This window comes from Haematobia irritans, chromosome 1, assembly GCF_050003625.1.
Source record: "Haematobia irritans isolate KBUSLIRL chromosome 1, ASM5000362v1, whole genome shotgun sequence".
NCBI classification, from domain to species: Eukaryota; Metazoa; Arthropoda; class Insecta; order Diptera; family Muscidae; genus Haematobia; species Haematobia irritans.
In genome coordinates, this window is record NC_134397.1 from 267,398,998 (window position 1) to 267,450,751 (window position 51,754).

At 34.8% G+C, this 51,754-nt stretch overlaps 1 protein-coding gene across 2 annotated transcripts; it reads right to left on the bottom strand.

Moving 5' to 3' along the window:
- Positions 1–32,534: 32,534 nt before the first annotated feature.
- Positions 32,535–48,306, bottom strand: LOC142222915 (lysoplasmalogenase TMEM86A). Of its 2 annotated transcripts, none has more exons than XM_075292937.1 (5): positions 48,002–48,306; positions 36,320–36,486; positions 36,060–36,250; positions 33,237–33,454; positions 32,535–33,170 (listed from the first exon to the last, which is right to left on the bottom strand). In XM_075292937.1, exons 1-5 carry the CDS (start codon positions 48,020–48,022, stop codon positions 33,018–33,020), a joined length of 750 nt encoding a protein of 249 aa, XP_075149052.1. In that variant the 5' UTR covers positions 48,023–48,306; the 3' UTR covers positions 32,535–33,017. The 2 variants fall into 2 exon arrangements, with proteins under 2 accessions (XP_075149052.1, XP_075149051.1); XM_075292936.1 differs by having other exon boundaries at positions 47,972–48,306.
- Positions 48,307–51,754: the final 3,448 nt, after the last annotated feature.

The window sequence follows — 51,754 nt, forward strand, 5'->3', positions numbered from 1 at the left end:
AAATTTCAACTAAATCGGAGCAAAAAATTTGCCTCTGTGGTCATATGAGTGTAAATCGGGCGAAAGCAATATATGGGAGATATATCCAAATCTGAACCGATTTCAACCAAATTTGGCACGCATAGTTTCAATGCAAATTCTACTGCCTGTGCAAAATTTCAACTAAATCGGAGTTAAAAATTGGCCTCTGTGGTCATATGAGTGTAAATCGGGCGAAAGCTATATATGGGAGATATATCCAAATCTGAACCGATGTCAACCAAATTTGGCACGTATAGTTACAATGCTAATTCTACTCCCTGTGCAAAATTTCAACCAAATCGGAGTTATAAATTGGCCTCTTTGGGCAAATGAGTGTAAATCGGGCGAAAGCTATATATGAGAGCTATATCTAAATCTGAACCGATTTGGCTGGTATTTTGCAAGTTTTTCGAGACCAATAAAATATTCGGATGTACGGAATTTGAGGAAGATCGGTTGATATACACGCCAATTATGACCACATCGGCGAAAAATATATATGGTAGCTATATCTAAATCTGAACCGATTTTTTCCAAAATCAATAGGGATCGTCTTTGAGCCGAAGCAGGACCCTATACCAAATTTTAGGACAATCGGACTAAAACTGCGAGCTGTACTTTGCACACAAAAATACATCAACAGACAGACAGACAGACAGACAGACGGACAGACAGACGGACAGACAGACGGACAGACAGACAGACGGACATCGCTAAATCGACTCAGAATTTAATTCTAAGCCGATCCGTATACTAAAAGGTTGGTCTATGATTACTCCTTCTTGGCGTTACATACAAATGCACAAACTTATTATACCCTGTACCACAGTAGTGGTGAAGGGTATAAATATGGGAAACATTTAAATCTGAAGCAATTTTAAGGAAACTTTGCAAAAGTTTATTTATGATTTATCGCTCGATATATATGTATTAGAAGTTTAGGAAAATTAGAGTCATTTTTACAACTTTGCGACTAAGCAGTGGCGATTTTACAAGGAAATTGTTGGTATTTTGACCATTTTTGTCAAAATCAGAAAAACATATATATGGGAGCTATATCTAAATCTGAACCGATTTCAACCAAATTTGTCACGCATAGCAACAATGCTAATTATACTCTCTGTGCAAAATTTCAACTAAATCGGAGCAAAAAATTGGCCTCTGTGGTCATATGAGTGTAAATCGGGCGAAAGCTATATATGGGAGATATATCTAAATCTGAACCGATTTTAACCAAATTTGGCACACATAGCTACAATGCTAATTCTACTCCCTGTGCAAAATTTCAACTAAATCGGAGCAAAAAATTGGCCTCTGTGGTCATATGAGTGTAAATCGGGCGAAAGCTATATATGGGAGATATATCCAAATCTGAACCGATTTCAACCAAATTTGGCATGCATAGTTTCAATGCAAATTCTACTGCCTGTGCAAAATTTCAACTAAATCGGAGTTAAAAATTGGCCTCTGTGGTCATATGAGTGTAAATCGGGCGAAAGCTATATATGGGAGATAAATCCAAATCTGAACCGATGTCAACCAAATTTGGCACGTATAGTTACAGTGCTAATTCTACTCCCTGTGCAAAATTTCAACCAAATCGGAGTTATAAATTGGCCTCTTTGGGCAAATGAGTGTAAATCGGGCGAAAGCTATATATGAGAGCTATATCTAAATCTGAACCGATTTGGCTGGTATTTTGCAAGTTTTTCGAGACCCATAAAATATTCGGATGTACGGAATTTGAGGAAGATCGGTTGATATACACGCCAATTATGACCACATCGGCGAAAAATATATATGGCAGCTATATCTAAATCTGAACCGATTTTTTCCAAAATCAATAGGGATCGTCTTTGAGCCGAAGCAGGACCCTATACCAAATTTTAGGACAATCGGACTAAAACTGCGAGCTGTACTTTGCACACAAAAATACATCAACAGACAGACAGACAGACGGACAGACAGACGGACAGACAGACGGACAGACAGACGGACGGACATCGCTAAATCGACTCAGAATTTAATTCTAAGCCGATCCGTATACTAAAAGGTTGGTCTATGATTACTCCTTCTTGGCGTTACATACAAATGCACAAACTTATTATACCCTGTACCACAGTAGTGGTGAAGGGTATAAATATGGGAAACATTTAAATCTGAAGCAATTTTAAGGAAACTTTGCAAAAGTTTATTTATGATTTATCGCTCGATATATATGTATTAGAAGTTTAGGAAAATTAGAGTCATTTTTACAACTTTGCGACTAAGCAGTGGCGATTTTACAAGGAAATTGTTGGTATTTTGACCATTTTTGTCAAAATCAGAAAAACATATATATGGGAGCTATATCTAAATCTGAACCGATTTCAACCAAATTTGGCACGCATAGCAACAATGCTAATTATACTCTCTGTGCAAAATTTCAACTAAATCGGAGCAAAAAATTGGCCTCTGTGGTCATATGAGTGTAAATCGGGCGAAAGCTATATATGGGAGATATATCTAAATCTGAACCGATTTTAACCAAATTTGGCACGCATAGCTACAATGCTAATTCTACTCCCTGTGCAAAATTTCAACTAAATCGGAGCAAAAAATTGGCCTCTGTGGTCATATGAGTGTAAATCGGGCGAAAGCTATATATGGGAGATATATCCAAATCTGAACCGATTTCAACCAAATTTGGCACGCATAGTTTCAATGCAAATTCTACTGCCTGTGCAAAATTTCAACTAAATCGGAGTTAAAAATTGGCCTCTGTGGTCATATGAGTGTAAATCGGGCGAAAGCTATATATGGGAGATATATCCAAATCTGAACCGATGTCAACCAAATTTGGCACGTATAGTTACAATGCTAATTCTACTCCCTGTGCAAAATTTCAACCAAATCGGAGTTATAAATTGGCCTCTTTGGGCAAATGAGTGTAAATCGGGCGAAAGCTATATATGAGAGCTATATCTAAATCTGAACCGATTTGGCTGGTATTTTGCAAGTTTTTCGAGACCCATAAAATATTCGGATGTACGGAATTTGAGGAAGATCGGTTGATATACACGCCAATTATGACCACATCGGCGAAAAATATATATGGCAGCTATATCTAAATCTGAACCGATTTTTTCCAAAATCAATAGGGATCGTCTTTGAGCCGAAGCAGGACCCTATACCAAATTTTAGGACAATCGGACTAAAACTGCGAGCTGTACTTTGCACACAAAAATACATCAACAGACAGACAGACAGACAGACAGACAGACGGACAGACAGACGGACAGACAGACGGACAGACAGACAGACGGACATCGCTAAATCGACTCAGAATTTAATTCTAAGCCGATCCGTATACTAAAAGGTTGGTCTATGATTACTCCTTCTTGGCGTTACATACAAATGCACAAACTTATTATACCCTGTACCACAGTAGTGGTGAAGGGTATAAATATGGGAAACATTTAAATCTGAAGCAATTTTAAGGAAACTTTGCAAAAGTTTATTTATGATTTATCGCTCGATATATATGTATTAGAAGTTTAGGAAAATTAGAGTCATTTTTACAACTTTGCGACTAAGCAGTGGCGATTTTACAAGGAAATTGTTGGTATTTTGACCATTTTTGTCAAAATCAGAAAAACATATATATGGGAGCTATATCTAAATCTGAACCGATTTCAACCAAATTTGGCACGCATAGCAACAATGCTAATTATACTCTCTGTGCAAAATTTCAACTAAATCGGAGCAAAAAATTGGCCTCTGTGGTCATATGAGTGTAAATCGGGCGAAAGCTATATATGGGAGATATATCTAAATCTGAACCGATTTTAACCAAATTTGGCACGCATAGCTACAATGCTAATTCTACTCCCTGTGCAAAATTTCAACTAAATCGGAGCAAAAAATTGGCCTCTGTGGACATATGAGTGTAAATCGGGCGAAAGCTATATATGGGAGATATATCCAAATCTGAACCGATTTCAACCAAATTTGGCATGCATAGTTTCAATGCAAATTCTACTGCCTGTGCAAAATTTCAACTAAATCGGAGTTAAAAATTGGCCTCTGTGGTCATATGAGTGTAAATCGGGCGAAAGCTATATATGGGAGATATATCCAAATCTGAACCGATGTCAACCAAATTTGGCACGTATAGTTACAGTGCTAATTCTACTCCCTGTGCAAAATTTCAACCAAATCGGAGTTATAAATTGGCCTCTTTGGGCAAATGAGTGTAAATCGGGCGAAAGCTATATATGAGAGCTATATCTAAATCTGAACCGATTTGGCTGGTATTTTGCAAGTTTTTCGAGACCCATAAAATATTCGGATGTACGGAATTTGAGGAAGATCGGTTGATATACACGCCAATTATGACCACATCGGCGAAAAATATATATGGCAGCTATATCTAAATCTGAACCGATTTTTTCCAAAATCAATAGGGATCGTCTTTGAGCCGAAGCAGGACCCTATACCAAATTTTAGGACAATCGGACTAAAACTGCGAGCTGTACTTTGCACACAAAAATACATCAACAGACAGACAGACGGACAGACAGACGGACAGACAGACGGACAGACAGACAGACGGACATCGCTAAATCGACTCAGAATTTAATTCTAAGCCGATCCGTATACTAAAAGGTTGGTCTATGATTACTCCTTCTTGGCGTTACATACAAATGCACAAACTTATTATACCCTGTACCACAGTAGTGGTGAAGGGTATAAATATGGGAAACATTTAAATCTGAAGCAATTTTAAGGAAACTTTGCAAAAGTTTATTTATGATTTATCGCTCGATATATATGTATTAGAAGTTTAGGAAAATTAGAGTCATTTTTACAACTTTGCGACTAAGCAGTGGCGATTTTACAAGGAAATTGTTGGTATTTTGACCATTTTTGTCAAAATCAGAAAAACATATATATGGGAGCTATATCTAAATCTGAACCGATTTCAACCAAATTTGGCACGCATAGCAACAATGCTAATTATACTCTCTGTGCAAAATTTCAACTAAATCGGAGCAAAAAATTGGCCTCTGTGGTCATATGAGTGTAAATCGGGCGAAAGCTATATATGGGAGATATATCTAAATCTGAACCGATTTTAACCAAATTTGGCACGCATAGCTACAATGCTAATTCTACTCCCTGTGCAAAATTTCAACTAAATCGGAGCAAAAAATTGGCCTCTGTGGTCATATGAGTGTAAATCGGGCGAAAGCTATATATGGGAGATATATCCAAATCTGAACCGATTTCAACCAAATTTGGCACGCATAGTTTCAATGCAAATTCTACTGCCTGTGCAAAATTTCAACTAAATCGGAGTTAAAAATTGGCCTCTGTGGTCATATGAGTGTAAATCGGGCGAAAGCTATATATGGGAGATATATCCAAATCTGAACCGATGTCAACCAAATTTGGCACGTATAGTTACAATGCTAATTCTACTCCCTGTGCAAAATTTCAACCAAATCGGAGTTATAAATTGGCCTCTTTGGGCAAATGAGTGTAAATCGGGCGAAAGCTATATATGAGAGCTATATCTAAATCTGAACCGATTTGGCTGGTATTTTGCAAGTTTTTCGAGACCCATAAAATATTCGGATGTACGGAATTTGAGGAAGATCGGTTGATATACACGCCAATTATGACCACATCGGCGAAAAATATATATGGCAGCTATATCTAAATCTGAACCGATTTTTTCCAAAATCAATAGGGATCGTCTTTGAGCCGAAGCAGGACCCTATACCAAATTTTAGGACAATCGGACTAAAACTGCGAGCTGTACTTTGCACACAAAAATACATCAATAGACAGACAGACAGACAGACAGACAGACGGACAGACAGACGGACAGACAGACAGACGGACATCGCTAAATCGACTCAGAATTTAATTCTAAGCCGATCCGTATACTAAAAGGTTGGTCTATGATTACTCCTTCTTGGCGTTACATACAAATGCACAAACTTATTATACCCTGTACCACAGTAGTGGTGAAGGGTATAAAAAACAAGTATATACGGCCGTAAGTTCGGCCAGGCCGAATCTTATGTACCCTCCACCATGGATTGCGTAGGAACTTCTACTAAAGGCTGTCATCCACAATCGAATTACTTGGGTTGCGATAACACTTGCCGATGGCAAGGTATCGTAAAACTTTTTAACACTGTCTTCTAAATTGTAAGTTAGCCCATACGGGGTATATATTAAACAAAAAAAGGCGATTAAATACGTATATAATCTAGTTTGACAAAATTTTCTATAGAAATAAAATTTTGACAAAATTTTCTATAGAAATGACCTTGACAAAATTTTCTATAGAAATAAAATTTTGACAAAAATTTCTATAGAAATAAAATGTTAACAAATTTTTGTATAGAAATGAAATTTTGACAAAATTTTGTAAAGAAATAAAATGTTGACAAAATTTTGACAAACATTTGTATAGAAATAAACTTTTGACAAAACTTTCTATAGAAATGAAATTTTGACAAAACTTTCTATAGTAATAAAATTTGACAACATTTTCTATGGAAATAAAGTTTTGGTAGATTATTTTTGGCGATATGGACCAATTTTTGTGTAATAAGTCATCGGCTATATATAACTAAAGACCGATATGGACCAATTTTTACATGGCTGTTAGAGGCCATATATTGACAAAATGTACCAAATTTCAACCGTATCGGATGGATGACTTTTGCTCCTCCAAGAGGTTCCGGACGTCAAATCTGGGGACGGTTTATATGGGAACTATATATAATTATGGACCGATATGGACCAATTTTTGCATGGTTGTTAGAGACCATATACTAACACCATGTACCAAATTTCAACTGGATCGGATGGTCAAATCTGGGGATCGGTTTATATGGGGGCTATATATAATTATGGACCGATATGGACCAATTTTTGCATGGTTATTAGAGGCCGTAAACTAACATCAGGTACCAAATTTCAACCGGATCGGATGAATTTTGCCCCTCCAAGAGGCTGCGGAGGTCAAATCTGGGGATCGGTTTATATGGGGGCTATATATAATTATGGACCGATATGGACCAATTTTTGCATGGTTGTTAAAAACCGTATACTAAGACCACGTACTAAATTTCAACCGGATCGGAAGAATTTTGCTCCTCCAAGAGGCTCCGGTGGTCACATCTGGGGATCGGTTTATATGGGAGCTATATATAATTATGGACCGATATGGACCAATTTTTGCGTGGTTGTTAGAGGCCGTATACTAACATCAGGTACCAAATTTCAACCGGATCCGATGAATTTTGCCCCTCCAAAAGTCTCCGGAGGTCAAATCTGGGGATCGGTTTATATGGGGGCTATATATAATTATGGACCGATATGGACCAATTTTTGCGTGGTTGTTAGAGACCATATACTAACATCAGGTACCAAATTTCAATCGGATCGGATGAATTTTGCCCCTCCAAGAGGCTCCGGAGGTCAAATCTGGGGATCGGTTTATATGGGGGCTATATATAATTACGGACCGATATGGACCAATTTTTGCATGGTTGTTAAAAACCGTATACTAAGACCACGTACTAAATTTCAACCGGATCGGAAGAATTTTGCTCCTCCAAGAGGCTCCGGTGGTCAAATCTGGGGATCGGTTTATATGGGAGCTATATATAATTATGGACCGATATGGACCAATTTTTGCATGGTTGTTAGAGGCCGTATACTAACATCAGGTACCAAATTTCAACCGGATTCGATTAATTTTGCCCCTCCAAAAGTCTCCGGAGGTCAAATCTGGGGATCGGTTTATATGGGGGCTATATATAATTATGGACCGATATGGACCAATTTTTGCATGGTTGTTAGAGACCATATACTAACATCAGGTACCAAATTTCAATCGGATCGGATGAATTTTGCCCCTCCAAGAGGCTCCGGAGGTCAAATCTGGGGATCGGTTTATATGGGGGCTATATATAATTATGGACCGATATGGACCAATTTTTGCATGGTTATTAGAGACCGTATACTAAGACCACGTACCAAATTTCAACCGGATCGGATGAATTTTGCTGCTCCGGGAGGCTCCCCAAGCCAAATTTGGGGATCGGTTTATATGGGGGCTATAGGTAAACGTGGTCCGATATTGCCCATTTTCAATACCATCCGACCTACATCAATAACAACTACTTGTGCCAAGTTTCAAGTCGATAGCTTGTTTCTTTCGGAAGTTAGCGTGATTTCCACAGACGGACGGACAGCCGGACAGACGGACAGACGGACGGACATGCTTAGATCGACTCAGAATTTCACCACGACCCAGAATATATATACTTTATGGGATCTTAGAGCAATATTTCGATGTGTTACAAACGGAATGACAAAGTTAATATACCCCCATCCTATGGTGGAGGGTATAAAAATCCGCTACCGTGACTCGAACCTGTGTTGTCTGCACCATATCATTTAACAGTCGCCTTAACACATTGCACCACCGGCGGAGTTGTCGTAACAACGTCTAGCGATTATTTTAAGACTTTTCATGGCCAAAGAAAAATGCCGTTCCTGATATTGTGAACGCCCGTGGACGAAATGGCGAACATTCCGTTTTGATTTTTTGTGAACGTTTCCGTTTCATTTTGTCACCGTCCGTTCACGATTGTGGAATTTTTTTCTATTAGTGTGGAGATCAATATTCTCCGAACATTTCAACAAAACAAATTGGGGAATTTTTCTTCAAGCTTCAAAATGTTGGTCAATGGGGACATCCCCTCCAAGGACGAATATCCCAAAACGTAGGGGAGTTTTTTTTAGAGACCACCCTCAACCGTCCCTTAAAATTTCAAGAAAATTGGAAACTTTTCTTCAAGTTCCAAAATGTCAGGAAAGGGGGAAGTTACCTTCCCCGAAGAGCAATATGTTTTTTTATTGTGTTTTTTTTTTTTTTTTAACGTTATAAATTTACAAATTTCATAGCATGGCGCCATTAAGGCATTGTAGAGGCTCGTTTGGATGGAGAACATTTAACATGTTTGTTTCAACCATGCAATTTTCTGGAAAATTATGTATCTGATTTCGCCAACCCTGTATATGCTTGCTGAGAAAAGAACAGTTTTGCGACGAAAATGTTCCATGTTCACCTTCTAAAAACAACATTTTGGAAGGTGAACCTTTTTTTCACGACATGATCACCTTACATGTCACCGCTGTCCCATTTGAAACACTTTCTTGGACTCAGACCCCATTAAGTATATTTATTCTAGCCATGGTGAAATTCTGAGCCTATCTGACGATGTCCGTCAGTCTGTTGAAATTAGGCTATCGACTTGAAACTTTGTACAACTTGTGCCTTTAAGGTATCCTTACTTCAATACAATTCTGTAAGGAAATTATTTCATAGACTCAATAAAGAAATGAAATGAAATTCTCTGCTTCCAATGCTACCAATACCAAAATTATTACTGTAAAGACAACATATTTGGAACCGGGCATGCTTGCTTTTCAGTGCTTATAAACCGATCCCCAAATTTTTAACTACGGAGCCTTTTGGAAGATCAAATTTCATCCAACCTTATTAAAATTTGGTTCTTGATGTTAATATACGCTCTAAAAGCCCCCATAAAAAGTCCCCATATATAACATCGAAAGCCCCATGGAGGAACATATTTCATCCGATCCGATTGAAATTTGTTCATTTAATTACCATGCGAAAATTGGTTCATATCGATTTATAATTATGTATATACTCTTCTATAGTTATTGCGCCTTTTTATACCCTGCGCCACACTGTGGAACAGGGTATTATAAGTTAGTGCATATGTTTGTAACACCCAGAAGGAGACGAGATAGACACATGATGTCTTTGGCAATAATGCTCAGGGTGGAACCCTGAGTCGATATAACCATGTCCGTCTGTCCGTCCGTCTGTCTGTGAACACATTTTTGTGATCAAAGTCTAGGTCGCAATTTAAGTCCAATCGCCTTCAAATTTGGCACTTGTTCCTAATTTGGGTTAGAATAGAACCCTATTGATTTTGGAAGAAATCGGTTCAGATTTAGATATAGCTCCCATATATATCTTTCGCCCGATAATCACTAATATGGACCCAGCAGCCAGAGTTTTACACCGATTTGTACAAATATAGTCGTATAGTTAAGTGAGCAAAATTTAATTGAAATCGGTTCAGATTTAGATATAGCTCCCATATATATCTTTCGCCCGATATGGACTTATATGGGCCCAGAAGCCAGATTTTTGGCCGAATTTGGTTGAAATTTTGCACTAGGAGTACATTTAGTAGTATTGTCAAGTGTGCAAATTTTGATTGAAATCGGTTCCGATTTAGATATAGCTCCCATATATATCTTTCGCCCGATATGGACTAATATGGTCCTAAAAGCCAAAGTTTTGCCCCAATATGGTTGAAATTTTGCACAGGGAGTAGATTTAGCATTGTAGCTATGCGTGCCAAATTTGGTTGAATTCGATTCAGATTTAGATATAGTTCCCATATATATCTTTCGCCCGATATGGACTAATATGGTCCAAAAACCAGAGTTTTGCCCCAATTTGGTTGAAATTTTGCACAGTGGGTTGATTTAGCATTGTAGCTATGCGTGCCAAATTTGGTTGAATTCGATTCAGATTAAGATATAGCTCCCATATATATCTTCCGCCCGATATGGACTTATATGGCCCCAGAAGCCAGATTTTTGGCCGAATTTGGTTGAAATTTTGCATTAGGAGTACATTTAGTAGTATTGTCAAGTGTGCAAATTTTGATTGAAATCGGTTCCGATATAGGTATACCTCCCATATATATCTTTCGCCCGATATGGACTAATATGGTTCTAATAGCCAGAGTTTTGGCCCAATTTGATTGTAATTTTGCACAGGGAGTATATTTAGCAATGTAGCTATGCTTGCCAAATTTGATTGAAATCGGTTCAGATTTATATATAGCTCCTATTTATAGCTTTCGCCCGATTTACACCCATATGACCACAGAGGCCAATTTTTAACTCCGATTTAGTAGAAATTTTGCATGGGGAGCAGAATTAGCATTGTAGCTATGCGTGCCAAATTTGGTTGGAATCGGTTCAGATTTAGATATAGCTCCCATATATAGCTTTCGCCCGATTTACACTCATATGACCACAGAGGCCAATTTTTAACTCCGATTTAGTTGCAATTTTGCATAGGTAGTAGAATTAGCATTGTAGCTATCCGTGCCAAATTTGGTTGAAATCGGTTCAAATTTAGATATAACTCCCATATATATGTTTTTCTGATTTCGACAAAAATGGTCCAAATACCAACATTTTCCTTGTAAAATCGCCACTGCTTAGTCGAAAAGTTAAAAATTACTCCAATTTTCCTAAACTTCTAATACATATATATCGAGCGATAAATCATAAATAAACTTTTGCGATAAATCATAAATAAAATTGCTTCAGATTTAAATGTTTCCCATATTTTTTTTTTACTAACATTGTGTTCCTCCCTAGTGCATTAGCCGACTTACATTTTGAGTCTATAGATTTTGTAGAAGTCTATCAAATTCTGTCCAGATCGAGTAATATTTAAATGTATGTATTTTGGACAAACCTTTATATATAGCCCCCAACACATTTGACGGATGTAATATGGTATCGAAAATTTAGATCTACAAAGTGGTGCAGGGTATAATATAGTCGGCTCCGCCCGACTTTAGACTTTCCTTACTTGTTTCCTTAAAAGAGAATTGTGTCTTAAAAGTATCCTTACTTGTATTCTCCGCTTCTTTGGCTCGGAATCAATACCAAAATTTTTAAAGTAAAGACAAAATCTTTGGAACCGGGCATGCTTTTTTTTCAGTGTAACATAGGCGATGTATGGACTAACATACAATTTAGAAGACAAAATGCCATATATGCCTATTCCTTATTTATTTGCATATTGTCTTAACCATATACATTTTGAGAGATACATGCTTTTGTTCACATGTCTGGAATCATCCTGGGAAGCTTTTGAGCACTTTATATTTTATTGGTATTAGTTGGTATTGAAGCCATCACAAGATAGTGATGATTCAATTTAATATCATATCCATGTTGCTTGTTAAGGCCATACATGTATTAAAAGCTATTCTATTTGGAGTACATTTAATTTCGATAAATTGCCTTCCACAAGTTTACAAAAATTATTGTACCACATGCCACATGACACAGTGATTAAGTGCAATGCCCCTTTAGATTGCAACTATCACAAAGAAGGACAAGTCATCGTACCATAATTGCATTGGAAATTTTATTTATCAACTGAGGTAGTCGCAAAGCCTAATTATCAGTATTCTCCCGAAACTCATTCAGAACGCAACAATGTTTTATCCGAACGAATTGGCTAGATACAAAACTACAAATTTTCAGCATCCCCGTGGGATACAAAGATTTCATTCACAAATTCCTACAACTCCGAGTCCAGTTAGAACTTTCCTGAGCAACTGCTTTCATGGTGGTCAATATATTATCTCTCCTGAAAGTCGTCGCATAACTCGAGCATTTTGGTTTCTCATAGTTCTGGCTGCAATATTTTGCTGCGTGTTGATGTACATTATGCTCTATCAACGTCACAATGATCAAACCATCATTACAGTTGTCGATACAACCCATCTACCAATTTATACAATAAATTTTCCAGCTGTAGCTGTATGCCCCTACTATAGGGTAAATTGGATTCGATACAAAATGGCCGAAGAAAGATTTCTTCCGAGAAATGCAAGTTACGAAGTTCGAAATATTTTCACTGAATTACTCACTGCCATGGAACGTATGACATTTACGGGAATTGTTGTTGTTGAAAATTTCACAAATAACTACCCAATATTACCAAAAGATATTCAGAATATTGTCATCTACGATTTGCTATCTTTCATGGCCTTCCGTTGTGATGAAGTGTTCACGTGGTGCATGTACGATCACACTCACCATAATTGTTGTAAGATTTTCGAACAAGAAAGAACCGAAAGAGGTATTTGTTTGGTTTTCAACTCTGTAATATCAGCCGGATCTAGAACTAAACAGGTAAATGAAATTTATAACACCAAAATACAAATGATATAAATAATCCCAAAATATTTATTATCGCCATGGTTTGGAGCTGTTTTGGAAAAGCTTTTGAATCTGAATCTAAGGCGTATTTAGTTATTTAATTGAATCAAATAATAAAATATTTATTGAATTTCATATTAAGTTTAAAGTTCGTGTTAATTTCTAAATAATCCGCTTTTGTAGTGTGCCAATGTCTATCAAATTGAAATATTGGACAATTTGCGGACATTATTACCCATATTCATAATAATTTACTGACAGTTTATCGAATGAATTTGTATGGTAATAGTAGGTTTAAAGTGTACGTTAACTTTTATGAATATGGAGGTATAACGTTAATAAATCGATGTAATTTTCACTACATTTAGCCGACTGTTAGTCATAATTATTCGATTTCTTTGTTATTCTGAAAGTTATTCGAAACAAATTGAAAAACAAAAATTTTATACAATAGTAAAACAAATTCCTTTAAAATATTGAAATTTTAAGTGAAAGAAAGTTTATAAACGTCTTAAAGTAAAGAAAAACATTTTTAATTTAAAGAAATTGTCCTTAAATCCACTGATAAATTGAATCTTTAAATTTAGGATTAAAACACTTCAAGTATAGGCTAAGACTCATTTCAAAGATTTGCATCTATAGCTTAAATTTTTCTTGGAAATAAGAAAATCCTTTTCTGTTATAAATTGGATAATTTGAAATTTAAAATTTCAAGCAACTCGGATCAAAATTGTTCTCAAAAAGTAGAATCGGTTGAAGAATTTATACAGGGCTATATCGAAACATGGAGTCTTACATACAAATTTTAGCACATCTCTTTACCGATTTTAATTTTATTGATCCAAGGTTTAAAAACAGAATGTTTCCGAAAAAGTTTTTAGTTTAAAAAGCGCCATCTTTAGCTCGGAATCAATACCAATCTCCCTAGGGGAAGGTGTAAGTCTTTAGTAAATTTTGTTGAGTGCATTTGGCATAGCTCATTTCGGACCTACGTCCAGATTTCCAATTTCAAGCAAATCGAATTAAAATTGCAAATCGTGAGATCTGTATATATGTGGGCTATATCGGAAAATGGACCTAAACATTCAAATTTATTACAACTTTCTATGAACCTAAAAGTCACATTTCAAGCACACTGAAAAAATATTGTCGACCTCATAATTTCATGTCCTTAAAATAGAATTTTAAATGTAAAATCCTGCACTGAAAAAATATTGTCGTGAGGTCAAAAATTTCATGTCCTTAAAATACGAATGCTTTTTTCTGCTTAGCGTAGAAGACGCATTTCTCTTAACCCTTCTTTGCATGATTTAATTTTCGCATCGAGAACCATTTTCTGGAATAGCACAACCGTTTTTATGTATATTTGTGATACCAAAACCTATTTCCACTCAATTCTGACAAAAAGTCTTAGCAAAGAGTATCCCTAACGTGAAAAGAATGAGAAAAACAAAAAACTAACGGTATAATATCCAAAAGAAAAGCGTCATATAGGCAAAAAGGTAACATCCCAGCAAAAAAAGAGCTTCCAAAAAAGTAGTTTGGATCCCCAATCTGTGATCCGGAAGTAGTGCAAACTTGGATCATCTTCAATGAATTTTACATGGACTTGTCATAGGACGGAAGTACTCCCTTTTTGGATCCTTTGCATTGCTTTAGAAGTTGTGCCCTGGAAGTTAATTTGAATGAAGAAATTTAAAAAGCGAACATTTTTTTTCCAAACAACTTCAGTTTTTATACCCTGCTCCACACTGTGGAACAGGGTATTATAAGTTAGTGCATATGTTTGCAACACCCAGAAGGAGACGAGATAGACACATGGTGTCTTTGGCAAAAATGCTCAGGGTGGGCTCCTGAGTCGATATAGCGATGTCCGTCTGTCCGTCTGTCCGTCTGTCCGTGAACACATTTTTGTAATCAAAGTCTAGGTCGCAGTTTTAGTCCAATCGACTTCAAATTTGGCACAAGTATGTGTTTTGGCTCAGAATAGATCCCTATTGATTTTGGAAGAAATCGGTTCAGATTTAGATATAGCTCCCATATATATATTTCGCTCGATATGGACTTATATGGCCCCAGAAGCCAGAGTTTTACCCTAATTTGCTTAAAATTTTGTACAAGAAGAACAATTAGTACTATAGTCAAGTGTGCCAAATTTTATCGAAATCGGTTCAGATTTAGATATAGCTCCCATATATATCTTTCGCCCGATATGGACTAATACGGTCCCAGAAGCCAGAGTTTTACCCCAATTTGGTTGAAATTTTGCACAGGGAGTAGAATTAGCATTGTAGCTATGCGTGCCAAATTTGGTTGAAATCGGTTCAGATTTAGATATAGCTCCCATATATAGCTTTCACCCGATTTACACTCATAGGACCACAGTTGCCAATTTTTTGCTCCGATTTAGTTGAAATTTTGCACAGGGAGTAGAATTAGCATTGTTGCTATGCGTGTCAAGTTTGGTTGAAATCGGTTCAGATTTAGATATAGCTCCCATATATAGCTTTCGGCCGATTTACACTCATATGACCACAGAGGCCAATTTTTTGCTCCGATTTAGTTGAAATTTTGCACAGGGAGTAGAATTAGCTTTGTAGCTATGCGTGCAAAATTTGGTTGAAATCGGTTCAGATTTAGATATAGCTCCCATATATATGTTTTTCTGATTTCGACAAAAATGGTCAAAATACCAACATTTTCCTTGTAAAATCGCCACTGCTTAGTCGAAAAGTTGTAAAAATGACTCTAATTTTCCTAAACTTCTAATACATATATATCGAGCGATAAATCATAAATAAACTTTTGCGAAGTTTCCTCAAAATTGCTTCAGATTTAAATGTTTCCCATATTTTTTTTTACTAACATTGTGTTCCACCCTAGTGCATTAGCCGACTTAAATTTTGAGTCTATAGATTTTGTAGAAGTCTATCAAATTCTTCCAGATCGAGTGATATTTAAATGTATGTATTTGGGACAAACCTTTATATAGCCCCCAACACATTTGACGGATGTGATATGGTATCGAAAATTTAGATCTACAAAGTGGTGCAGGGTATAATATAGTCGGCCCCGCCCGACTTTAGACTTTCTTACTTGTTTTTTTCATCAATATGTTTTATTACACAATTATTTTCCTATTATCTAATTTTTACTATTTGAAAAACTTTTTCGCTCCGACCAGGAATTGAACCTGGGTTTGCTGGCACCATAACAGAACGCCTTAGTACACTCGGCCACAAACGCCATTGAACATAAAGCGTCGAAAGGTCAATTCAAATGTTTGTGATATCATCGTAATACGACACCAAGGAATAACATTATAATTGCTTCTCGAGATGTTCGAGATGTATGAACGAAAAAATAAGAAACGCAAGTTCAAATCTCTCCAGTGGCAATTTTTTTATCAAATATTTTTCTAAAAAATTATTTTTTTTATGTCATGCATCGTTTTTATTTTTTATTTTCGGCATATATTTTCATATAAATATATTTTTTCCATTAAAAATCAACAAAAAAATAAATATTCTCGTAATTGCAAAACCTTCTCAAAAGAACTTCGATGGAAGCGAAAAAGTCAAACGGCACAGGTTCAAATGCCAGCGGGGATGAAATTTATTATTTTTTTATTATTTTTTACTTTTTTTATTAATTTCTATTTTTTTTTTTAGTTTTTTATTAGTTTTCTATTTTTTTTTTTTTTTTGTAAAATTTAATTATACAAAATTTGCACTTAAAATAGCTTGAATGCGTTCCTTCTAATACTTGTCCACAAGGACTGCATCGGAAGTAGAAAAAAATCATTGGGGAATCCCAAGATGTGCTTTAGAAGAAATGTTTGTGCACTTGTCCATAAGGACTGCATCGTAAGTTGAAAAAACTCGATGGGGGATTCTGGGATGGGCTTTAAAAGAAATGTTTGTGGAGCAACTTCCAATTTTTTTTGCTGGGATCATATATGCAATGTCATGCAACGAAGGGTTAAATCATTTTTTTTTTTTTTTTGTTCAAAAGACGATAAACTTTTCTATAAAGCCGTTTCGACCTTATAATTAAGTGATACGACCTAAAAATGAAAGAAAATTTTGTTAGGAGATGTTTTTTATTTTAAAGACGATTTTTACTTGAAACATAGCATAATTTCTATTTCAAGTCGAGATTTTAAGTTAACATGATTTTAAAAGACTTTAAGAGCACGTGAAGAAAAAAATAGAAACAACGAGTAAATTAAAATTTGTTACCTAGAATCAAGTACGCAAAACTTAAATTTAAAACAGATTTCTGCTTAAAAGTATCCTATCTTCAATTCTCCACAATCGAACCGAACATGTTTTTTTCAGCGTGATATCGGAACGCTACTCAAACCTAATATTGTGACCACAAAATATACATACGATCCAACTATAAGTCATATCCAATGAATGTGAGGGCTTTTATACGCCCAATAAAAGAGCATATTTTTTAGGGATCCCAAATTCTAGCAAATTGTATAAAAATTTCAGGCTGACACAAAATTGTAGACCTTTTAGTAAAACCAGACTAGCCTAACCTAAGCCACCGTGGTGCAATGGTTAGCATGCTCGCCTTGCATACACAAGGTCGTGGGTTTGATTCCTGCTTCGACCGAACACCAAAAAGTATAAGTGAGCCTGATGCATCGGGCTGCCACCTAACCTAAGCGCTCAAGTATCCAAATCGAAAGATCGGTTTATATATGAGCATAAAATCTACAGACAGAGGGACATAGCTATAGCTTTTAAAATACAATAAAAAAAAAATAAAATTAAAATCGATATGGTGGGAATGGATCTATTCAGCCCACCTTCATTGGAAATTACAGAGTACCCTTATACCAATTCATTACATTGTGTGTGTGTGTGTGAGCCTTCGCCTTGACGTAGTGCCATTCATACTTGTGTTTCTCATCTAATGTAAAATCAATAGGCTCAAAGTTTTCTTAATACTAATAGATAAATAATCAAACAATCCTAAAATTGTAATAACTTAAATCATTGTAAAAGTTTGGACGTATAATTTCAATTGTCTGAGGCCAAACCAAGGTATCTCATTACCTTCTGTCTTAGGATTATAGCAGTTCAAATTCTAAAGCCATGCCAATAGCAGCCATGTTCTATCCCAACGAATTGGTGTATTACAAAATTTTCAACTCTGGCCATCCACCAGGTCTGTTGACATTTAAAAATGGTCCACCTCATCGTAAAACAGAATCAAGAGTCCGTATTATCAGAGGATTCATGAAATTCTGTGACAACACTTGCCATGGATCCCAGTATATTTGGATGCCGGGGACTCGTATGACAATTCGTGTATTCTGGATATGCGTGATATTGACAGCAATAGCCGCTTGTATAGCCATTTACGTAATGCTTACTCAACGTCATCGTAATCAGGTTCTTTTTACATTGGTGGAATCATCACGTGAGCCCATTTATACCATACCGTTTCCAGCGGTGGCTGTATGTCCTTACAATCATATAAATTGGGTTCGGCATACCTTGGCCGAAGAAAAATTTCTACCCCGTAATCCAAGTTATGAAGTGAAGCGTGTTTTCACTGAACTTTTGACAATAATGGATCACTTATCGTTCACCTCGCTGAGTGAAATTGAAAAATTCTTAGCAATCCGAAGAATTCCCTATGCCCTACAGAATATCGTCTTGTATGATTTGGCTCAATTTATGGCTTTCCGTTGTGAGGAAATATTCGATTGGTGTATGTACGATAATACCGATTACGATTGCTGTAAAATTTTCGTTCAAGAACGTACGGAAAGGGGAATATGTTTAGTGTTTAATTCTCTTGTCTCGCCGGAGTCAAAAATTAAACAGGTAAAATTTTGTTCAAGGGATGATATCTGGTAGCTACCCAGCAAAAAAGCGTCTTTTCTCTGTATGTATTTTCTCTGGGCTTTCAAGGTCATTTTTGAATGCGAATAAAACAAATATTGAATTAGTCCATTATTTTCATCCAACGTTTCGCTGGGATTTTTTCCAGCTTCATCAGGGATGATTTTTTATTGGATCTGGCAACAATATAATAGGGAAATACATTACATTTTCACATACATTCTATTGATTTCCGTATAAGTTTCACTTACATTCAATTTATCGTCAATTACATTTGCAAACAAATACGTCAATTATTACGAAATTACTATAATTCGGCATAAAACACATACTTAGTAATTGCAAAAATAATTAACTTAAACTAATATCACAGTAAAACTTATGTTGCTATCACAGATGGTAACCGACTAAACAATAATAATACAGTGCTGTAGTTGGCGTTAGCATTGTCTTTGTCTTCTTTTCTGTTTAGCGTCGCCAAAAAAGTAATGAAAATGCTCTTTTTGGATACGGAAGTGGTGCAAAATTGACGCAGAAGCGATGAGTTTAACATTGGCTTGTCATAGGACGGAAGTCCTCCATTTCAACAGCCGTTGCACTGAATTTGCATCACTTCTTTTGGTGTGATCCGAATTCAATGTTTTGGATGTAAATTAAGAAATTCTGTGATATTTTGTCAAATAAATTATTTTTATAATTTTTAATGGATTCTAACGCTTGTCGGAAACGTTTGACCTCAAATATTTTCTAAAATTCACAATTTTTTCAGATTGGATTTAGCTTTTTTTCGACAAAATTTAAATGATGAATGTTATGAATTCTTACTCTGTTTTTAACCTATTTGAAACAAAAAAAGTTAAAATTACCCATTAAAAGTATGAAAAACCAAGTTATAAAAAATTGAATTGAAAGAACTTCCTGGGTAGTTAAAATAAAGAACATCATTGGGAGTGCATCTTCTGGAAGTCCTTTTAAAGTTGTGCCTTTTGGAAGAACTTCGAAAATTTTTTGCTGGGTAGTTTGTGCGTAGTATTTAAAATGGTCGAATCGCCATTTATTTTTGTTTTAACCAAGTTAAATCGACTTTTGACTATTAATATTAATTTTATAGTGACCAAAATCGACTAATCGATCATTAACTGAAAACTCGATTTAATTTATAAGAATATTCTCTAGATTCTTCTATGGTGGCAACTCATCCAAAAGTCTAAACTCTTGAAAAGGCGAAAATTAGACTTCACCAAATACTAAGAAAATCGAAAACTCGACATTTGCAAAAGTCTAAAAGTCAACTTTTTCCAAATTTTGAAATCAGATAGACATCGTTAGAATTTCTCCCTTATATGATATATATAATTTATAAAGGGTGATTTGTTAAGAGCTTGATAACTTTTTTTTTTTAAAAAAAACGCATTAAATTTAGATTGGTCCATGACATTTACTTTTTGAAGATAATTTCATTTAAATGTTGACCGCGGCTGCGTCTTAGGTGGTCCATTCGGAAAGTCCAATTTTGGGCAACTTTTTCGAGCATTTCGGCCGGAATAGCCCGAATTTCTTCGGAAATGTTGTCTTCCAAAGCTGGAATAGTTGCTGGCTTATTTCTGTAGACTTTAGACTTGACGTAGCCCCACAAAAAATAGTCTAAAGGCGTCAAATCGCATGATCTTGGTGGCCAACTTACCGGTCCATTTCTTGAGATGAATTGTTCTCCGAAGTTTTCCCTCAAAATGACCATAGAATCGCGAGCTGTGTGGCATGTAGCGCCATCTTGTTGAAACCACATGTCAACCAAGTTCAGTTCTTCCATTTTTGGCAACAAAAAGTTTGTTAGCATCGAACGATAGCGATCGCCATTCACCGTAACGTTGCGTCCAACAGCATCTTTGAAAAAATACGGTCCAATGATTCCACCAGCGTACAAACCACACCAAACAGTGCATTTTTCGGGATGCATGGGCAGTTCTTGAACGGCTTCTGGTTGCTCTTCACTCCAAATGCGGCAATTTTGCTTATTTACGTAGCCATTCAACCAGAAATGAGCCTCATCGCTGAACAAAATTTGTCGATAAAAAAGCGGATTTTCTGCCAACTTTTCTAGGGCCCATTCACTGAAAATTCGACGTTGTGGCAGATCGTTCGGCTTCAGTTCTTGCACGAGCTGTATTTTATACGGTTTTACACCAAGATCTTTGCGTAAAATCTTCCATGTGGTCGAATAACACAAACCCAATTGCTGCGAACGGCGACGAATCGACATTTCACGGTCTTCAGCAACACTCTCAGAAACAGACGCAATATTCTCTTCTGTACGCACTGTACGTATTCGTGTGGTTGGTTTAATGTCCAATAAAGTAAACTGAGTGCGAAACTTGGTCACAATCGCATTAATTGTTTGCTCACTTGGTCGATTATGTAGACCATAAATCGGACGTAAAGCGCGAAACACATTTCGAACCGAACACTGATTTTGGTAATAAAATTCAATGATTTGCAAGCGTTGCTCGTTAGTAAGTCTATTCATGATGAAATGTCAAAGCATACTGAGCATCTTTCTCTTTGACACCATGTCTGAAATCCCACGTGATCTGTCAAATACTAATGCATGAAAATCCAAACCTCAAAAGAATCACCCTTTAGTACCAACCTTCAAATGATTCGTGTCAAAATTTGACGTCTGTAAGTCAATTAGTTTGTGAGATAACATAGAGCGTCTTTTGTGAAGCAACTTTAGTTATTGCGAAAAAAATGGAAAAAAAGGAATTGCGTGTTTTGATAAAATACTGTTTTCTGAAGGGAAAAAACTACGGTGGAAGCAAAAACTTGGCTTGATAATGAGTTTCCGGACTCTGCCCCAGGGAAATCAACAATAATTGATTGGTATGCAAAATTCAAGCGTGGTGAAATGAGCACGGAGGACGGTGAACGCAGTGGACGCCCGAAAGAGGTGGTTACCGACGAAAACATCAAAAAAATCCACAAAATGATTTTGAATGAACGTAAAATGAAGTTGATCGAGATAGCAGAGGCCTTCAAGATATCAAAGGAATGTGTTGGTCATATCATTCATCAATATTTGGATATGCGGAAGCTCTGTGCAAAATGGGTGCCACGCGAGCTCACATTTGACCAAAAACAACAACGTGTTTATGATTCTGAGCGGTGTTTGCAGCTGTTAACTCGTAATACACCAGAGTTTTTCCGTCGATATGTGACAATGGATGAAACATGGCTATATCACCACACTCCTGAGTCCAATCGACAGTCGGCTGAGTGGACAGCGACCGGTGAACTGTCTCCGAAGCGTGGAAAGACTCAAAAGTCCGCTGGCAAAGTAATGGCCTCTGTTTTTTGGGATGGGCATGGAATAATTTTTATCGATTATCTTGAGAAGGGAAAAACCATCAACAGTGACTATTATATGGCGTTATTGGAGCGTTTGAAGGTCGAAATCGCGGCAAAACGGCCCCATATGAAGAAGAAAAAAGTGTTGTTCCATCAAGACAACGCACCGTGCCACAAGTGATTGAGAACGATGGCAAAAATTTATGAATTGGGCTTCGAATTGCTTCCCCACCCACCGTATTCTCCAGATCTGGCCCCCAGCAACTTTTTCTTGTTCTCAAACCTCAAAAGGATGCTCGCAGCGAAAAAATTTGGCTGCAATGAAGAGGTGATCGCCAAAATTGAGGCCTATTTTGAAGCAAAACCGAAGGAGTACTACCAAAATGGTATCAAAAAATTGGAAGGTCGTTATATTTGTTGTATCGCTCTTGAAGGGAACTATGTTGAATAATAAAAACGCATTTTGACAACAAAAAATGTGTTTTTCTTTGTTAGACCGGGGACTTATCAGCCAACCTGTTATGTAGTCGGAAATCGAGATTTTTATGTATTAAAAACGGAATAACAAACTTATTATACCCACATTATCATCCTGGTGGTTTATTGTGTAATAGTTTATTAATATATTTATATATATATATATATATATATATATATATATATATATATATATATATATATATATATATATATATATATATATATATATATATATATATATATATATATATATATATATATATATATATATATATATATATATATATATATATATATATATATATATATATATATATATATATATATATATATATATATATTATATATATATATATATATATATATATATATATATATATATATATATATATATATATATATATATATATATATATATATATATATATATATATATATATATATATTTTTTTTTTTTTTTTTTGTTTTGCTTTAGATTCAATAATTTTCTTGTAATTTTATGAGTTGATACTTTCTCATGAATTTTCCGATTGTAATTATATTTTAATTTTTCTTTTGAGGTAAAATTTAAAAATAAATAAATAATAAAATAATTTAGCGAATAATATGAAAATAATTATTTCCGAACGAAATTTTCAATTATATTTTTAATTAAATATTTCTTTATAAAATATGAATTGGACCAATTAATATTTCAATCTAAAATGTTAAAATTTTAAACAATTTTCTTAGTTGACTTTATTTTGAATTTAATTAAAATGTTAACTGTATGAATTATTCTTTTATATGTTTACGTTTTCAAATTCAATCAACTTTTTGTATATATTTATATATATTGGTGTAGTTAACAGACCATTATTATCCATGGAGAGCACGGTCCGCGGAGAAGGTTCAGGTTTATCATTCAAATTACGCTATAACAAAGCATTCGTCAGACCTGGCACTACTGTTCCATTCTCATTTAGTGTAAGTGTATCAAATGAGTTAATAATTGAATAGCACAATTAAATACATAATATTTCTAAATTATAATATAATAGGTTCTGATTAAACAGGCTGACGAATGGAGTGATTCTCTTTTCCATATTCTTCATCAAAACAGTTATAATAATATAATGGTGACACCTATAATAACCCAGACTTCAACTAACACTCGAAGTCTTGATCCCAAGAAGAGAAATTGTTTATTTGCTGTAAGTTTTCTCAATCTAAATTGATTAAATTATTATATTTTATGTTTTTTTTCTTCTTTTAATTTCAAAGGACGAAACATCTACAAATTATGATCGTATTGAAGGCCTACCCTTTAATCGTTTAAATTGTCAAGTACAATGCGAACAAAAATTTGTAATGAAACATTGCAACTGTACATTGTCCATGTTCTTTCCGGGATTGCGTAAGTATTTTAAGATTATGCGAACAAATTTAAAATGTTTAAATAATATCTTCATTTGTAGCTGAATACCAAAACAAGGAGTGCAGAGTATCGGATTTGAGATGTATTTATGAGCATAAAGGTAATAAAGATATCCATACGATTTGTATTTTTAGGACATGTACGAAAAAGACTGTTTTTCGTATGTTTAGGTGTAAAAATTATATGTTTGGAACTCAAATTTTTTAACACAATATTGCTAAGTGCAAGCATATAATGTTCATAAATTAGCATAACATGTTTGGGACATAAAATGTTTGTAAATATAATATGCTTAGATGCAAACATATATTAATTTAGAAATAGCCTATAAACATATATGTGTTTAGAAAGAGAGACCTAGAAAGTAAGCTGCAAGTAAAATAATGGAAGTAACCAATTGGCGCCTTAAAATAAAGGGTGATTTGTTAAGAGCTTGATAACTTTTTTTTTTTAAAAAACGCATAAAATTTGCAAAATCTCATCGGTTCTTTATTTGAAACGTTAGATTGGTCCATGACATTTACTTTTTGAAGATAATTTCATTTAAATGTTGACCGCGGCTGCGTCTTAGGTGGTCCATTCAGAAAGTCCAATTTTGGGCAACTTTTTCGAGCATTTCGGCAGGAATAGCCCGAATTTCTTCGGAAATGTTGTCTTCCAAAGCTGGAATAGTTGCTGGCTTATTTCTGTAGACTTTAGACTTGACGTAGCCCCACAAAAAATAGTCTAAAGGCGTCAAATCGCATGATCTTGGTGGCCAACTTACCGGTCCATTTCTTGAGATGAATTGTTCTCCGAAGTTTTCCCTCAAAATGGCCATAGAATCGCGAGCTGTGTGGCATGTAGCGCCATCTTGTTGAAACCACATGTCAACCAAGTTCAGTTCTTCCATTTTTGGCAACAAAAAGTTTGTTAGCATCGAACGATAGCGATCGCCATTCACCGTAACGTTGCGTCCAACAGCATCTTTGAAAAAATACGGTCCAATGATTCCACCAGCGTACAAACCACACCAAACAGTGCATTTTTCGGGATGCATGGGCAGTTCTTGAACGGCTTCTGGTTGCTCTTCACTCCAATTGCGGCAATTTTGCTTATTTACGTAGCCATTCAACCAGAAATGAGCCTCATCGCTGAACAAAATTTGTCGATAAAAAAGCGGATTTTCTGCCACTGATTTTGGTAATAAAATTCAATGATTTGCAAGCGTTGCTCGTTAGTAAGTCTATTCATGATGAAATGTCAAAGCATACTGAGCATCTTTCTCTTTGACACCATGTCTGAAATCCCTAACCTCAAAAGAATCACCCTTTATATCCACACAAAGAAAATGTCATTATCATTTTTTTCTGCCAGTGTATGCATAATATGTTTGAACAATACAAACAATATTTTGCTTGGACCAATCCTGAAAATATATATGCTTGAAGCAAAATGTGTTTGGGGTATATGTTACAGAAGCTTTTTTTTTTGAGGGTGTATACAGTATTGCCAGTATTTTCCGGGCCCTTGTCCCCAAAATGGAACGCTTTCATCCCCAAAAATCCCCAATGTAATTTAAAATTCCCCACAAAAATCCCCAATAAATTTTTGCCAAGTTTTTTGAAAACAAAATAAAGGAAATACGTAAAAAATTACAAATTGCAGAAATGTGCAATGTTTTTATACCAACGCAAAACCAGGAGGCGGGTTCTCAAAATATCATCCAATACAAGCCCTCATCATAGTTAATTATTGGTATAAAGAGTCATCGAATTTTTTCTTATGCAAATAATCTTCTAAATGTTCGAGAAATAACAAGTATGTACGGCCGTAAGTTCGGCCAGGCCGAAGCTTATGTACCCTCCACCATGGATTGCGTAGAAACTTCTTCTAAACACTCCCATCCACAATCGAATAAAGTTTTCAAAAAATTTTCTATAGAAAGAAAATTTTGATAAAATTTTCTACAGAAATAAAATTTTAACAAACTTTTCTATAGAAATAAAATTTTAACAAAATTTTCTATAGAAATAAAATGTTGACTAAATTTTCTATAGAAATAAAATTTTGACAACATTTTCTATAGAAGTAAAATTTGAAAAAAAAAATCTATAGAAATAAAATTTGGACAAAATTTTCTATAGAAATAAAATTTTGACAAAATTTTCTATAGAAATAAAATTTTGACTAAATTTTCTATAGAAATAAAACTCTGACAAGATTTTCTATAGAAATAAAATTTTAACAAAAATTTTCTATAGAAATAAAATTTTAACAAACTTTTCTATAGAAATACAATTTTGGTAGATTATTTTTGGCTCGAGTGGCAACCATGATTATGAACCGATATCATATGCTGACACCACGTACCAAATTTCAACCGAATCGGATGAAATTCGCTTCTCTTAGAGGCTCCGCAAGCCAAATCTGGGGATCGATTTATATGGGGGCTATATATAATTATGGACCAATATGGACCAATTCCTGCATGGTTGTTTCAACCGGATCGGATGTATTTTGCTCCTCTAAGAGGCTCCGGAGCTCAAATCTGGGGATCGGCTTATATGGGGGCTATATATAATTATGGATCGATATGGACCAATTTTGGCATGGTTGTTAGAGAGAATATACTAACACAACGTACCAAATTTCAATCGGATCGGATGACTTTTGCTTCTCTAAGAGGCTCCGGAGGTCAAATCTGGGGATCGATTTATATGGGGGCTATATATAATTATGGGCCGATGTGGACCAATTTTTGCATGGTCATTAGAGAACATATACCAACACCATGTACCAAATTTCAGCGGGATCGGATGAAATTTGCTTCTCTTAAAGGCTCTGCAAGCCAAATCGGGGGATCGGTTTATATGGAGGCTATAAATAATTATGGACCGATGTGAACCAATTTTTGCATGGTTGTTAGAGACCATATACTAACACCATGTACCAAATTTCAGCCGGATAGGATGAAATTTGCTTCTCTTAGAGCAATCGCAAACCAAATTTGGGGGTCCGTTTATATGAGGGCAATACGTAAAAGTGGACCGATATGGACCAATTTTTGCATGGTTGTTAGAGACTATATATTTACACCATGTACCAAATTTCAGCCGGATCGGATGAAATTTGCTTCTCTTAGAGCAATCTCAAGCCAAATTTGGGGGTTCGTTTATATGGGGGCTATACGTAAAAGTGGACCGATATGGCCCATTTGCAATACCATCCGACCTACATCAATAACAACTACTTGTGCAAAGTTTCAAGTCGATAGCGTGTTTCGTTCGGAAGTTAGCGTGATTTCAACAGACGGACTTCTCTTAAAGGCTCCGCAAGCCAAATCGGGGGATCGGTTTATATGGAGGCTATAAATAATTATGGACCGATGTGAACCAATTTTTGCATGGTTGTTAGAGACCATATACTAACACCATGTACCAAATTTCAGCCGGATCGGATGAAATTTGCTTCTCTTAGAGGCCTCGCAAGCCAAATTTGGGGGTCCGTTTATATGGGTGCGATACGTAAAAGTGGACCGATATGGCCCATTTGCAATACCATCCGACCTACATCAATAACAACTACTTGTGCCAAGTTTCAAGTCGATAGCTTGTTTCGTTCGGAAGTTAGCGTGATTTCAACAGACGGACGGACGGACGGACGGACATGCTCAGATCGACTCAGAATTTCACCACGACCCATAATATATATACTTTATGGGGTCTTAGAGCAATATTTCGATGTGTTACAAACAGAATGACAAAGTTAATATACCCCCATCCTATGGTGGAAAGAGGAGGAAAGTTTTCCTCCTCTATGGTGGAAAGAGGAGGAAAGTTTTCTTTATTTTGGAGATTCTCTGTACTTCTTTAAGCCTTTTTCAAGCACGTAGAAGTAAAGAATTTCATATAAACCATAATTCTTAATCTACTTTATTATAGTGAACAGATGGCAAAAATTCCCAATAAAAATCCCCAAATTTTTTGAAATTCCCCACCAAATTTCCAAGTCCCCAATTCAAAAATTTTGTCCCCATCTATGAAAAGTTATCCCCGATTTGAGGAAAAATCGTTAATACTGGCAACACTGGGTGTATATGCAATATGCGGCTGCATACATAAAGAGATCAAAATATACAAAAACTATTACACTATAATGGGGAATTTTAAAGAAAAAAAATTTTTTTGTAAAGACGACTTAAAGAGAATATTCTTTGGCATTTGAACATACCGGTATATCTCGAAAAATCGAGCTGATAAAAAAATTACCTTAAAAACAATATTCAGTTCTTAATCAACAGAAGCATTGTTCCCTTGTGTAATCTATAAAGAATTTGGAGAAAATATTACCAAAAATCTACGAAACGAAAAAACTGTATTTTGTCAAAATTTTATTTCTTTAGAAAATTTTCTCAAAATTTTATTTCTATAGAAAAATTTCTCCAAAGCCTCAAGTATTCTCCCAAACAGTAAAAAATCTAAAATTTTTGGTAGAATTCTAACAACCTTGGCAGCTGTGCTAGAGTTGCTCAATCGCAAAATATAAATATGAGAAATATACATACATATACATATAGGGATCATATAGGAACATGATCACCTCAAACATACATAGTTGGGGAAATCAGATACATAATTTCAGAGAAAATAATATGATTGCGACAATTATGTTACATGTTCAAAACTAACATTTTGCTCTTGAAACAAGATATTCCTTCCTTGGGTGTAGAGAAATAATATAATTTCAGGATCTCTTTACAATTCAGTCCAGTCCTAGACCGAACAGAGATGTTTTTGATCATCATTAATATCAAGGGCATTTGTGTATTCCTTTCCAGATATATTTAATTATTTAAAAGGACCCCAACAAGATGAGTACATTAATGATACCCGTCGTGGAATGGTCTGTGATTGCATTCATAATTGCATATCGTTGTTGTTTCATGTTAAGCTCAATGCACAACCATTATACAGGTAATTCTACATCGATTTTATTTTCTTTGAAAATTTAAACTTTTTTAAATTTTTTCTCTCATAGCGTCAATGGCAGTGAATCAGAAATCGATGTTGATATTTATTTTGGGAAAAATACTATGACAAAATATGCTTCCCGTTTGCAATACACCTATATGGATTTGGCAGCTAATTTTGGCGGAGTTTTAGGTCTATGCCTGGGAGCTTCCGCTTTGAGCATGGTGGAAGTTATTTATGCTTCAATCAGATCATTACTGGCATTATTGGTGTACCAATGGCATAAAAAACGAAGACAACGCCGTATACAAATTGTCAAGAGTGTGAACAGTGTTGAAGAATAGTCCGATATTTGAAATTATAAAAGATAATGAAACTGTTTCGCGAAACAACGTTGCGGGCCGAAGTTTTATTATGCTGGATTTAGTTGCTAATCGTATAATATATTCTATTGTTATTGTTTGTATAATCAATAATTAAGTTGAAAAATTAAAGCTATCAAGTAAAATCATTTAACTGGTTTACGACACGATATGTCTCTCGTAGTTACTTTCTGTTAGGTTCCGACTATATAAACTATGTTGGTCATATTTTATGATAACCTAAAGAACAGTAAAGATGAACGAAGGGATATAAACGCGAAATATAAGTAAACCTTGTTCTTTTCACAGCGCACAATAGAGCTCGACCGAAGAATCGGACATGAGTCGGCCTTCGGCGTCAAAAGACCAATTAACCAAAGCCGAAGCTTGTTTCAATAAATTATCTCTTATAGAATTGTCTCAGTATCAAATTTGTCCCAGTCAAAACAAATAATACAAATACAACAAAAAACATGACTCTATGCCCAATAACATTGAGAAGAGTAAAAAAAAACAGCTTGAATATGGGAAGAGATTTCCCCCATAGACAATAGAATATACATAGATGATCCACTTGTCTCTTTAAAAACAAGTAAAGAAAGTCTAAAGTCGTGCGGGGCCGACTATATTATATCCTGCACCACTTTGTAGATCTAAATTTTCGATACCATATCACATCCGTCAAATGTGTTGGGGGCTATATATAAAGGTTTGTCCCAAATACATACATTTAAATAACACTCGATCTGGACAGAATTTGATAGACTTCTACAAAATCTATAGACTCAAAATAAGTCGGCTATATCTAAATCTGAACCGATTTCAACCAATGCTTATTCTACTCCCTGCGCAAAATTTCAACTAAATCGGAGTTAAAAATTGGCCTCTGTGGTCATATGAGTGTAAATCGGGCGAAAGCTATATATGGGAGCTATATCTAAATCTGAAACGATTTCAACCAAATTTGGCACGCATAGCTACAATGCTAATTCTACTCCCTGTGCAAAATTTCAACTAAATCGGAGTTAAAAATTGGCCTCTGTGGTCATATGAGTGTAAATTGGGCGAAAGGTATATATGGGAGATATATCTAAATCTGAACCGATTTCAACCAAATTTGGCACGCATAGCTACAATGCTAATTCTACTCCTTGTGCAAAATTTCAACTAAATCGGAGTAAAAGATTGGCCACTGTGGTCATATGAGTGTAAATCGGGCGAACGATATATATGGGAGCTATATCTAAATCTGATCCAATTTCAATAAAATTTGGCACACTTGACTACACTAGTAATTGTACTCCTAGTGCAAAATTTCAACCAACTTGGAATAAAACTCTGGCTTCTGGGACCGTATTAGTCCATATCGGGCGAAAGATATATATGGGAGCTATATCTAAATCTGAACCGAGTTCAATAAAATTTGGCACACTTGACTATAGTCTAATACCACAGTGTGGCGCAGGGTATAAAAATGTGTCAGTTCCAAAAATAAATTTTCTGACATTTCGTTTTGATTTTTTCGTAAAGAGTCAGTCCCAAACATTAATTTTCGTGCATTTGCTTTTATGTTCTTCGTAAAGAGCAATGCTGCTCAAAATTAAATTTCTTATTGTCGCGGTTTTGGTCACAATTTTTTGTTCAAATATGAACTTTTAATATATTAATTTATTTATAAATCCTCTGGTGCATCATAAACGTTCTAATTTTGTGTAAAATTGGCAAACTACAAAAAGGAAAACGAAAGAGAATGTAAGCGTGCTCTTATTTTCTTCGTTTATTCTTAATCTTCGGAACTGTCAAACATCGTTTGACACCGATGGATCATCTATATATATTCTATTGTCTATGATTTCCCCTTTCAATATTTAAGTACTCCGCTTACACGTGTGACCAGTGCAGTTGGACGTATTTTTTTCGAACAAAGATTGAGTTTCATTATAATATAAAACTACTGAATCTTTATATAAAAGCCTGTAGTTTCTTAAAGAAAATTATAAGACTTGGGCTGAATTAACTTTTTTTTGTTCGTTTTCATGCCTTTGTTCAAAAAATATACCAATATTAAAGCAGAACACTCCATCATCTTTAATTACAAATTTTAGAAAAATATTCGGCTTCGGCCGATTATTGCTTTTTCGGTTTCGGTCAAAAAACACAACCCTAAATGATGTCGCCTAAGAGTATGCTAACAAACTATACCAGTAAAATATTAAACTTCAAAACACCTTGTTGTAACGCAGACAAGATTTTAAATTTTTGCGCCAAGAAATATGCATCACATACCAAAAATTACATAAATTTACAGGGTGTCAATGATATTGTAGGGTGTAACCACTATAGCGCCAAAGTTTTATTTGCGGCCAAAAGTAAAACTACTGGGAGAAAACATAAAATTACACTGCCCCTGTGTATAGCCTTCTCTCGCCTAAGAGTATGCCATAAAAATAAAGAATTATATATTATTAGGTTAAACGATACTGGAATGCACATAAAGGATTTGCAAATTTTTAAATACAAATAAAATATATCGCCGATATGATAAATTCGAAAAACTAAGCTATACATTAAAGGTGAGCACTATGTTCGATTTATTCACCAAAACAGTAGATTAAAAGTACAAATATATTTATGAAGACGCTTATATTTTGATCAAGTTTTGCCAAATAATGGTTGGAAAAGATCCATGGAATTGATTACAAATAACTTGATATTTCTAAATTAATTTATTAAGAAAAGTAACCGTGAAAACAAGCTGGTTTTCAGCTTGAAAACTGAACATAGTACTCAGCTTAAGCTGCAAAAAAATTTATAATTTAAAATTCTGTTTACGAAAATGACACTTTTTGGTTGTCAACTGAAAACTTCTCGAACCATGTTTGAATTTTACGACGAATTGAATACAGAGATTCACCCTATAGTTTGCAAAATTCTTAATTTGTAGTTAGTAAACATCAACTTTTATTTTCCAAATAAATTATTTATGCAAACATGGTTTTCATTTTTTTTTATATAGAATTTTATTCAACATTAAACATTGATACAATTAAAAACTTTGTAGGTTACATTGAATATGGTAATAACTGTAAAAATGACAGACTATTATTATTATTACAACTAATGTAATTGGCATTGGTTATAAATTTACATCATTTTTAATGATACGTTGCTGTGAAGACTATTTTGTTTTTCTACTAATAAATACTAACAATAAATAGTAGACATTTACGACACTCATTAATAAAATTCTAATAATATGTGGTCTCTACAACTAGTTAACAGGATTTATAAATGTTAAATTTTCTACTTTCTTTCTTTAAAAAGGGCAACATTATTACATAAAAGTATGTGAGTGTGTGATTTTTTTTTAATATTTTGATAATACACAGTATGGAAGTATTTCGGTTACATATTGGTGGATAGGAAAAGACAAACGGATTTTGTATTTCTGCTGATGTAATTAATTTTAGGAAGTTTTTATAATTCAGTCTTTTGATTTGACACGACGACGGGCACTGTTATTGCGACTCTTTATCGATTTCGGAGATGATTTGCCATTTTTCTTTTTGCTTAATTCGGTGGCCGTACTTAATGCAATAGCAAATTGGGCAATATAATAGGTGATCATAATCCATAACTGTAATTAAAAATTATAATGAAAATTTCTTTAATATTCTACCAGTGTCTACCAATATTAACTTACCCTAGCATGGGGTATTTTAAGTAGGAACATATCAAGGGCAATCATGCTATCAGATAAAACGAACAAAATGCTACCAATGGCACAGAAAATATAAATTGGAGTTTTTTGGTCAACAGCACGGGCCAGGGAACGCCAGCACATAGTTAAGAGTAAGCAGCCATAAACAGGAAGTCCAACTATTAAAACCCCTTCCAACCTCTTGAAAACCAAGCCAACAGCTGAAAGTGGAACAAAATGAAGACAAATTAATTTTTAATGTTCTTTTATAAATATTGGATTCAAATATTCAGGCAAATGCTGAAAATACTTGAAAAACGAATAAGTTTCGGAAAAATACGGTGACGAAAATACTCACGCTCTCGAATATAATTGCGCTTAAGAGTTGAATTTAATAATGTTCACCAGATAAATTAGTCAGACAATTTTATTCTCAGACATATTATTCTAGTCGGTGAAACTTTTTTAACTATTATTCGGATCTAGGCACTCAAAAAGAAAATTCGTGTGCAAGAGTATGCATGTGAGTCACGACATTTCTGTGCGTTACTGCCTTCCTCTTAGCATGATTATGCGTGAATAAGAATGTTCGGCTCGTGAGTGTGAGCCTTTACAGAAAAAACTATTACCAATTAAAATTTTTGTTTTTCAATTGATATAACATAATTAAATTTTTAATGAAGATAGAAACATTAAGTTAATTAAGCCAATGATTTTTTTAGTTAGATTTTTCAAAAAATCTAACTTTTAATCAAACTAAAACATTTATTGAGTTCTGGAATCAACATCAATTAAACTTTTAATTGTATCATTAAAAAAATTAATTTAAATTTGCTCATGAAATCAGTTAATTTTTTAATCAAGTATGTTTTTAAGCCCAATCAAAACTGTGATTGACACTATCATTTTTGTTATTGAAGAAATTTCAATTCGTTAAAAAAAATAATTGGATCAATTAATTTCGTGATTGTATCAGAAACAAAATTTTTGTGTGTTCGAAAGTTTTTCGTGCGTGAGTATGGATTTTCATTTCGTGAGTGTGCCTGATTTTGAGTCGTACCAAAAACTATCCACATTTTCCACATAAAGTGCTTTGGCACTTGAGTCGAGTTGAGTCGACGTATTCGTCGGCGGCGTCGACTGGCAATAAATGGTCGGCGGCGACTGAAATCGGCGGCTTCATTCTCTGGTAACAAGAAGCCAAATCAAATCCAAAACGGTTTGAGATAGAAAGTTGATTCAAACGGCACAAATGAGTACTAACCTAGCACAAATTGGCACAACATTCAGTTTTTTGAAATTCGAAAATTTTAAATTTTGACTATTTTCAATCATAAAGTGGCATTTTTTACAAAAAATTTTTGCGAATATCTCCAAAACGGGTTGAGATAGAAAGTTGATTCAAACGGCACAAATGAGTACTAACCTAGCACAAATTGGCACAATATTCAGTTTTTTGAAATTCGAAAATTTTAAATTTTGACTATTTTCAATCATAAATTGGCATTTTTTACAAAAAGTTTTTGCGAATATCTCCAAAACGGTTTGAGATAGAAAGTTGATTCAAACGGCACAAATGAGTACTAACCTAGCACAAATTGGCACAACATTCAGTTTTTTGAAATTCGAAAATTTTAAATTTTGACTATTTTCAATCATAAATTGGCATTTTTTACAAAAAGTTTTTGCGAATATCTCCAAAACGGGTTGAGATAGAAAGTTGATTCAAACGGCACAAATGAGTACTAACCTAGCACAAATTGGCACAATATTCAGTTTTTTTAAATTCGATAATTTTAAATTTTGACTATTTTCAATCATAAATTGGCATTTTTTACAAAAAGTTTTTGCGAATATCTCCAAAACGGTTTGAGATAGAAAGTTGATTCAAACGGCACAAATGAGTACTAACCTAGCACAAATTGGCACAACATTCAGTTTTTTGAAATTCGAAAATTTAAATTTTGGCGTTTTTCAAACACATATTTTTGAACTTTTTTAAAAATTTAATTTGGCTGTTTCTCGGAAACGGCTTGAGATAGAAAGGTGATCTCAACGGCACAACTTAGCACAAGTCGTTAACGGTTTAATACAATATTAAAATTTTCGAAATTCGAAAATGTCGATTCTGGAAATTTTTCGAAATTTTAGAATTTCTCGAAAACTATAAGAGATAGAATTTTTATTTAAACGGCACAATAATGTACTCGGCTAGCACAACTCAGCACAACTGTCAAAATGTCGAATTTCGAAAATGGCGATTCCGGCAAAAATTTTGTTGAAAAAAGTTTTTTCCAAATATCTCGGCTATTTGATAAAATTTAAAAAAACAAATTGCAGCACAAATCGGCACAAACCTAGCACAATCCAGTACAACTTTCAAATTTTCGAAATTCGAAAATGGCAATTCTACTTTCTTGGACATGAAATTTGGCTCAAATGTCATTACAGAATTATTTTCATAAAATTAGTGTAGCATGGAAGGGTGACAGCACTACCCCGCCATCTGTATTCTTTGCGGAGTAAATCCAAACTACTCCGTTGTTAGCACTGAACACAACCACAATATTAAGTTTCGCCTAAAATTATGCCATAAAATGCTACACTTGCATCATGACTATCACTACTATTAATCTAACGAATTTGTAATCATGTTTTTTTTAGTATAAATAAGACAGTTTATACATTTTAAACTTAAATTTAAGTAGCAACAATAAGGAGGAAGAGTCCACCCTGTGCAAAGAAAACACAGTCATATTATAGATATATAACCATATGTGTCCCAATAAATATATTTAGAATTTTGTTTTAATATTTTCAACTTACCTATAGCTCCAAGTGCATAAAAAGGTATAGCAAGTTTCCATTTCAATGGCTTAAAACCAAATGCTGATATGTAAAATATTTGTGCCACACCAAATGATCCCATGCCATGTGGGAACATATCAATATTGAGTAAAATATCTCCACCACAAGAGAATATTAAACCAATCAGTATGAGTTGGGAATATCTGTATCTGTAAAGCAAAATAAGCGATATCAATTATTACAATAAAGGATCTCTAATGGGAATATTAGAATCTTACTCTTTGGTGAATCCAAATCCTTTCATCACCACAAAGAACATTAAGCTCACAATGGGAGCACATTTCAATATCGTTGTATAGAGTTCGCCATGAGGATTTCGGACCAATGCAAAATAGAGCACCACAAAATTCAAGAAGGGAGCCAATTTAAGGCTTTGACTTTTGCACTGTAGGAAGAAATTGAAAATAATACTACTTACTACAAAAACTATTTACATAAAAAATGTGTAATTGTAAAATAAAAACACATAAAAATACAGTTTTTCTCAGACATTCTATGATCTTAATGACCCATTATCCTTCAAAATGAATTTATATAGTGCAACGAATCATCTCCAAAGAACGTTTTTCTATTTTCTTTATCACTAAAAAATTTTTTGCTACAAAATATTTATTTTTGTAATAAAAAATAATTTTTAATCAAAATTGGCACTGTTCTTTTCTGACTTTAAGACTTTAATAAGATACATTTTTAAGTTTCATAGTAAAAATTTAATATGTAATGTCGAATATATTCGGAATATTCCGAACATTTTTGGAATATATGTAAAAAAAACATGTTGGTGTTCGGTTGAAGCAGGGATTGAACCCACGAACCTTTGTGTGCAAGACGGGAATGCTAACCATGGCTCTACTGCAGTTAACTAAATTTATGTTCTGTTAAATAAAGTTTCTTTACATCGGTTCGTGGGCGTCGAGGACTATGCTTTATAAATATAACAGCTATAGCGATAATTGTCTGTTGATGACAACAGCTACGTAGCCCAATGGATAGTGTGTTGTACGAGGGCGGTTCGGAAACTTCTTAGCCTATCAATGAAAGAAAATAGATAGTTTTTCAAAAATATTTTTATTTTTCAATATAATCTCCTGAAACTTCAATACTCTTAGTCCAACGCTTTTCTAGCAATTCTATCCCTTGATTAAAATAGTTTTCCTCAAGGTCTTCAAAATAGTGGTTTACAACTGTAATTGCATCTTCACTTGATGTAAAACGCTTGCCAGCAAGGATTTTTTTTGATTTGGGAACAAGTAAAAGTCACTGGGAGCTAAATAAGGAGAATAAGGTGGGTGGTCAAGCAACTCGTACTTGTGCGCTGGTGCGTTGTCTTGATGAAAAATTATTTTTTTGTGTTGTAAGCCATGACGTTTTTCTCGAGTTTGTACATTTAATTGATTCAAAAGGTTGCAGTAGTACTCTGAATTTATTGTTTTACCCTTTTGCAGATAGTCAATCAATAAAATACCTTTGAAGTCCCAAAAAACCGTTGTCATAACCTTACCAGCCGATTGAATTGTTTTTACCTTCTTTGGGGCACTTCCTCCAGCTTCAGGCCATTGTTTGGATTGTTCTTTTGTCTCTGGAGTATAGTGGTGGATCCATGTCTCATCAACAGTTATGCAACGACGCTTAAAATCCATTTTATTTCGCTTAAAATGAGCCAAACAACCTTGAGAAATGTTCATTCTTATGCGTTTTGATCGACTGTTAACAAATGCGGCACCCATCGTGCAGAAAGCTTTTTCATCGGTAGTTCTTCATGCAAAATTAAATGGACTCGATCATTTGCGATACCCATGATATTAGCAATTTCACGCACTTTTATTCGTCAATCATTTATACCATATCATGCACTTTGGCTACAATTTCTGTTGTTGTTGCTGTTTTTGGACGTCCACTAAGTGGTTCATCTTCAATGCTTGTACGACCATGTTTAAATTCAGCAACCCAATTTTTTACTGTTCCACCTGAAGGAGCACTGATAAACCTTTTTTGTAAATATTTAATGGCAGCACGCATTTCTAATTTTTTCATTGTAAAAAAATTGCGGATGCGTCTTTTTTGAACACCTGTTTCTATATGAAGGAGTTGCCAGATAGAAATAAAATTTAACATGTGTTCATAACAGAGATGGAAGTTTCCAAAACACCTAACTTTTTTCTGTTTATACCGCGCTTTTTGTGCTAGGCTAAGAAGTTTCTGAACCGCCCTCGTATGGTTCGCGGTTCGCTTCTCCGTCCAGGTAAAATGTAAAATTTAAAACATTTTTAAAATCGAATAATTCCTTCTACATTGTTTGTATTACAAAAAAAAGTTCCAAGAACTAAAAACTCCGTAGAAGTGAGAAAGATGTGGGGAAGGTAATTTGCCAGAAAATAATTTTGTTTGAAATTGTTTTTACATCTTGTAAAATAATCAACGTTTATCTTTACATCGAAAAGCAAATGGAAAACGATATTTGTTTGTCTAACATTTCGTTTGGAGGAAAGAATTATTTTTCTGCGTGAAGTTAGCTCTAAGAAGCCGCCGTGGTGCAATGGTTAGCATACTGGCCTCGTATGTTACTCCAAAAAGTTTTTCAAAGGTGGATTGTTCCATCCGAGTAATGCTGGGGAAATTTCTGAGTGTAAACTCTACCTTACTTTTTGCCCATAGCACAGTGGTCGGTGCTGTATGGAGTTAGCGGCCAAAAATACTTCCAGTATAGGTATCATCGTGAAACTTCGGTCACGGCTTTATATTTATGTCAGAACTATTCAATGATAAAATGGAATTGATTGATGACACTTTGGTATAGCCCCCTATAGGGAGCCACCGTGGTACAATGGTTAGCATGCCCGCCTTGCATACACAAGGTCGTGGGTTCGATTCCTGCTTCGACAGAACACAAAAAATTTTTTTCAGCGGTGGATTATCCCACCTCAATAATGCTGGTGACATTTCTGAGGATTTCAAAGCTTCTCTAAGTGGTTTCACTGCAATGTGGAACGCCGTTCGGACTCGGCTTTAAAAAGGAGGTCCCTTGTCATTGAGCTTAACATGGATGCACTCAGTGATAAGATAGAAGTTCACCAATTTGGTATCACAATGGACTGAATAGTCTATGTGAGCCTGATACATCGAGCTGTCACCTAACTTAACCTAACCTAACCATAGCCCCCTACATAAACCGATCTCCCGAGTTTACTTCTTGGGTTTCTAGAAACTGTAGTTTCTATCCGAAACTATTGAATTGAAATCTAGAGGTATTTTAGGACCAAAAGTAGGTGCGCTGAAAATGGTGTGTATCGGTCCATGTTTTGGTATAGCCCCCATATAGACCGATCTCCCGATTTTTTTTCTTGGGCTTCTAAAAACCATAGTTTCTATCCAATTTCCCTGAAATTGGAAATCTAGAGGTATTTTGGGACCACTAATAGGTGTGCCGAAAATTGTGCCTATCGATTCATGCATTTATATAGCCCCCATATAGACCGATATCCCGATTGTACTTCTTGGGCTTCTAGAAACTGTAGTTTCTATCCGATTTGAAAATTGAAATCTAGAGGTATTATAGAACCAAAAGTACGTGTGCTGAAAATGGTGTGTATCGGTCCATGTTTTGGTATAGCCACCATATAGACCGATATCCCGATTTTACTTCTTGGGCTTCTAGAAACCATATCCGATTTCCCTGAAACTGGAAATCCGATTTCCCTGAAACTGGAAATCTAGAGGCATTTTAGGACCACTAATAGGTGTGCCGCAAACGGTCCTATAGGTCCATGCATTTATGTAGCCCCCATATAGACCGATATCCCGATTTTACTTCTTGGGCTTCTAGAAACCGTATTTTCTATCAGATTTGCTTTAATCTTGAAATCTAGAGGTATTTTAGGACCACAAATAGGTGTGAAGAAAATGATGGCTATCGGTTCATGTGTTGGTATAGCCCCAATATAGACCGATCTTCCTTTTTTTTGCTTCTAGAAAACGTAATCATATTTGGATATAAAACCAACAAGACCGCTTCGATCTGAGGGAGATAACACAAAGCAGCTGATATTATTAATTTAGAATCTTGGAATATTAACCAATAAGCAACAAAAACTCTTTGGAGACTTCAGGGGGAACACAACTAAAACTCTAGTTAAAATTTGCATATACTCGAATGAACGAACAATGAGACTGAAAAATATTAATTTTATAACAAACTTGAAACAAGTTTAACACATTGTCGTTATTTTAAAATATAGTTACCACCATTTGATTCAATATACATTTCGATTTATTTCGATAGAAATTTTTCTTCTTTTATTTTATTTATTTAAAGTTGAATTTAATTTTATACTTTTTCACACTGCAAAATTCAACTGCTTACTTGTTCTCTCTTTTGAAGCCGTTCTTAAAGATTACAGATGGAATAAAACAAATATAAATTTTAAAACCTTGTTTGCATCTTGTTTGAGACAGTGTTGCCACACTTTTTGACAAACTACTAACATTGATTTTTTATTTTCGGACAATGGGATCGACCACTGCGCATAGTAGTATTTATGTGATGGCTGACGTATATGAAAACGACAACATTTATCAATCGATATTCTTAATATAAGGTCGAAAACATTATCTCGCAGTGACTTTATAGAGCTGCATTTAGATAAGTTATTTACTAATTTTCTTCTTCATATACCATTGGATTTCTAGTGGTTTTAATATCTTTATGGATGTCCACATGAGTTTGAAATCGAAAACAGCTTGATAAGATGTATAAACTAGCTATCTTTATACTCGTGTGGTAGCAAATCCAAATCCAAAAATAATCAAAAACACATCGAAATAAATGTACGAAAATACTTCAATGATTAGATTGAACTTAGTTTTTGATAAGACATTTAGTTCGGATGCCTTAGAAGAAGAAAGTAAGCGATAAATATGAAAATTACTCTATTGAAAAGTTTATCTATATATATAAAATTCAATCTATGTTTGTTTGTTTGTTTGTATGTACCGAGTTGGCTCCGAAACGGCTGAACCGATTTACTTGAAACTTTCAGAGATCGTAGGGGGCGTTCATGTGGTGAAAACAGGGTACCTCATTTGTTGACACCTGGTCGCGGAGAGGGACCTCCCCTTTGTCGGACTTTTTGAAAATTGGACCAAAGTTGACCGATTTGGTTGAAATTTTCGTTGAAGATTGGGGTTGGCATCTAGACAAAGATCCGCTACTTTTTATTTCGATATTTGGTGGCGGAGGGGGGCCTCTCCTTTGTTCAACTTTTTTTAAAGTACAGTGAAAAAACTAAAATTCTCTAAATTATCTGAGATTTACAGAGAACATGTGGTGAGGTTATGGAATTAATATGGGGTGCCCGATGATTTTATATGTGGATGGGGAAGGGACCTCCCCCTTGCCCTACTTTTTGGAACTTGGAACAAAATTATGCGATTTGCTTGAAATTTTCATTCAATTCAATTTTGCCCAAATTTTTTTTTTTTGAAAGTTCAAACAAAACTAAACTCCGCCGACTGAAATTTTACAGAAAAAATGGGTTACGAAATTTATATCAGGTTCCTGATTTTTTAATAAAAATAAAAGGACATAGGGAGACATCCGCTTCTCTTAAGTACATACAGAGAAACAATTAAACTTTACCGAGTTACTTGAAATTTACAGAGGACTGGGGAGAGATCGTAACCTCCGTCAACCGTAATAGTTGATACCTGATTTTGTGATATTTGGACGGAAGAGAGGCCGCCCCTTTAGGCTTATAATTTGCTTGACATTTTCTGGGACGTTTACAAAAGATACGCTAAATCACTTTTCGATATTTGGTCGGGGAGGAGGTCCTCCTCTAAAACTACAAAAAAAATTTAAGTTTTCTTGAAATTTACAAAGGCAGTGGGGGAAGGTTATGAACGAAGAGGCAACCTTCCTTGCCCCACACTTGAAGGAAAGTTTCAAGAATTTTCAGGGAAGGTTAGGGGTGTCGATATTGTATCGGGGAAAGTGACGTCCCTTTAAAACAATAGAGCAAAATTTAAACATCTCCGATCTACTTGAAATTTACAGGGACGTGGCAGGAGGTGATTAAATTTAGACATAATTTTTAAATTACTATATGATTTTTCGATATCTGGTTGGGGAAGGGGAAAATTGAAATTTATAGGGACCAATGAGTAGTTGCGAAATTAATATAGGGTACGTGATAGTCCGATATCAGGTCGGAGTGGAGCGTAGGTGGGGAGAGGGTTCCCTTTTCTCCGTTTTTTTTTTCTTAAATTGAAAGTAGAGGGTTGTCCGTAAATGGGAACTCGGTACATAATTTTATGATTTTTGCACAGGCTTCTGCCAGACTTCTTTTTAGTCTTCTTTTTAGTAAAGAGAGGGTTCCCTTTTGTCCGTTTTTTTTTTTTTCTTAAGTTGAAAGTAGAGGGTTGTCCGTAAATGGGAACTCGGTACATAATTTTATGATTTTTGTACAGGCTTCTGCCAGACTTCTTTTTAGTAAAGAACTTAAATTTACATGAAATTGGCAGCCAACGTAGAGGGTGCATCATTTTCCAACATTTTAGCAAATGTTAATGAGGTCAAATTTTTTACTACTTTTGCTTTTTCCGATTTATTGGATGGGAAACAGTAATTCTTTGTATGTTATTATAAAGGGTGATTTGTTAAGAGCTTGATAACTTTTTTTAAAAAAAAAACGCATAAAATTTGCAAAATCTCATCGGTTCTTTATTTGAAACGTTAGATTGGTCCATGACATTTACTTTTTGAAGATAATTTCATTTAAATGTTGACCGCGGCTGCGTCTTAGGTGGTCCATTCGGAAAGTCCAATTTTGGGCAACTTTTTCGAGCATTTCGGCCGGAATAGCCCGAATTTCTTCGGAAATGTTGTCTTCCAAAGCTGGAATAGTTGCTGGCTTATTTCTGTAGACTTTAGACTTGACGTAGCCCCACAAAAAATAGTCTAAAGGCGTCAAATCGCATGATCTTGGTGGCCAACTTACCGGTCCATTTCTTGAGATGAATTGTTCTCCGAAGTTTTCCCTCAAAATGGCCATAGAATCGCGAGCTGTGTGGCATGTAGCGCCATCTTGTTGAAACCACATGTCAACCAAGTTCAGTTCTTCCATTTTTGGCAACAAAAAGTTTGTTAGCATCGAACGATAGCGATCGCCATTCACCGTAACGTTGCGTCCAACAGCATCTTTGAAAAAATACGGTCCAATGATTCCACCAGCGTACAAACCACACCAAACAGTGCATTTTTCGGGATGCATGGGCAGTTCTTGAACGGCTTCTGGTTGCTCTTCACTCCAAATGCGGCAATTTTGCTTATTTACGTAGCCATTCAACCAGAAATGAGCCTCATCGCTGAACAAAATTTGTCGATAAAAAAGCGGATTTTCTGCCAACTTTTCTAGGGCCCATTCACTGAAAATTCGACGTTGTGGCTCGTTAGTAAGTCTATTCATGATGAAATGTCAAAGCATACTGAGCATCTTTCTCTTTGACACCATGTCTGAAATCCCACGTGATCTGTCAAATACTAATGCATGAAAATCCTAACCTCAAAAGAATCACCCTTTAATATAGTGCTCAATTTTCAGATATGTTGAGCAGAAGGATACCTTTCCTTGACAAACCCCACTTAAAATTCACAAGAAATATAGAAGATTGTCCAACTACTTGAATACAGAACATTATTAAAAAAATTTGGAGGAAAGGGTACACCCTCTCCCGCCGTATTTGTACCTATAAACGAAAAATCAAGTAGTCCGATTTGTTTAAAAGAATTGAAATCTTTTCGAATTTGTTTTCAGCACGAAGGATATAGTTGACTAAGTTAATGCAAAATGTTCCTCCAAATACGCTTCGGAAGGCGCAGCGAAGCGGGCCGGGTTACGCTTTTTGTCAAGGAAAGGTAAGGTAAATCTCAGATAATTTGGAGAATTTTAGTTTTTTCACTGTACTTTAAAAAAAGTCGAACAAAGGAGAGGCCCCCCTCCGCCACCAAATATCGAAATAAAAAGTAGCGGATCTTTGTCTAGATGCCAACCCCAATCTTCAACGAAAATTTCAACCAAATCGGTCAACTTTGGTCCAATTTTCAAAAAGACCGACAAAGGGGAGGTCCCTCTCCGCGACCAGGTGTCAACAAATGAGGTACCCTGTTTTCACCACATGAACGCCCCCTACGATCTCTGAAAGTTTCAAGTAAATCGGTTCAGCCGTTTCGGAGCCAACTCGGTACATACAAACAAACAAACAAACAAACATAGATTGAATTTTATATATATAGATGATATAGGTCGAAACCCTTAGTTGCTAGTATCATTATTTTGTATTTATTTTCATAATTTATTATGATTTTAAATGAACTAATAATAATCATATTAGAAATGGCGATATTAGATTAGATATATCTAAGGAAAAAACGAATAGATTACAATTTGTTTCCTAGAACAAGTACGCAAAGCTCAAACTTAAAAAAGACCTTAGAAACGTATTGAACTAATATAAAAGATTATGCAACCAAAATGTTAGGATACACAATTTAGACAATAATAACAAATTTCTTTCCCATAAAGATATTTTAATTGAAAGAAAGTTCATAATATATGATTTAAGAAAGGTTTTCTCTAAATTTAGGACAAGAAACGTTGACATTTGCGTCGCTACGTTAAAGTCATATCTCTTTGAAGCAAGTGAAATTTTCCTTAAATTAAAGTAAATAATTTTTGTTTTAAAAGTGTTTAAATCAACTGAGAAGAGTCTTTGGATTAAAAAAAGTAGCTTCAAAAATTGTTTAATACTGTTTTTGAGAATCATGCATATTTCGTATGTATTTTTTGAAATGAAGGTAACATTTCGTTAAAGTCATATGTCTTTGGAGTAAGGCAAATTTCCTTTAAGTAAAGAAAATCATTAAGTAAAGTAATAATCTTTAAATTAACTGAGATATTGAATCTATGGATTAAAAATATAAAAGGTTCAAAAATAGGCTAATAATTATTTTGAGGGTTTTTCATCGTTGGCTTAAAATGTATTTTTGTGATATTAAGATAACATTTTGGGCTTTGTTATAACTGACATTTATTTGTACATGATTACCTTTGGTGATACATTGCAAAAAGAGACCAAAAAATGATACGAGGGCGGTTCGGAAACTTCTTAGCCTATCAATCAAAGAGAATAGTTAGTTTTTCAAAAATATTTTTATTTTTCAATATAATCTCCTGAAACTTCAATACTCGTAGTCCAACGCTTTTCTAGCAATTATATCCCTTGATTAAAATAGTTTTCCTCAATGTCTTCAAAATAGTGGTTTACAACTGTAATTGCATCTTCATTTGAGGTAAAACGCTTGCCAGCAAGGGATTTTTTCAGATTTGGGAACAAGTAAAAGTCACTGGGAGCTAAATCAGGAGAATAAGGTGGGTGGTCAAGCTACTCGTACTTTAATTTGTTGATTTTAGCCATTGTTAAAACACTCTTGTGCGCTGGTGCGTTGTCTTGATGAAAAATTATTTTTTTTTTGTGTTGTAAGCCAGCAAGTTTTTTTCGAATTTGTACATTTAATTGATCCAAAAGGTTGCAATAGTACTCTGAATTTATTGTTTTACCCTTTTGCAGATAGTCAATCAATAAAATACCTTTGAAGTCCCAAAAAACCGTTGACATAACCTTACCAGCCGATTGGATTGTTTTTGCCTTCTTTGGGGCATTTCTTCCAGCTTCAGTCCATTGTTTGGATTGTTCTTTTGTCTCTGAAGTATAGTGGTGGATCCATGTCTAATCCGCTGTTATGAAACGACGCTTAAAATCAATTTTATTTCGCTTAAAACGATCCAAACAAGCTTGAGAAATTTTCATTATGCGGCACCCATCTTGCAGAAAACTTTTTCATCTGTAGTTCTTCATGCAAAATTAAATGGACTCGATCATTTGAGATGCCCATGATATTAGCAATTTCACGCACTTTTATTTGTCAATCATTTATACCATATCATGCACTTTGGCTACAATTTCTGTTGTTGTTGCTGTTTTTGGGCGTCCACTACGTGTTTCATCTTCTATGCTTGTACGGCCACGCTTAATTTCAGCAACCCAATTTTTTTACTGTTGCATATGAAGGAGCACTTTCACCTAACACATTCACCATATCATTATGAGTTTCTTGTCCCGATAAACCTTTTTTATGTAAATATTTAATGACAACACGCATTTCTAATGTTTCCATTGTAAAAAAAAATGCGAATGCGTCTTTTTTGAACAACTCTTCCTATATGAAGGTGTTGCCAGATCGAAACAAAATTTAACATGTGTTCATAACAGAGATGGAAGTTTCCAAAACACCTAACTTTTTTCTGTTTATATCGCGCTTTTTGTGCTAGTCTAAGAAGTTTCCGAACTGCCCTCGTATATGGGACATGTACACTGAACTACACTCAAAAAAAAGTGAACTCTCTATTTCACTAAAGCCATATTAACTTTATATTAGTTCATAGAATCATTATGTTTGGAAAAAGTTTATTTTAGTCAAATAATTTTTTGCGTATGTTAGTTAAATGAACTAAAAAAAGGGAAAAAGTTATACACAAATAAAGCATAAAGATTTCCTAATTTCGTATTTCTTACAAAATAGTTCATTATTTCTTTAAATTTGTAAATTTTACCAAAAATGTGTCCATCATGAACTTCGTATGTCACTAAAGACATTCTTGCAATTTTGAACTCCAAGATTTCTCTTAAAACTACAAAATTTTCTTTAACTACTGAAAAAATTTAGTTATGTCTAATAAATTTTCTTGAATTTGGCGAAAAATATTTACTTATTTTTGCCATATCGGAGTGATGCCAGCGCTTGTAATACCGTTTAGTTAAAATTTTCTAAAAAAGTTCCAAATTTTCTAAAATTAATCGAAAGTTATCTTTCCTGGTGGGTTCACTGTTTTTTCAGTGTAGAATTTTATTGGCTTTAGTGCCCCAACGACTTCACTTTTTTCTGTAATTTTAGATTTATAGAGCCTAGATTTGAAGCTAGATAGCTCCATAAAAAATTACCTTATTTTAAAGACGCAATCTATAACAAACGCCTTAAAATCTTTGACTTCGAGTAACATTTGATAAGAGTCAAAAGTAATCTACTATGGATACACTGAAGAATGTCATTACATGGGAGATGAAAAAAATACCGAACAATAATCAAGGATTCAGAATTTTCAAAACATGTTATGTTTCTCAGTTTTCAATTAATGTTCAATTCGTTTGATTAGTAAACTTCGTTTTAGTTACCCTGTATAACACACGCTAAGGTGCCAATATTAACTGATAATCACATCTATCAGCAGTTTAAGATATCACATCAGAATCCTTTTTATTTTCATTGATAAGCTTTCTCATGTATTTATTATCCTTATCGCAAAAAGCTTTGCCAATCGAAAATTCTTAGGACGTTTGTGTTGTTTCACAAGCACGCACATCGTAGACACAACATATAGACAAGGTCAAGGACATGGAAAATAGAAATCCACAAAGGCATGAAAGCATGAAAACAGACAAAGTACGCAAGTATCAAACGTCTATAAAACTCACACACCCCCACACTACACAAAACAAAAACTGCGATGGATATCAACAATCAAACAATGAACTAAGGACTATGAGTGGAAATGGGTAAACGTTAAACCGGAAATAGATGTTTCTTTGTTTTGGATTTTCTTTGATCAATGAAATTTCCACAAAACATGCAAAGGCCTAGGTACATACATCCAGAGATATGATACAAACAATTGAGTAAAGATGCAAAGGGGAAAACAAGCCGGACCAATCATGGAAAAGTGTTAAGTAAGTAGAGAATTTTCTTTGGATGTCTATACCTCTGCATGTGGCGGACTGTAAGGACTTACAAGATGAATTAAATCCGTCATATTGCCGGGAAATATTGGAGCAAAATGTTTTCTTTCACTGTTGTTATAATATCGGATTGCGTGTCGTCTTGAAGCTTGATATTGTTTTTATTATTATTTGCCCGTTTTGTTTTTTGTTTTTTTTTTGTCCGACGATGATGTTCCGGTTGGATGTATTCGAAAGATACAATTCACTTTAATGTACAGTGACTGACCCCACACATGTACGCACTGACATACATACACGTTAAGCTAAAAATGCTACAACGTGTTATCCGTTCGAACAAACCGTTTCGGTAAATTGACTGCCACCAACTAAAATTATAGAACATCATCGCAAACGAGAAGTACGCTCACACGCTCGCTATCAGTTCAAAAAAGTAATAACTCTCTGCCGATGTTGTCATTTTAGCGCGTTTTACGGAAACAAGAAAACTAGCCGCTTGTATTGAAAATTTAAGAAGGTTTGAATATGAATGCTTGTTGCACGCAGATAAGGAATATGATTACCCCAAAACATAATACACCTATACCTCGCTTTGCGTCGCAGATACGTTCCAAAAAAATCACGACGCAAAGCGAATTATGATTTTCTATGGCAAACCATGCAAAGATTGGAGATAGATAACAACATCGAAAACCTAACGACGTAAAGTGAAAACTAGTACACATTCATCAGCGAAACAACGCAAAACGAAACGACGCAAAGCGAGGTTAGGTGTATTACTTTTTCACTGTAACCATTATATTTTCTCGAAAATAAATATCTGATCTCGGCAAACATGTTCTGTTTGGCAAGAAAATAATATTTTCGAAACAACAATGTTCCATGTTTCGGGTGCAAATGTAACATTATGGTCTTACAACATATTTTGGGTGACCATATTCCTTCTATGGGTGTGTTTGCCCAAAATCTATTTAAAAACTAAAAAAAACATGAAACGTCGCCCAAAGTTTTCTGGAGACCTTCAAAATGTTCATCCGTAATGGCTTTCTCTTCAAGTGATTTTTATTTCGAGTTCGAGACTTTATGAAAATTCGAAAACACAGGCGAATTCAGCAGAATACTTTGTGATTGTGATAGGTGTGAGCTATGAGCTGTTGCGATATCCTGGTGAAATACAGTCGAAGTTCTATTTAACGAATATCCCATTTAGCGAAAATCCAATTTCCAAATTCTTACCATTGAGTATTCTAAATAACGAACGGTTGATTAAAAGCTTAAGATTAAAAGCTTTTTCGATTTAACGAAAACGCTTTTAATCTTAAGAAAATAAAAAAACAACAAATCAGCAATATTTGACGATTGTGAGAATCACTTAAGTCCATAGGAAATGTCCACAAAGTACGGCATTCCCAAGATATTTATATTCCATCGATAGTTTGGAAACACATATTCAATGGCCGAGTAACTAGGTAAATTTAGATTAGATAGAGTGCAGTCCTCTACGGGAAATGGATTTACCCCAGAACCGGTACGGGACTACTGCCTGGTGTGAATCGACCAGTCCCAGTTCTGGTCGAAAAGTATGGAAGGGACCGGTCACTTTAACACGGGTTTGTCATTGACGCGGGTAAATTTACACTGCAGGACACGGTTTGGACTCATTCCAAAGTACATGACCTGGTAGAACTTACTAGGACTAGACAGGTCCTCATGAACCAGTCTGGGACAAACACTTAGGAACCGGTATTACTTTGATCATCCCAATTGCGCCAGAAAGAAAAACTTTTGTAAATGAAATTTTAAAAACTGCGACAAACTGGAGCACTGGTATAAGTCCTGTAATAGGTACGTTAGTGGCAATATGCACCAAATTTTCGTAGGATCGTCAGTTGTACAAGTGATGAATTTTTCTCTTCTTAATGAGTGCTACCCGATTCTATATTTAGCTCAATGACAAGGAAACTCCTTCTTATAGCTGAAGAGAATGGGAGCCACCGTGGTGCAATGGTTAGCATGCCCGCCTTGCATACACAAGGTCATGGGTTCGATTCCTGCTTCGACCGAACACCAAAAAGTTTTTCAGCGGTGGATTATCCCACCTCAGTAATGCTGGTGACATTTCTGAGGGTTTCAAAGCTTCTCTAAGTGGTTTCACTGCAATGTGGAACGCCGTTCGTACTCGGCTATAAAAAGGAGGTCCCTTGTCATTGAGCTTAACATGGAATCGGGCAGCATTCAGTGATAAGAGAGAAGTTCACCAATGTGGTATCACAATGGACTGAATAGTCTAAGTGAGCCTGATATATCGGGCTGCACCCTACCTAACCTAACCTAACTTAGCTGAAGAGAAACTATGAAATTCACAGGAATGTCAACATCGTTAGTGAGAGGGATAAACTACCACTGAAAAACTTTTTTGGTGCTTGGTCGAAATGGTAATCTACCGTTGAGAGTAAATCTATGCCGACAGGAGCAGCAGAGTAATGGTGTATGAGGGAAGTTTTAGGAAAATGTTACTATAAACACTATCTATGCCTGGTCCAGAGCACACAAATATTGACATGGGTGTATATAAGCCCCCATAAGACAGTGAATCTTGGATCCTCTTTTTTATCTAACCTATTCTAGATATATCAAGTTCATCAGTTATTAAGGATTATTTAAAGTAACATTTCTATAAGTGCCTCTGTAGTTTAGTTTTGCCAAATGCTTATGAATTTTTACTCATCTGGTATATAAACTACGATTTTCAATAAAAGTTAACATTTAATATTCCTGTTCGATTTAACGAATTTTTCTAAATAAGGAAAGTACCTGACAATATATCGTTCGATAAACCGAGCTTCGTCTGTATCACCTTTTATAATATGTTTATAATTCCGTTAGTATTACATAGAAATAAAGATTTCCGACTATGCAATCTTCATCAGGGAGATATTCTAGGACGATCTAACGATGTCCCTCTGTCTGTGAGTTGTAATCAGGCTACAATAATGGAGCTATCCTTCTAAAATGTGGCACAGATTTGTTATTTATCTGTAAGGGGGTCAACTTTGAAGATGGACTATATCGGCGCACATTGGGGTTTTTGATATCAAAAATGGGAATTAATTGAAAAATGAAATTTAGGAGAACCGAAAAAATTTTTATAGTCGGTAAAAGTACACAAAATTCCACATCACTAGCGCAAAAATTGTGTCTTTGGCAAGTACCGTTGTGTCACTATATATGTTTGAAGTTGGAGTTATTTTACGTTTTCCTTGCGTGCGATATAAATGTAAATTATTGGTGTCTTAAAAATTAGTTTTGAGTGTTTTCTAAAGCGATAATTAAAAAAATAATAATGGAACCTTCATCCTCAGGTTAATAAGATTTTTTTTGTGTTTTTTATTTTTCTATTTGACTTGTGTTATTATATGAAATTTAGTTTCGCTCGTAAGTCTTTAAATTAGAGGATTTCGAGAAATATGTCGACAAATAGTTGTGAATAAAGCCAAATTAAGTAAAAAAGTTTATTTTTTCTAAAACAATAAACTCTTTTGAAAGCATAGATGAAAAAGTTGTCTGCACTTTTTTGCACATTTTGAAATTAAATGGAAATACATTTTTCAACCCCTGGTATTATATGTCCCCAACTGTGCACAAATATTTATTACTTGGAGCAGAAATAATTAACCACGCTTTACTTCCAATTGGACAGTTGTCGGAAGAAGCGCAAGAAGCTAGAAACAAAGATTTTAAAAATTTTAGAGAGCATTTTTTGCGAAAATGTTCTATGGAAAAGTCAAATGAAGAGATATTTAAAA

Coding starts and splice junctions, on each gene's coding strand:
- LOC142222915 (XM_075292936.1), bottom strand. CDS start 48,022: ATGACGGATTTAATTCATCTTGTAAGTCCTTACAGTCCGCCACATGCA. Junction 36,251..36,319: donor GGATTTGGATTCACCAAAGA/GTAAGATTCTAA, acceptor TTTGCTTTACAG/ATACAGATATTCCCAACTCA. Junction 33,455..36,059: donor TTATGCACTTGGAGCTATAG/GTAAGTTGAAAA, acceptor TTCCACTTTCAG/CTGTTGGCTTGGTTTTCAAG.